Below are 67128 nucleotides of genomic sequence, written 5' to 3' on the forward strand. Positions count from 1 at the left end.
TTATTATGAGCCATGTACAGTATGTCGCCTAATGTTTTTTTTTTGTTTCTGAGTTACATGTTCGTTTGAAGGACTTAATGTACAAACTAACATAGTTGCACCCCGGAGTGTTGAAATTGGTAAACACAGTGCATTCAGTGAGGTTTGCACCGCCCTCCTTTTATTTCTGACTCTTCCTGTCAGCGTTGCAACCTCTGAGCGCTCATTCGTATGCCCTTCAAATAATGTGCGCAGTATAGGCTATTGATGTTTTATTATGAGCCATGTACAGTATCCTAATGTTTTTTGTTTCTGAGTTACATGTTCGTTTGAAGGACTTGATGTACTAAATAACATAGTTGCACCCGGTAGTGTTGAAATTGGTAAACACCGCAGTTGCGGACATTTTGTAGCCTAAAATGATGTTATGATAAGCTTTAATAAAGGGCCCGGTCATTTGCCCCGCCCCCGGCCCGGCTCTGACTTGTTCCGCCACTGTCACTGATGTCACTGTTTGCGCTGCTTAACGACATCACGTGACGTCCACCCACTTTCGCTAACTCCACCCAATGTGTCCACCCACTTCCAGCCAGCACGGTTCAGCGCGGTTGTAGTCGAAATGCAACTCCAACAGCCCCGCTCAGCTCGACTCAGCACGGCACGGCTCAGCCCGACTCAGCCGCGTTTGTAGTGGAAAAGCGTATATCTATGAGGACAGCTATCATGATTCATGTCATTTTTGTACTGATCTAAGGGTTCTTAAAGAGTTTTGTTTCAATTAGGGGGCGCTATGAAGTCCCGGGGCCAAACGTCTGTGGCTGAGAAGCGGTTACAATGACTGATGTGTGCCTCAAAATAGGCCAAACGCGACAGAATAATAATAATAATAATAATAATAATACTTCGAAAAACAATAGAGTCTCGCACCGAACGGTGCGAGGGCCCTAATAATAATTAAAAAACAAACAAACAAAAAACCTTGACCAGCCACGTGCGCTGATTGGTTGGTTCTTTTACCCTTTGACCTGTGTGACGCGGAGGTCACGTGGTGTTTTCCGGCTCAGTCTGAGCATGCTCCTACTGAGCAGTGAAATGTGATGAAGTCGGTGGTGTAAAATCGACCAGGCTCAGCTTTACTCCACGTGGTCATGTCGGAATTAAAGATTAACAAAAAATTCGCAGAGAAATATGAAAAGTACAGACAAAAGGAAGAGCTGCAGAAATGTAAGCGCTTCTGCTCGGGTTAACTTTGCTAAGCAGCTAGCTAGTTGCTAATGTTACAGGTTTAAGTTAGCATAAGATGATTTCACAGTAATTAGAAAAGGATAATTTAATATGGAGTGATACTGAGGACATCTTTCCAATGAAATGCCATGTTTGTATATTGATTGATTATTTTTCATCGTGTGATCATATAATGGCATCCTAGCTTTAAAAGTTTTGTGTCAATGGTTGTTAGAAGAAAACAAACAACAACAATTTCGAGTCATTCAGCTCACATTAATACTCCTCCCACCTCTCCAGTTCTGTCCAGTTTGCTCAGTACTACTTAAAAAGTGATCCAGTGTAAATGTACAACTTGTAAAGACAACAACAATAATAGATCTTCTTCTTGTCCTCTTGTCACTGCAGTAAAGGACCGCTTTGGAGATCAGGATGATGAAGGTTCCTCTGGCTCCTCAGATTCAGACTCTGATGACAGCGAAGTGGTAAGAATGTCTGATAACAAGTACAGATCTGTATTTGAGTGATTCCACGCTTATGGGTACTGAAATGGGGACATGAACTTATTTTTAAAAATTCACCTAAAACCATTTCTTTTTTTACCATCAGGTCACAAAACATGTAATCTTTAATGAATGATATGTTAAAAGATAACTTTAATTTTCTGAGATGTAATAAAAACATATTTATATGCCAAAGTCAAGCCTATGAGTTCCAAAATGATGTCTGTTACATTACTTCTGTTACGATTGTCCATCTCGCGTCTGTTACAAATTAATTACAATCTAGCTATATACCATGTTAATCTTATTGAAAGAATGTGTATGTTTATTCTACTACACATGTTTATTAATTATATTTGCTAAAACATCACCTTCCTATGTTTCAAAAAGTAATTCTACATTGTTAAAATTGAGAATATGTATGTCCACAACACTTCTGTTACGTTCTGACTTTGGCATATAAATATGTTTTTATTACATCTCAGAAAATTAAAGTTATCTTTTAACATATCATTCATTAAAGATTACATGTTTTGTGACCTGATGGTAAAAAAAGAAATGGTTTTAGGTGAATTTTTAAAAAAATAAGTTCATGTCCACATTTCAGTACCCATAAGCGTGGAATCACTCATTTATCATCTCGCTGTTTGGGGAATTGTTCCATGACGTCTGTCCATGGGCGGCACGGTGGTGTCGTGGTTAGCAATGTCGCCTCACAGCAAGAAGGTCCGGGTTCGAGCCCAGTGGCCGGCGAGGGCCCTTCTGTGTGGAGTTTGCATGTTCTCCCCGTGTCTGCGTGGGTTTCCCCCACAGTCCAAAGACATGCGGTTAGGTTAACGTGGGGTAGCCTTGGGCTGAAGTGGCCTTGAGCAAGGTACTTAACCCCTGACTGCTCCCCGGGCGCTGTAGTGTGGCTGCCCACTGCTCTGGGTGTGTGCGGGCGTGTGTTCACTGCTTCAGATGGGTTAAATGCAGAGGATGAATTTCACTGTGCTTGAAGTGTGCATGTGACGAATAAAGGTTTCTTCTTCTTCTATCCTGTAATTTTCTTTTCAGGAATTTGATCCCAAACTTGAGAGAGATTTTTACAGGACTCTGTCTCTGTTGAAGAAGAAAGACCCAAAGATTTATCAGAAGGATGCGCAGTTCTACACAGAGGAGGGTATGCAACGTAGTATATCGATAACTAATACAATTTGATGTGAAACAATTATTGTGATTTTCAGTGTCTATCATCTTCGTCTTTCTTAACAGCATCCAGCTCAGGCAGCGATGAGAAACCCTCCACTTCTAAAAAGGCTGTAAAGCCAATGTTCCTAAAGGACTACGAGCGCAAAGTCATCTTGGAGAGAGGCGGGTAGGTTAACTTTTGTTTGTAAGACCAACAACTAAGTAGTCGCAAAAACAACAGCTTGCATTTGAACAGGGTGTGTGTATTCGAATAAAATCTTAATGTGGCATTTGGTGTATCATGTGAAGATCATGAGTTTGAATCCTGGCAACACCACAACCATCCGTAGCCGGGAGATCAAGATGGTCAGATTGTCTGTGTTCTCAGGGTGGAAGGTGTGGTATAGGCTACTTTCTTTCTCCTGTCAATCACTAGCCGATCATAGGCCTTGTGCACACTTGGTATTTACATGTATTCTAGGTGATCAGGTCACAACTGGTCAGCTGTAAGCACAAGTAGGAACAGAATCAAATGTGTCCCAAAAACACATTGAAGTCTGATCACTCTGACCACATTCGGTGGTGGTCTGGATTGCATATTATTGATGAAAATCTTCCGGATTTACCCGGAAATCTGGATATTTGACAAAACTCTTGAAAATCTCCGGTTTTCCGAATGGAGAAATTTATTTGTCGGATTTTTCACTTTCCTAGACGCGGCGTAATACTTCGCATCGTCCTTGCATGGGCGCAGTCCTTAAATAGCCCAAACATAGTTCATTGATTAAAGACAGGTGTTCTTTAACGGTGCGCGTGCCGGAGCTCGTTAGGCGCGCACCTTCAGGTGCACAAGCTAAGGCGCGCAGGACTGACACCGTTCTGCGCAAGCGCAACACAATCGCACTAGAAAGCATGTTCGAGCTGCCAGTGTAGCTGCAGTCTTTTTAGTTGTAAATTACAAGTATTTCCTCGTGTTAATAATTCGCCATGTCAAAACAAGCAAAACTTTCCTCTTTCTTTCGACGTGAAGAGAGGTAAGCAATTTATTTTATATATTTTTTCCATCAAAGTTGCATTTTGTGGCTTCGAAGCAAAGTTTTAGTGCCGTTTCTAGAACACAACATCAAGAAAACGTGGAAGAAACAGCAATAATGGAAGAGCCGGTTTCTAAGCTGCCTAAAACTAGCAATGGTAATTTATTTTTTGTTACATAATGTACTCAGGCTGCCAGTCAGTGTGTGATGCACACACACCCTGAAAAATCCTAGCTACGCCCCTGATTTACATGAGAAATTTGGTATTTATTGGTGTTTAAATTTACGGACAATACAAACTAATGTAAACAATTGGCTTCAACTCGCATAAATATGAATTGGAAATGTTTAGTTCACTTTAGCTTCTGCAAACGCACAACTCTGCTAAAAGATTGATAAACGAGGCTCAGTGTCCCCAACATTGAAACCTGAAAGCTTTAGAAACTCCAACAGACCTTTACTTTTTAACAGCACTGTTTTGGGATTTTGCTGAGTTTACCTTCAACTGTCTGATTTTTTTTCAAAGTAATGAACTGTGTAGCAGGAAAATCACCGCGTTTTCTAAATGAACTCCTGAAAATTACTCATTAACTAGGGGAATTAAATTTGATATTTTTGACATGTTAATCATTAATGTACATGAAAGAAAAAGGCTTAAAAGTTATAACTTGTTTTAGTGAAAATAAGTACTAGAATGCACTAGAATGTAGGGTTTTGCGTGTTATTAAAATTTTTTCGGGGGACGTTGCTTTTGATTTTCAAAAGTTCAGGATTTTTTTCTTTGCTCCACTTTCATCTCTAGCATATGACCACAATATTTTATCAGTGTGTATGCAAATGTGTTCAGGGCCCCACTGAAGGACCGCCTACTCAGCTGATGTCTGCTGTGTAACTGGAAGCACATATTCGTTTGCGTGTTAACACGCGTCATATTAAAGTGCAAAAACGGGCAAAATGCTTAATTTAAATGATTTAATTTCTGCCAGACTAGGCACGAGATGCTCTTTGCTGCCTACCACTGATTAAAAACAACAACCCCAGAGATGTCCACAAGCATCAGTGACCGTAGGTTTTCTCCGCCTACACAGACGGTCTGCGCCGGCTGCTCGATCTCAGAAAAAAAAAACTTGCTTTTCAGTTGCCTTTCAAGTGATTTTATATAGTCTCCGCTGCCCATAATTTGCTGCAAATCCAATTATTTCACCACAAAATTGTCTTTGATTTGGGTCTAGTATGGCCGGAAGCGACGCCATATTTGTTGATCAATTCTCGCGCTCTGATTGGCTGAGCCGGACCACGTTGTAGTGTATGTAGTTATGTTACAGAGCCAGGCAGCATCCTACTACAGACGGTAACTGAGAAAGCCAAGCACGCAAACATCTGGAGGGAAATTTCATATGTATTTTGCAAGTATTTTATAGGGAAATGGTTAGAAATGTATTAGCTCAGAATGCACCAGAAGGCATGTAAATTTCAAAATTTTCGGGGGGGGGTTGCGCATGCCTTCAGAGCCCCCCCCAGCATTAGTGTGCTGCGGTGGCTTCGGCGCCACAAATTCCAGACCCGTCTACTACTTTTTTTGTTTTTTTTAAGCTGGCTGCTTCAGATTTTCTGGAGAACCCAGCAACCCATTTGGTCTTTGCAAACAGAAATGACGTTCATGTTTATTAGCCATGTAGCCTTAAGTCATGTTTATTCGAGTTATTAGAATTTTTCTGACTCAGGGAAGCATTTCCTTTCTCCTCTTTGGTGTAGATGTTTATTTGCATTTAGTATAAATACGCAGGTGATTATAGGAAATTGTGCACGCTGATTGGTCGAGAATTTCAGACTGTTTGTTTCTCGATAATCACTTCGAGCGACTCGGCAAAATGGCGGCCAAGCGCTTCGTCACTGTAAGTGAGGAAGAATTACAAATTATGAAAGAGAACTCCTGTTCCGGGCGGCACGGTGGTGTAGTGGTTAGCGCTGTCGCCTCACAGCAAGAAGGTCCTGGGTTCGAGCCCCGTGGCCGGCGAGGGCCTTTCTGTGCGGAGTTTGCATGTTCTCCCCGTGTCCGCGTGGGTTTCCTCCGGGTGCTCCGGTTTCCCCCACAGTCCAAAGACATGCAGGTTAGGTTAACTGGCGACTCTAAATTGACCGTAGGTGTGAATGTGAGTGTGAATGGTTGTCTGTGTCTATGTGTCAGCCCTGTGATGACCTGGTGACTTGTCCAGGGTGTACCCCGCCTTTCGCCCGTAGTCAGCTGGGATAGGCTCCAGCTTGCCTGCGACCCTGTAGAACAGGATAAAGCGGCTACAGATAATGAGATGAGATGAGAGAACTCCTGTTCCTAAAAGCACTAAAGATGCTACGAAATTTGGTCCAAAACTATTCAAAGGGAAAGTGGGATTGTGATTTATTTTATCGATTTCAAAACAAAGTATTTTATGTGAGTCGCATAGATAAGTAACAAGTCTGCACACATTACATTTACATGCTGCTTTTGAAGATTGAAATAAATGATTTTTTTAATGCAATTTTTTAAAAATAATCACCCGTGTATTTATACTACAACAATTATCTGCCTCAGGCTCAGTGAATATCGATGAATAATAATAACCTCAACTTCATCTCAGTTATTATTCACCAATACTGACTTCGCCTTCGGTGAATAATTGTTAAATCAAGCAAGGAAGTGAGATCCAATCACAAGTGGTCACTTGAGATGCGTATGGAGACGCATTCTAACAGTAGGTGTGAACTGACCTACTTCGAGCTGTCCACTTGTGACCTGATCACCCGGGACGCATTTTAATGCCAGATGTGAAGAGGGCCAAAAGTGTGTGAGAGTTGATGGCAGCAGAAGGGGCAGGATCATGTTTTTGTGTGTGAGGATTCCAGCAGCCCCAGTGCAGCCCGAGGAACGGGTCAGAAAGATGCGCGAGGCTGCCTTCTTGTGTAACAGAGAGAGCGTGTGAGAACCTTCACCCTCCCAGACTGGTGGCTGCCATATGAAAAGATAGACTGAATGTGTGGGTGGGAATTAAAAACAGGAGGGGGGAGGTTGTAATTTGTCTCATATTACGTCTGTCTATCTGTCTGTCTGTCTGTCTTGTTTGTCTGTCTGTCTGTCTGTTTATCTGTCTAGCTGTCTATATCTATCTGTCTGTTTTAATTTATCTGTTTGTCTCTTATTTATCTGTCCATCCTTGTTTATCTATCTGTCTATTTTAATTTCTATCTGTCAGTCTAGCTATCTGTCTGTTTTAATTTATCTGTCTGTCTATCTGTATCTGTCTATCTATCTTTATTTATCTATCTGTTTATCTGTCTCTCTATTTTAATGTCTATCTGTTTTTGTCTATCTGTCTGTCTGTATCTATCTGTCTGTTTTAATTTATCTGTCTGTCTATCTGTATCTGTCTATCTATCTTTATTTATCTATCTGTTTATCTCGTCTCGTCTTCTTCCGCTTTATCCGGGACCGGGTCGCGGAGGCAGCAGTCTAAGCAGGGAAGCCCAAACTTCCCTTTCCCCAGACACCTCGGCCAGCTCCTCGGGAAGAACACCGAGGCGTTCCCAGGCCAGCCGAGAGACATAGTCCCTCCAGCGTGTCCTGGGTCTTCCCCGGGGCCTCCTCCCGGGGGGACATGCCTGGAACACCTCATTTTAATGTCTATCTGTTTTTGTTTATCTGTCTGTGTTTTTGTCTATCTATCTATCTGTCTGTCTGTCTGTCTGTCTGTCTGTCTGTCTGTCTCTCTATTTTAATCTGTCTATCTGTTTTTATCGATCGATCGATTGATGTAACGTGTAATTATTTATCCCCTGCTGGCTGAAAGGCCCGAAGGAGGATTATGTCGTGGTGATGTCTGTCCCGGGAAGGGTGCTCGCCTTGTGAAATCAACTCCTTTCACAGTTTTTGGAGGAATTTCACGAAACTTGGCGGGATTCTTTGTTGGTAATGCACACATTGTACTTTTGTTCAGTTCGGTCACGTTTTACCAGAGTTCCAGCCCTTGATTAACAAAATTATACTTTGACAATTTCATGAGTGTTTTCCTTCTGAAATCAACTCCCCTCACAATTTTTGGAGGAACTTCACCAAACTTGACAGGAATCTTTGTTCTATGTCAGTTACACGCATACTGCAGTTTCATTCAATTCAGTCGCATTTTGCCAGAGTTACGGCAGAGTTGCCGGCAGGGGATACTGTGCTCTCAGAGCACTCTTGTTTCTTTAGGTTACAAACTAGTTGTCGCTTGCTAACTGTTTGCTTTTAACATCTCCAGTAACTTACACTTTTACTTCTTTTAGGAAATATGATGACGACGATGATAGCGCTGATGAAGTGGCTGCCAGGAAGATGCAGGAGGTACAGGACAATATCAGAAAGGCCATTGGTTCTGACTCTGCTGCTTTTAATGATTCCTGCTGACACTACTGATTTTCCCTTACAGAGAGCTGCGTCTCCGAGCTACATCCAAGAGCAAAAGGAACTAAAAGAAAGGTAGGCACAGGAGTATAGACTCCGGAGTATGAATGCACTTTATTTACGTATTTATATTATTTTGATTATAATACAGCTGGCATCTTTGACACTATAGTTTTTTTTAAATTTTATTATTAGGCCGTTTGTTTTAATCTGTACTTGTTGTTGCTGTTTTTAGCTTTCGGCAGTTTGTTCAGGACAGCTGTGAAGAGAACAGTGATGATGAAGGGCTGCTGAAACGCAGGAACAAAACACAAGAGGAGAAGGTCGCTCAGCCACAGCCAGCTTTATATTTCACTTCTTTCCAGCTTAGGATCCTTGACCTGATGATGTTTTTTGCTTGCTTGTTTGTTTATTATTTTGAAATGAATTGTAATTCTTCTCCTCGTCCCAGGACAAAGAGGAGGCAGACTACGTGGAGTGGCTGAAAGGACAGGCAGAGCTGGAGGGAAAGGACGAGGTTCAGGACATGGTAAGTATCATGGCAGGTCTGTGCATCTGATTTCTGACAAGTCTCAATGGTGAATTGAATAATGCTGGAAATAAGAACGCAGGATATCGATTGTGTTGGTTGTCACATCACCAAAACGGATCGCTTATCGCATAGTATGGTTGGGCGATGTGCTGATATCAGTGTAGAGTATTGTTATCCCCCCCCCGGCAGGGGGATATAGCTATCACTCTGTCCGTCCATCCGTCTGTCTGTAAGCATTTTAGTTTCCGGAGCGTAACTCAAAAACTATTAGGAATTTTTTCACGAAACCTCACAGTTATGTTAAGTGACTCAAAGAGTTGTGCCTTTTGACATTTTGGAATTTCTCTGAGTTTTATTTTTTCTGTATTTCCATGGCAACCAGTTCAACTTTAGAAAATTTGGAGTGGGGGCCGTGGGGGGATACGTCATCTCCTGATGACTCTTGTGATTATGTCACAGTACACTTTTCTAAGAAAGTGTGATACCTTTTATTAATTTATTTTGACTGATTGTCATAATAGCGGTGAGAAGTTTACGTGCACAGACATGAATGTCATCACAAGCCTTTTTTACACAGATATTTCATAACATTCGTGCATCTCGATGTTCTGGCTTTAATGATTTGTACTGAACCAAATCAAGCCATGCCGGTGTGTGTGTGTTTACATCGTGAGCCGGAGTTCTGCAACCGGAGGTGTGATGTGACACAAAGGAGCGTCAATGTCTAGGATGATGCACAGTGCTCAGCGTAAATGAGTACACCCCCTTTGAAAAGTAACATTTTAAACAGTATCTCAATGAACACAAACAATTTCCAAAATGTTGACAAGACAAAGTTTAATATAACATCTGTTTAACTTATAACGTGAAAGTAAGGTTAATAATATAAACTTAGATTACACATTTTTCAGTTTTACTCAAATTAGGGTGGTGCAAAAATGAGTACACCCCACAACAAAAACTACTACAGTGGGGCAAAAAAGTATTTAGTCAGCCACAAATTGTGTAAGTTCTCCCACTTAAAAAGATGAGAGAGGCCTGGAATTTTCATCATAGGTACACTTCAACTATGAGAGACAGAATGGGGGGAAAGAATCCAGGAAATCACATTGTAGGATTTTTAATGAATTAATTGGTAAATTCCTCAGTAAAATAAGTATTTGGTCACCTACAAACAAGCAAGATTTCTGGCTCTCACAGACCTGTAACAACTTCTTTAAGAGGCTCCTCTGTCCTCCACTCGTTACCTGTATTAATGGCACCTGTTTGAACTCATTATCAATATAAAAGACACCTGTCCACACTCCAGACTCCACTATGGCCAAGACCAAAGAGCTGTCAAAGGACACCAGAAACAAAATTGTAGACCTGCACCAGGCTGGGAAGACTGAATCTGCAATAGGTAAGCAGCTTGGTGTGAAGAAATCAACTGTGGGAGCAATTATTAGAAAATGGAAAACATACAAGACCACTGATAATCCCCCTCGATCTGGGGCTCCACGCAAGATCTCACCCCGTGGGGTCAAAATGATCACAAGAACGGTGAGCAAAAATCCCAGAACCACACGGGGGGACCTAGTGAATGACCTGCAGAGAGCTGGGACCAAAGTAACAAAGGCTACCATCAGTAACACACTACGCCGCCAGGGACTCAAATCCTGCAGTGCCAGACGTGTCCCCCTGCTTAAGCCAGTACATGTCCAGGCCCGTCTGAAGTTTGCTAGAGAGCATTTGGATGATCCAGAAGAGGATTGGGAGAATGTCGTATGGTCAGATGAAACCAAAATAGAACTTTTTGGTAAAAACTCAACTTGTCGTGTTTGGAGGAGAACGAATGCTGAGTTGCATCCAAAGCACACCATACCTTCTGTGAAGCATGGGGGTGGAAACATCATGCTTTGGGGCTGTTTTTCTGCAAAGGGACCAGGACGACTGATCCGTGTAAAGGAAAGAATGAATGGGGCCATGTATTGCGAGATTTTGAGTGAAAACCTCCTTCCATCAGCAAGGGTATTGAAGATGAAACGTGGCTGGGTCTTTCAGCATGACAATGATCCCAAACCCACCGCCCGGGCAACGAAGGAGTGGCTTCGTAAGAAGCATTTCAAGGTCCTGGAGTGGCCTAGCCAGTCTCCAGATCTCAACCCCATAGAAAATCTTTGGAGGGAGTTGAAAGTCCATGTTGCCCAGCAACAGCCCCAAAACATCACTGCTCTAGAGGAGATCTGCATGGAGGAATGGGCCAAAATACCAGCAACAGTGTGTGAAAACCTTGTGAAAACTTACAGAAAATGTTTGACCTCTGTCATTGCCAACAAAGGGTATATAACAAAGTATTGAGATCAACTTTTGTTATTGACCAAATACTTATTTTCCACCATAATTTGCAAATAAATTCTTTAAAAATCAGACAATGTGATTTTCTGGATTTTTTTTTCTCATTTTGTCTCTCATAGTTGAGGTATACCTATGATGAAAATTACAGGCCTCTCTCATTTTTTTAAGTGGGAGAACTTGCACAATTGGTGACTGACTAAATACTTTTTTGTCCCACTGTACATCTAGTACTTTGTATGGCCTCCATGATTTTTAATGACAGCACCAAGTCTTCTAGGCATGGAATGAACAAGTTGGCGACATTTTGCAACATCAAACTTTTTCCATTTTTCAACAACGACCTCTTTTAGTGACTGGATGCTGGATGGAGAGTGATGCTCAACTTGTCTCTTCAGAATTCCCCAAAGAAAATAATTTCTTTCCACCACAAAGGTGAAGGCTACAAGATGATCAGCAAAGCTTTACTTATCAGTCAGAATACTGTAGCAAAAGTGGTGCAAAAATTTAAGAAAGATGGAACTGCAACCATCTCACAGAGACGTCCAGGTCGCCCATGGAAGTTAACACCTCGACAGGAGCGTCTTCTGATGAGAAGGGTTGAAGAAAATCGGCATGCAAGTTCACTGCAGTTATCTAAAGAAGTAGAAAGCCAAACTGGGGTGACTATTTCCCGTGACACAACACAGCGTACACTGCAGAGGAATGGCATGCGTGGATGCCGTCCATGAAAGAAGCCTCTCCTAAAGCCCAGGCACAAAAAAGCCCTCCTAGAGCTTGCCAGGGCCCATGCTGACAAAGATGAAGACTACTGGGACTCTATACTCTGGAGTGATGAGACCAAGATAAATGTTTTTGGAACTGATTGCTTCAAAACTGTATGGTGTCGCAAAGGTGAGGAATACAAAGAAAACTGCATGGTGCCTACAGTGAAACATGGTGGTGGCAGTGTCCTTATGTGGGGCTGCATGAGTGCTGCTGGTGTCGGGGAGCTGCATTTCATTGATGGCATCATGAATTCACAGATGTATTGCTCTATACTGAAAGAGAAGATGCTGCCATCACTCCGTGCCCTTGGTCGCTGTGCACTTTTCCAACATGACTAAACACACATCTAAGGCCACTGTTGGATTTCTGAAGAAGAACAGGGTGAAAGGGATTCAGTGGCCAAGTATGTCTCCTGATCTGAACCCAATCGAACACCTATGGGGAATTCTGAAGAGACAAGTTGAGCATCACTCTCCATCCAGCATCCAGTCACTAAAAGAGGTCATTGTTGAAGAATGGAAAAAGATTGATGTTGCAAAATGTCGCCAACTTGTTCATTCCATGCCTAGAAGACTTGGTGCTGTCATTAAAAATCATGGAGGCCATACAAAGTACTAGATGTAGTAGTTTTTGTTGTGGGGTGTACTCATTTTTGCACCACCCTAATTTGAGTAAAACTGAAAAATGTGTAATCTAAGTTTATATTATTAACCTTACTTTCACGTTATAAGTTAAACAGATGTTATATTAAACTTTGTCTTGTCAACATTTTGGAAATTGTTTGTGTTCATTGAGATATTGTTTAAAATGTTACTTTTCAAAGGGGGTGTACTCATTTATGCTGAGCACTGTATATATGTGCCAGAAATATGAACACCCTGAGCATACCGGCACTGCTTTAAACACAACGGCTGGTGAACTGAGTGTTGAGGTGCTTTTGTTAGCTGTGTACATTTCTACCACTCTTCAAACACAAGGAAAGTTGCTGAGCATCATATGCAACATGTAATCACTTCTGTTAAATAATTCACATTTAAGGGAAGTAATAGCCTCAAGATATAAAACCTGTTTGTGTCCTTTAGAGCCAAACGGAGCTGGCTTTTCAGTGAAAAAAGTGTCAGAGAGAACTGTGCTTGAAAACAAGACAGAGAGAGAGAGAATCAGTGAAGGGTAACGAGGAAGAAAGCAGTGGAGGGACTCATGCGAACAACGTGTTTGTATGATCAGAAATACTGTATGTCGAGGAGAAAGTGAAGAGAAGTAGGAAGCAGTTTGAGGTAGAAAACCATGCACCTTAGATGCCGTAGATGGTGTTTGATTTTGCGCTGGTCTCATAAAGAAGAATATCAACGTCGTCGACCACACCCCTCTGTCTCATTGTGCTGCCCATCCCTTTTACACAGACGTCGGTTCCAGTTCTGTTACTCTCAGGCTACGTTTACATTAGACCGTATCTGTCTCGTTTTCTTCGCGGATGCACTGTCCGTTTACATTAAAACGCCTGGAAACGCCGGGAAATGGGAATCCGCCAGCGTCCACGTATTCAATCCAGATCGTGTCAGCTCCGGTGCTGTGTAAACATTCAGAATACGCGGATACGCTGTGCTGAGCTCTAGCTGGCGTCTCATTGGACAACGTCACTGTGACATCCACCTTCCTGATTCGCTGGCGTTGGTCATGTGACGCGACTGCTGAAAAACGGCGCGGACTTCCTCCTTGTATCACCTTTCATTAAAGAGTATAAAAGTATGAAAATACTGCAAATACTGATGCAAATACTGCCCATTGTGTAGTTATGATTGTCTTTAGGCTTGCCATCCTTCCACTTGCAAGTGGTAAGTGATCTGCGCTGGGATCACACACACAGCGGCTCAGTCCCGAATCACTGCTTGTTCACTTCACTCGCGTGCTCTGTGAGCTGCGCAGGGCCGGAGTGCGCACCCTCCAGAGGGCACTCGCTGTTCAGGGCGGAGTGATTTGGAGCGCAGGATGCCTGCGGAGCCGAGCGTATCCGTGTATTGGTGTTGCTGTGTGCACGCAAATCGTGTATTGGTGTTGCTGTGTGATGATCCGTTGATACGGTCTAATGTAAACATGGGCTCAATCGTTCTGGCTCAGAGGTGGAACAGCACAGGCACACACCCCATCCCACTCCCTTCCACATTCAGACATTTTATACAGAACGCGAGCCGTTATAAAGGCGTAAGATTTCTGCCTTGAACAGGCTGTGTAAAAGGGGTCATGGACAAGAACGTCATGGCAATATTGGGCTTTCGGCGATTTCTTTGGACTGTTCTTTTTCTGTGTCAGAACGATTGTACAAACAGACAAGAAAATGTATTTTGGGTTTTCTAAAATAAACACAGGGTCAAAAATAGCAGCACACCCTATATATTTGGTTCAAGCCATGGCCTAATGGTTAGAGAAGCAGCTTTGGGACCATAACGTTGCTGGTTTGATTCCCTGGACCAGCAGGAATGGCTGAAGTGCCCTTGTGCAAGGCACCTAACCCCCAACTGCTCCCCGGGATGCTTTGGGTACGTTGTACTTCGCTCTGGATAAGAGGGTTTGCTAAATTCCTGTAATGTAAATGTTCAGTGTCCCTTTGCAAGTTTCACCTTCACCGGATGCTTTTGGTAGCGATCAACAAGCTTCTGACTAAATTCTGGTTGGGTATTTGACCACTCTTCATGGCAGAATTAGTGGAGTCCAATTAAATTTGTGTGTTTTCTGACACCGATCTGACTTTTAAGCATTGGGCAAAGACTGGGTATCCCCCCCCCTCCCCCAATGTTCTATGACTGATTTGGTCGAGTCTGTCTGACAGGAGTGGAACCTGATGTGGTCTTCTGTTCTTGTAGCCCATCAGCCTCAAGGTTTGATGTTTTGTGCATGCTGAGATGCTTTTCTGCTCACCATGGTTATAAAGAGTGACTGTATTCTTCCTGGCAGCTCGAACCAATCAGTACTTGATCTCTCGCAAAATACTATGGTATTGTTTGTCAGGAACTCTTATGGGCCATCGAAACCGAAGTTTATGCAAACGAGACCCTTAGACCCTGTCCACACGGCAACGGATTCAGGTGAATCTGATAAAATTGTTTATCGTTTCGGCCTGGCGTCCACACGGCACCGGCGTTTTGGGTGCCCCAAAACGCATACCTGCCAACCTGTACGCATCTTGCGTAGCCGCTATGAATTTTTACCTCATTGTACGACTGTACGTTTTCACATTAAAAATACGCATATCGTCCAAACTCGCATTTCAGTCAAGTTCTCGCTGAAGTTGATACCGCTGATCTGTGAGAAAACTCAAAGCCAGAATGGAACGCTTTGCCCAATCCCCCCGCCCCTCTTCCAGAGCGTGTGGCTCTGCCCTCTTCAGCCCCTCCCCTTCCTCCTTCGCGTCTCTGACTTGAGTGCAGTGGTGCAGCCAGGTGGCTAGAGCGAGTCGGGGATTGAAACGTCGGTTAGAGACGTCGTTTTTATATTTGTAACAGAAACGGTTGTGTTTCACGTGTACTCAAGCGCTTCCTAGCCGTTATTTTGTGCATTTACAACACCAACAGTACAGGCTAGTTCTTCATTTAACTTCGAAGCCGTCACTCGAGGTTGCATATTCGATGCGGTAACCAACGAAACCTGATTACAATTCCTCTCGCGCTCTCATTGAATCACTATGATAAGTACCACTTTATTGATGTGCTCAACAAAACGTAGCGTGTTGTATATCTTAAGGGCAGTCGGTAACTTCTGTCAGTGGTAGCCTAGAATGTTTGCAGATGATGTGAAGTCGAAAATTGGTCATCCCTCTTATGAAAAAACCTGCGTGGTAGTGCAATATCAAATGTTTTTTTTATACAGTATTACTGCAGTAAATGCAATATTTCGAATGCAAATGCAATAGTTTGCACATGAAAAAGGCATACTACAAAATACTGCAGTGTACTGTATAATGCAATATTTTTACTGTATAATGCAATATACTTCCAACATGTTAAAAAATGCAAAAGTCTAAACCTATTGCATGGGAAATTTGTGCATACCATGTTTTGTGTTGAAAGTGCCTTTTTTACATACTGTATTAATTTAATGTGTTCTTTATTTTGAAAGAGTGGCTCTGGTTTAATTTCATTTCATTTGCACATGTATTTAATGTTTGTTGTGCTTTTCAGAACGGAAGGAAGTTCCCAAGAGCCATCAATAACAGTTTCCCCAAAGTCTATCAATAGGAATGTTTTACAAAACTGGACTATGTTCCCAAGGTCAATCAATAAAACTGGATTGAAAGTGTGTTTTTGGTCTGCTGGTTGTGGTCTGTGGGGGCGCGTCGGGTTGGGGTGAGGTTGACGCGAGGGGGGGTACTCATGAAATTGTAAAATTGTACTCATAAAATTTTTTCAAGGTTGGCAGGTATGAAAACGAAATCTTTTGAGAACGGGTTCCAGAGTGGAAAAATCTGGCAACGGCGCCGTTGCGAAGTCGTCTGGATGAGTAGAACGGATTTGTTTACGATGACATCACAACCACATGACAATCCCGCCAGCAAAAATAGGGAAAAAAAGGAGCGATCTCACCTCTTCAGATGTTGGTTTAAGTCTGACAATACATTCCTCAAAAAGGGCGTAGAAGAACAAAGTAATCCATCAACGTGTAGCATTCAATTTATTCCGGACCATTAAAGAATTTGAGGATATCAGAATGTTGGCGTACCGGCTTCCATCTACCCCCATTCATTCCTCTCTCTCTCTCCATCTACGCCCGTTCATTCCTCTTTCCGCGTCTCCATTCAAAAAACGAGCACGTGATTTAAAGGGACTATAGCCATAGGACAGGGAGTGAGAAGGTGTGCACGTGTGACAGTGACAGGGAAGAACCTAGGCTCATGCTCGCCCTGAATTTCTCTTAAAGTGAAGGCAGAAGAACGTTCAGTGCCTGGCCAGGGTTTCTATGTGTTAATTTACATAGACGTTTTAATATGAAATATAAATAAGTGTCTTAGACAATGGATACTATTTTACGCTACTGATTTAATAATCAAAACTTTATGTGGCTGATGCTACAGAAGAAGGGGTTTATGCGCATGCGTCTACTTCTATTGTTCTGGTGTCTCTGATGGGACCGTCGTACAGCGCACGTAGAGGTGTGGCATGTGTATTACATCGTTTTCAGCAAGCGTTGCGTTGCCATATGTACCTGATATTTTACTGATCCGTTGCCCATGTGGACGCGATATTTAAAAAAAAAAAATCTCGTTGCCGTTGTCGTGTGGATGTAGCCTTAGACACAAAGGACTAAGCCAGTCAGTGACTGGGCAATCAGCCAAGTGCCCCTTTTGTGTTTCTGTACACACCCATGTTTCTGTCTGTATAAAGTCTGTAACACACAGAATTTTGGGAAAAAGCATCCAGGGAGACTGTAAAGGACTCGGGAGCATCTCCTGAAACACAGAAGGCTGTAACAGCTATGATAATTTCTCCTCCAAGGAATTGCACCAAAATCGCAGTCACACGAATTTATTGAAACAAAAATCTAACGCTGCATGTGATATAACTATGATATAAATACTGACTGCATTGTTTCAGAAATATCTGAGGGATTACTGGAACGACCCACAGCTGGATGATAAGGAGACATTTCTGCGAGACTACATCCTCAACAAAGGCTACCTGGAGGAAGATAAGGAGGACAGGTGAGTCGTACAGTGGTGCTTGAAAGTTTGTGAACCCTTTAGAATTTTCTATATTTCTGCATAAATATGACCTAAAACAATCAGATTTTCACACAAGTCCTAAAGTAGATAAAGAGAATGCAGTTAAACAAATGAGACAAAAATCTTATACTTGGTCATTTATTCACTGAGGAAAATGATCCAATATTACATATCTGTGAGTGGCAAAAGTATGTGAACCTTTGCTTTCAGTATCTGGTGTGACCCCCTTGTGCAGCAATAACTGCATGTTTCACGGATGGGATAAGGTTCTTATGCTGGAATGCAGTGTTTTTCCTTTCTCCAAACGTAACGCTTCTCTTTTAAACCAAAAAGTTCTATTTTGGTCTCATCTGTCCACAAAACATTTTTCCAATAGCCTTCTGGCTTGCCCACATGATCTTTAGCAAACTGCAGATGAGCAGCGGCTTTCTCCTTGCAACCCTGCCATGCACACCATTGTTGTTCAGTGTTCTCCTGATGGTGGACTCATGAACATTAGCCAATGTGAGAGAGGCCTTCAGTTGCTTAGAAGTTACCCTGGGGTCCTTTGTGACCTCACCGACTATTACACGCCTTGCTCTTGGAGTGATCTTTGTTGGTCGACCACTCCTGGGGAGGGTAACAATGGCCTTGAGTTTCCTCCATTTGTACACAATCTGTCTGACTGTGGATTGGTGGAGTCCAAACTCTTTAGAGATGGTTTTGTAACCTTTTCCAGCCTGATGAGCATCAACAATGCTTTTTCTGAGGTCCTCAGAAATCTCCTTAGTTTGTGCCATGATGCACTTCCACAAACATGTGTTGTGAAGATCAGACTTTGATAGATCCCTGTTCTTTAAATAAAACAGGGCGCCCACTCACACCTGATTGTCATCCCATTGATTGAAAACACCTGACTCTAATTTCACCTTCAAATTAACTGCTAATCCTAGAGGTTCACATACTTTTGCCACTCACAGATATGTAATATTGGATAATTTTCCTCAATAAATAAATGACCAAGTATAATATTTTTGTCTCATTTGTTTAACTGGGTTCTCTTTATCTACTTTTAGGACTTGTGTGAAAATCTGATGCTGTTTTAGGTCATATTTATGCAGAAATTTAGAATTTTCTATAGGGTTCACAAACTTTCAAGCACCACTGTAGATATTTCCTATTTAAAACTGCATTTGTTTAAAATTCAGTTCAGTTGAAAGTTCTGGTTTTTATCCCCCGCTGGCCGAAAGGCCCGAAGGGGGGGGATTATGTCGTGGCAATGTCTGTCTGGCCATCCGTCCCAGGAATAGTGCTCACCTTCTGAAATCAACTCCTCTCACAATTTTTGGAGGAATTTCACGAAACTTGGCAGGATTCTTTGTTGTATGTCGGTAATGCGCATATTGGACTTGCATTCAATTCGGCTACGTTTTAAAGTTTATTTTATTTTTAAAAGGGACAGTGTACAAATTAAACATTATCCTTGTGGTAAGGACAGATGTCTGTACCAGGTTATAGCAGTACATGCTAGTTTCCGCCTGTAGTCCCTTGGCAGGTGGATGTAATAAAAAAGATAAATAAAATGTACAGGAAATGTCACCAAATCTGTCATTAGAGCAATTTGTAGTGATTTAGACCAGTAGAATAGAAGTGGATAGCCTCATAAAGCATACATAGCAGCATCATTTTTCACAATCACACACGCGTGCGCGCACACACACACACACACACACACACACACACCATAAGTTCAGCGAAATGTGCAAAGGAATGTGCAAGCCAGTGCAAATATGCATTATCCCATCCCACTACCCCCTCCTTACATAGAGTATAAGTTTTACCACTCCAACCTCGAAAGAGAGAGAGAGAGAGCGCAAGACATGCTCTCCAAACCACTAAAACTTCACATTTCAGTAGGTTATACCCTCCCACACCTAATGGTCATACACAAGCATAATAAAATAAGAATAAGAAAATCCCACACACACAGGACTCTCCCATCCCTCACAATCCCCACACACCCACAAACACACTAAAAAGTGCAAGATCTGCATACCCCCCACACCCCCCCAATACCCCCACCCCCCACCACACACACACACACACACACACACACCATTCAATAAAATGCCCTAACTATCCTTTTCTATACTTGTGTACATAATTGCGTTGATGATATCCATTTCTTTGTTAAATGTGAAAAAGACTTAAAATTTGTACAGGATATTAATTCTGTTGGGAGGTTATTCCACTGATTTCTGGCTACAGAAGAAAAAGATGATTTACCAAATGTAGTCTTTCGTAGTGGGACACTACATTCCCCCCTCGACACTGATCTAGTGGTACGTGTTGATACCTCTGAGCACAAAGAAATAAATTGTTTCAAAGGTGGTGGTGCATCATTATGTATAATTTTAAAAAGCAGGCAGAGATTTGCATGTGGGCGGCACGGTGGTGTAGTGGTTAGCGCTGTCGCCTCACAGCAAGAGGGTCTGGGTTCGAGCCCCGTGGCCGGCGAGGGCCTTTCTGTGTGGAGTTTGCATGTTCTCCCCGTGTCCGCATGGGTGCTCCGGTTTCCCCCACAGTCCAAAGACATGCAGGTTAGGTTAACTGGTGACTCTAAATTGACCGTAGGTGTGAATGTGAGTGTGAATGGTTGTCTGTGTCTATGTGTCAGCCCTGTGATGACCTGGCAACTTGTCCAGGGTGTACCCCGCCTTTCGCCCGTAGTCAGCTGGGATAGGCTCCAGCTTGCCTGCGACCCTGTAGAACAGGATAAAGCGGCTACAGATAATGAGATGAGATTTGCATGCCTAATTAGATTTTCAAGGCTCAATATGTTATATTTACGAAGCACAAGACAGTGGTGGTAAGAATGTTTTCTCCTGGCATGGATCTTTATGGCACTTTTGTAAATTGAGCTGAGGGGTCTTAATACCGTTTTGCAGGCTTGTGACCAACTTGTGATGCAGTATAGAAAATGAGACAATCATTGCATTTAAGTATAAACTAGATGCATCAGTAGTGAGAGAGTTGCGTATGTATCTGAAATTTGATAGATTGAACTTCAGTGTGTTACTGAGTTGTGTTTTTTTTTACATGAGATTTAAAACTAAGAGTCGGGTCAAGAGTGACGCCTAGGTATTTAAACTCGGTTACATTCTTTATGGCTTGCTTGTTGATTGTGATTTCAGGATGGTTTCTGATTTTGGTTTTGCTTGTAAAGAACATGGATACCGTTTTATCAGTGTTTACCAGAGTTACAGCCCTTGATTAACAAAATTATAATTCACAATTTCATGAGAGTGTGTTTTCCTTCTGAAATCAACTCCTCTCACAATTTGTGGAGGAATTTCACCAAACTTGGCAAAAGGTTTTGTTATATGACTGTTATACGCATGTTGAAATTTCGTTTAATTTGGGCAAATTTAAGAGTCATGCCCTTGAATATTAACAAACTTGTCTCATCTCATTATTTCTAGCCGCTTTATCCTGTACAAACTTGTACTTTGGCAATTTCATCAAGGTGTGCTTGCTTTCTGAAATCAACTTCCCTGACAATTTTTATCCCCCACTGGCCAAAAGGCCCGAAGGGGGATTGTCGTGGTGACGGACGGATGGACGTCCATCCCAGGAAGGGTACTCAACTTCTGAAATCAACTCCTCTCACAGTTTTTGGAGGAATTTTATGAAGCTTGACAGGATTCTTTGTTATATGTTGGTAATACGCATATTACAGTTTTGTTCCATTCAGTCGCATTTTACCGGAGTTATGGCATAGTCGCCAGTGGGGGATACTGTGCTGTCAGAGCACTGGTAATTAGATGTTCAAACTACGCTAGTAGAGGCCTCTGCATGCTCTTGCGACAAGGCTTTCGCAGATAGCTTTTCGCAGACAGTTGTAATTTATTGTTGAGCGGGGAGTAATAGGCGTGCGCGATGTTATTCACCAGCACAACGCAAGGGGGCGTGAAGTTGCGAAATCGCTAGGAGTAGTTGGTGGGTGTGGTTAGTGGAGTGTTTATCCTCCGGTTACTTATAATGACTAGAACTGGAGTCGTATAGATGTACGCATAGACATCCTATGTCTGTGGATGTACGTACTTCCTCGATCAACCGCTCTTCGTGCTGCTCCATCTTCGCTCGTGTTTTTAAAAATGGCAGTCGTGGAAACAAACCAAACCAGGAAAGTAGGGAAGTGGAAGTGCGTGTACAGCGGATGTAGAGTGGACCAATCAGAGCCCTCTTGTCTGCGACGCTGTCTGCGAGGCTTCTGCGGTGGTCACAATTTTTGGGAGGTGCGCGCAGAGCGTCTGCGAAGGTGGGGGGGCTACGCAGACGCTATCTGCGACGCTGTCTGCGAGGACTGGGTTGTCAGCATAAACTGGCCTTAAGACCTCATTCAACAGAAAAATCTTGCAGTGTATAATGGACCTTATTCACTGACGTTTAGTAAAGTTGTACATAAACATTTTTGTAGGCTACGCTGAGTGAAAAATTCCCGTCCGATTTACAAAAGCAGATTTTCTTCATACTACTGTGCAAATAAACATCAGTCGCACACAGTGCTGCAATAGATTTGCATGCAGTTACACCAACAAAACTCCATAGAAGGGAAACCTCACAAAAAGCGGAAGAAAATGAGGACGAAACGGTGAGAGAAAAGGAATTTTTTTTTTCTGAGGTAATGTAGCGGTGGAAGTTATTTTGACTCATGTCTGCAGCATTATAAAGCATTATACAGCAGTAAAACAGCATGATTTGTGAATAAACCTTGTGTTCAATTTGGTAAATGAGGTCTATTGTGCTGCTTTCTCTTGGCTTTGGAGTTTTATTGTGTGTGTGTGTGTGTGTGTGTGTGTGTGTCTGTGTGTGTCTGTGTGTGTTCGGTTAGAATTCCCACCTACAATGAGCTTATGCAAGAAGATATTGACGACTCTGAGGAGGAAGGAGAATCGTTCCTGCAGAAGCAAGAGGACTTTGAGAGGCACTACAATTTCCGCTTTGAGGAGCCCGGTGCTCATCAGGCATGCTTTTCTCTTGATGGTTCATGAAACGTAATTGCTAGCTATAACCAACAGCACTTTTGAATAACAACAGAACACCACTTTTGGCTTTACCATGCCCAAATAGTCCTCAGTGATCCTTAAAGCCATCCATTTATGATGTGTTCATGTTTCATTCAGTGTTATTAAAAATATATTTCAGACAGTAGCAGTCTTGATTGGTTAATTCAGTAGTTGTGTACACCATTAATCCACAGGTCAAGACGTACCCCCGCAATATCGCCACCTCTGTACGAAGCAAAGACGACAGGAGAAAGGAAAAGAGGGAGGAAGTGAAGGAAAGAAAGAAAAAAGCAAGTATCCATCTCCCCTCTTTCCTGAATCAAAAAGTTGAATCTGGCTGATATATACTGTTTAAGCACTGCTTGTGTGCTTTAAGGTGTTATATCTTGACTTTATTATTCTATCGGCAAGGTAAGATTCTGACTTTGGTGTTTTTATCTACTTGGATCTAGATTCTTACCACTAGTATTGTTGATTCTATAGCGTTGTTTGGAAATGTCTGCTGGTCTTTGCAAAATATCCTCTCAGGTGGCTAATCAAGAGTCTCCCTTCAAGGAGAACTGAAGGCAATTTTTTTTTTTTTATCATCAAAATTCAATTTCTCATTTTATTAAATATCGGAATGCATTTTTGATAGCTATTTTCTCACTGCTATAGCAAGTTCTGAGTGTTTGAAATATGCTCTGTAATATATCAGTCCATATGTCAAAGCACTGGCCGTAAACGAGATGCGTTGAGACCTGTGCGAGACGTCGTAGGACGGAAGTAAAACGTACAGCGGAAATCAAAGTGACCAACATCTGCCAACGTTGTCAGAAGACGCGCGCGCCCTCTTTCGAATGCTGATGTAATCAAGCCGGAAGTTTTGTTTGTTTTAATAGCAATCAGGAAAGTTTGAAGAAAGTAGGCAGTAATCGTCATTTAAACTCGCTTTTGTGCAATATTTCGTTTGGAAAACAGTTTTCAAAATGGCGGCGCTGACACCTGGCTGACATGTCACGTTTCGAAGTCTCGCACAAGTCTCGTGAAGATCACGCGGATAAATGACGCCTGCAGTGGACCAAACGAACTAAATTCACCATGGCTAAAAACTGAGTAGGCCGATAAGTATAATATTTAGTTGCCAATATGAGTCATGATATAAGGTTACTAAAACCGAAAATGTAATTGAGTAACGTTAATTAAGAAATAAAGCAAGTTTAAAACTGACTTCAGTTCCCCTTTAAGGTTTTAATTGTGGGTAAGGCTTACTAAGATATAATGAAGGTGTATCTAGCTCATTTTAAGTGTTCTTCCTTGAATTTATTCTGTACTGGTCAGGTAGGATTCTGAGTTTGTGCACTGTCTGCTTGACTCCATTGGCTCTAGATTCTTACCACTAGTAGTTTTGATTCTGTAGAGTTGGGAAATGTTTGCTGGTTTTTACTAATTAGTTCTCAGGTGGCTAATCAAGAGAAGTTTCAGTTTCCCTTAAAGGGATAGTTTGGGATTTTTGACATGAATCTATATGGTATCCCCGTCAGCAGTGTCGTGCATCCACACTGACTTACCCCCGACAGTGTTCTGTGAGCCTAGATATTGTACAGTGTTGGTCAGTGCACAAGTAGTTCCGGCAGGTTTCCTGGGGTCTGCAAAGTAACACGTTTTTCTTCTCAAAACAGCTCGTGTTCGAATGAGTGATTTATTAGCATAACAAAACCCTTGTAGTCCAAAAAGTCACACCTTGTAATTGCTTGGGGCTACTTTCTCTCAATAGCGATCAGTGCGCGCTGTCACTGTTAACAATTGTGTGCGAGCTAGCCAACAACTTTCATTAGTTGTTCGACAGTGTTTAGCAGCAGCAAATTGCTTTCCTCCTCAGTATACAAGTGCGCTTCCATGGCAGGGAAAAAGAAACTACCACTGCTGCCTATGTAGTGCCCTATTTATACAAATAGGAGTCATTCAGGATTCAGCCATGTTTTTGCTCCGTGTCATGGCTGAATCCTGAATGACTCCTATTTGTATAAATAGGGCACTACATAGGCAGCAGTGGTAGTTTCTTTTTCCCTGCCATGGAAGCGCACTTGTATACTGAGGAGGAAAGCAATTTGCTGCTGCTAAACACTGTCGAACAACTAATGAAAGTTGTTGGCTAGCTCGCACACAACTGTTAACAGTGACAGCGCGCACTGATCGCTATTGAGAGAAAGTAGCCCCAAGCAATTACAAGGTGTGACTTTTTGGACTACAAGGGTTTTGTTATGCTAATAAATCACTCATTCGAACACGAGCTGTTTTGAGAAGAAAAACGTGTTACTTTGCAGACCCCAGGAAACCTGCCGGAACTACTTGTGCACTGACCAACACTGTACAATATCTAGGCTCACAGAACACTGTCGGGGGTAAGTCAGTGTGGATGCACGACACTGCTGACGGGGATACCATATAGATTCATGTCAAAAATCCCAAACTATCCCTTTAAGGTGCGAGTTATGGGTGGGGTTAGATATATAAGATATATAACTGTTATTCCACAAAATCAAGTCTTACATGAGCTGATAGCCGGCTGTAAGCCATGTACGACAAGATTGAGTGGAATAACTACCCCATGTCTGGCTGGAGTCTCATCACATCGGTCCTGTGGAGGACGGCCCCATATGGACAGTTGAAAGTCACACCTGGAGGACACTCTGGACACTTACAGTAATGCGTTTATGGCTGAGGACTGCAGGTGACTTGCTAACTTTAGGACTGCAGTTGTCATGAACAGTTTTACACTCAAGTTTCCATCAATGAAGAGTTTATAACATCAACTAAACAGACTTCATGTTAAAATGTTATCATGTTGTCTGTCCATCCCAAATGAGGATGGGTTCCCTTTTGAGTCTGGTTCCTCTCGAGATTTCTTCCTCATGTCATCTGAGGGAGTTTTTCCTTGCCACCGTCGCCACAGGCTTGCTCATTGCGGATAGATTAGGGATAAAATTAGCTTATGCTTAAAGTAATTAAAATTCTATAAAGCTGCTTTACGACTATGTCTTTTGTTAAAAGCACTATAGAAATAAACTTGACTTTATTATATCCACATTCACTGGATTTTGAGAAGTGGAGCATTTTTATTTTTTGCAAATTTGATAAATAAAAACTTCATACGAAACGTCCGACAATCATTTTCGCTTAGAATGTACTGTAAACAAACCGGCGAAATGCTAGTAGCAATTTGTGAAAAATGCTGTAATAATAATTCTTGAAAAATTATATATTAGTGCTGTCAAAAATGTCGCGTTATTAACGCGTTAAATTGACTCAATTTTAACGGCGATAATTTTTTTATCGTGAGATTAACGCTCTGTGACATGATGTAGGTTTTTTATAAGCTTTTGAAACTGCCAGGAACTTGGAACAGAGACTTTGCTTAGAAAAACGATAGCAGCTAGCCACGCCCCGCACAGCACAGCCAGAGTCCTCTGCCCTCCTCCCTCAAAGAACCAGCGCGGGCAGGGCGCGCTAGTAGAGATGGGATTTATGGCTCTTTGATGGGATCCACATCTTTGTGATCCGTTCTTTGAAAAGAGCCGTTCAAAAGACTGGCTCATTTGTCTCTTTTTAAATATTTATTCAGTTTTAAGAAGACAGCGTCTAAAGAAGCCAGATCCCTCTGAACTGTAAACTTGCTATCCCAGAAATCCTTCCTGTAATATGCAAATTTGGCTGCCTCTGATTGGACGGCGCGACGCATCAACAGGCAGAAAGTGTAAAAGTACAAAATGTGTTAAGTGAGCTGAAACAGTAAAGATCAGATTCAATGCAATATTTATGAACAAACAACTTAAAGTTAATATAATAGTGTACTTTATATTATAATCAAGCATGTCAAGCCTACCGTCACTGTGTAACCTGTCTCTCTGATAGACTAACTCAAGCAGTAGATTACTTCACTCATGGTTCTCTTGTTAGTCTCGGGATGAAGAGCCCTGGTGCTCAGCTTAGGTTTCAGTTTGCAGTGGCTGTGTCAAGACGTGTTATGCTTTGCAATAAGAAAAACATTGGTACAAAACAAGCCCATTCACTTTTTTATGCTGGTAAGAGAATTACAGTGGTTTTTCGTGTGACAAAAATGTGCGATTAAATTGCGATTAATCGCGAGTTAACTATGACAGTCGCGACATTAATCGCGATTAAATATTTTAATCTCTTGACAGCACTAATATATATATATATATATATATATATATATATATATATATATATATATATATATATATATAAATAAAATGTGTATATGTGATTCCACGCTTATGGGTACTGAAATGGGGACATGAACTTATTCACCTAAAACCATTTATTTTTTTACCATCAGGTCACAAAACATGTAATCTTTAAGGAATGATATGTTAAAAGATAACTTTTTAATTTTCTGAGATGTAATAAAAACATATTTATATGCCAAAGTCAAGCCTATGAGTTCCAAAATGATGTCTGTTACATTACTTCTGTTACGATTGTCCATCTCGCGTCTTTTACAAATTAATTACAATCTAGCTATATACCATGTTAATCTTATTGAAAGAATGTGTATGTTTATTCTACTACACATGTTTATTAATTATATTTGCTAAAACATCACCTTCCTATGTTTCAAAAAGTAATTCTACATTGTTAAAATTGAGAATATATATGTCCACAACACTTCTGTTACGTTCTGACTTTGGCATATAAATATGTTTTTATTACATCTCAGAAAATTAAAGTTATCTTTTAACATATCATTCATTAAAGATTACATGTTTTGTGACCTGATGGTAAAAAAAAGAAATGGTTTTAGGTGAATTTTTAAAAACAAGTTCATGTCCCCATTAGCGTGGAATCACTCATATATATAAATATATATATATATATATATATATATATATATATATATATATATATATATATATATATATATAAGAAACCTTTATTCATCACATGCACACTTCAAGCACAGTGAAATTCATCCTCTGCATTTAACCCATCTGAAGCAGTGAACACACGCATGCGCACACACCCAGAGCAGTGGGCAGCCCAGAGCGCCTGGGGAGCAGTCAGGGGTTCGGTACCTTGCTCAAGGGCACCTCAGCCCAAGGCCACCCCACGTCAACCTAACTGCATGTCTTTGGACTGTGGGGGAAACCGGAGCACCCGGAGGAAACCCACGCAGACATGGGGAGAACATGCAAACTCCACACAGAAAGGCCCTCGCTGGCCGCTGGGTTCGAACCCAGAACCTTCTTGCTGTGAGGCGACCGTGCTAACCACTACACCACCGTGCCACCCATTTTAAAAAAAAAAGTTCTTACCATCAAATACTTTTGTATTTTTTTAGGGTTTTGTTTTCGAGTAGAGTTTGTATTTCATCCTCGGTTGGTTCAGCAACACGCTCCACCATTTTGTTTTTCTCTACTCACAGTATATGAGCTGATAACCTTGTAGTAGAGTAGCCAATCAGAGCATGCGATTGCTCATGTCCAGTGAACGTGGATAGAATAATGAAGGTTATCTGCTACGATCAGAAACATTCTACAATCGTTGGAAGCATACGTTTAAATAGAACGTGTTAAAGTTTAGTGGTGTTTGTTACCGCTCCCTGCTACCACTTCCCTCTCAGTCCTACTTAAACTCACTGACCTCACCCCTGACTAGGCTATGGACATGTGTCTCAAACATATCTCTGTCATTACATCTCATCTACTCGGAAGCTCTTATTCACAAACCAGAGGCTGAACTACCAGTAACCTCATCTATCCTCCATTGTTGTCTCATTCTCAAACACCGGCGGTACATGGGCTCTGGAACTGCCAGTCTGTTGTAAAAAGAAGCTGATTTCATTTCAGCTTTACCTTCCTATTAGTCTCTTGACTTTCTGGCAGTAACTGAGACCTACAGTGGTGCTTGAAAGTTTGTGAACCCTTTAGAATTTTCTACATTTCTGCATAAATATGACCTAAAACATCATCGGATTTTCACACAAGTCCTAAAAGTAGATAAAGAGAACCCAGTTAAACAAATGAGACAAAAATATTATCGTTGGTCATTTATTTATTGAGGAAAATGATCCAATATTACATATCTGTGAGTGGCAAAAGTATGTGAACCTTTGCTTTCAGTATCTGGTGAGACCCCCTTGTGCAGCAATAACTGCAACTAAACATTTCCGGTAACTGTTGATCAGTCCTGCACACCGGCTTGGAGGAATTTTAGCCCGTTCCTCCATACAGAACAGCTTCAACTCTGGGATGTTAGTGGGTTTCCTCACATGAACTGCTCGCTTCAGGTCCTTCCACAACATTTCCATTGGATTAAGGTCAGGACTTTGACTTGGCCATTCCAAAACATTAACTTTATTCTTCTTTAACCATTCTTTGGTAGAACAACGTGTGTGCTTAGGGTCATTGTCTTGCTGCATGACCCACCTTCTCTTGAGATTCAGTTCATGGACAGATGTTCTGACATTTTCCTTTAGAATTTGCTGGTATAATTCAGAATTCATTGTTCCATCAATGATGGCAAGCCGTCCTGGCCCAGATGCAGCAAAACAGGCCCAAACCACAATACTACCACCAACATGTTTCAATGATGGGATAAGGTTCTTATGCTGGAATCCAGTGCTTTCCTTTCTCCAAACATAACGCTTCTCATTTAAACCAAAAAGTTCTATTTTGATCTCATCCGTCCACAAAACATTTTTCCAATAGCCTTCTGGCTTGTCCACGTGATCTTTAGCAAACTGCAGATGAGCAGCAATGTTCTTTTTGGAGAGCAGTGGCTTTCTCCTTGCAACCCTGCCATGCACACCATTGTTGTTCAGTGTTCTCCTGATGGTGGACTCCTGAACATGAACATTAGCCAACGTGAGAGAGGCCTTCAGTTGCTTAGAAGTTACCCTGGGGTCCTTTTTGACCTCGCCGACTATTACATGCCTTGCTCTTGGAGTGATCTTTGTTGGTTGACCACTCCTGGGGAGGGTAACAATGGTCTTGAATTTCCTCCATTTGTACACAATCTGTCTGACTGTGGATTGGTGGAGTCCAAACTCTTTAGAGATGGTTTTGTAACCTTTTCCAGCCTGATGAGCATCAACAACGCTTTTTCTGAGGTCCTCAGAAATCTCCTTTGTTCGTGCCATGATGCACTTCCACAAACATGTGTGGTGAAGATCAGACTTTGATAGATCCCTGTTCTTTAAATAAAACAGGGTGCCCACTCACACCTAATTGTCATCCCATTGATTGAAAACACCTGATTCTAATTTCACCTTCAAATTAACTGCTAATCGTAGAGGTTCACATACTTTTGCCACTCACAGATATGTAATATTGGATCATTTTCCTCAATAAATAAAAGACCAAGTATAATATTTTTGTCTCATTTGTTTAACTGGGTTCTCTTTATCTTCTTTTAGGACTTGTGTGAAGATCTGATGATGTTTTAGGTCATATTTATGCAGAAATATAGAAAATTTTAAAGGGTTCACAAACTTTCAAGCACCACTGTAGATATCTCCACAGAACATGGCTACACCAGCTCTCACACTCCATGAGAAACTGGCAGGGGTGCTGGTACAGGTCTGCTGTTGTCTTGGAGATGGTGCTTCATTATCTCTCCCATCGTCTCATCTCATTCTTTGAATTCCATGCAGTTACTGTTATCTCTCCGATAAACCTACTGTCATCTACTGCCCTCCTTCCTTTTCCGAAGGAAATGTTCTTGAAGAAATGGACACGCTTCGCAGTCTTTTCCTTAGTGACAGCACTTCACCTCCCCTCTGACAAGCTCCAGTCCTCTTTCCTCCTCCCTCTTCGACATTCTTTCTCCCTGACACTCAACAGCTGCCCTCCCACACACAAGGGAACAAACACCCTGGACCTGGAGCTCATATGCCCCTCCCCCGCTACAGATATCAATGCTACTCCACTCCACTCCACATCTCCGACCATCACTTGATATCCTTCACCATTACCCTCCCTATTCTGCCTAAAACCAGCTATCTGTTGCTGAGTTTGTCACGTGACTTTTCTTAGCGGTTTTACCAGACGTGAAATAGCTGGTGGTCTCAACAGCTGCCATAGTGCAAACAACTAGCGATAACTAACTTATCAGAGTATGTTTGTAATCTAGAAGCCACTGCTCGCTTTAGATATATTCAAAAGATTGCAATGGAATCGACCCCTACAGTCTGGGAAAGAAGGATTTGTCATACGATCTCGACAACTACCCTTCAGTCGCGTTCCCAGACATCTCGAACTATCTGGTGTTGCAGGCGTCCTTCTACACCGCAAAACAGACAAAAGCGTGGAAGAGTATGGAGGCTTACATACTCTGGGGACTTTAGCGCTTTGTGACTTTTAAAAAAAAAAAAAGTACTGTAAAATAACAACACTCAGCAAGAAAAGTACTTGGAAAACACTAAGGACGTAGCTGAGAGGGATATACAAACCTTTCACGAAGCGATCACTCCAAACTCGAGCGTGCTTCCACTCGGCTCCCTTCGATTTCAGTGAGAGGTTCAAAAGCCACCTTTCTCGACGTCTTTTTGTGAAATCCTGTGTTCGTTCACCCTTTTTTTATTAGTTCATGGGGAACCCTGAAGAAACTTTTATCAGTTTCACGGTTTGATCTGTTCGAACAACCTAAAACAACGCAAGCGTAAGGCATTTTTCATGCGAGCAATGCACCTTCTCCCTACAAACGCTTTATCAACTGAGCTTTGGTAGACCACCAGCTAAAGTTTTGAATAACTAATGAGGTGGATATGACGTCACGTGAAACCCAGCAATAGTTCTGTCCCACTCATTGAAGCTTCCACTCTATCTCCCCTTCATCTATGGCTTCCTGCATCCAATCATCCCTTTCAGACCCTGACACATTTTCCTCTCTACCATTGGCGTTGGCCCCAGACACTCTTCTCTCCTCACTTTCCTCATCCATGGATCTCCTCTGCCCTCTGTCTTCTAAACCCAGGAAGATTTCTTACCCTGTTCCATTGGCTATAGGATGTGTTCTGCAGCAGTCAGAGAGAATTATGAACAGCAGAGAGAAACTTGACCCAAATATTGTCTCTTACTGCGATCTTATGCCATAAATGTAAATGTGTACACCGGAGTTCATATCAGACTGGCTTAATGCCATCAAAACCCTTCTGAGTATTTACAAGCCTTCAAAGTCCTGCATCAGCAAAATTAGTTCTGTTTCTCTCCACCAGATACAGAAAAATTGTGATGCCAGCTGTTTGTCTCACCTTGTGACATATGTGTTGGATTGGGTAGGAGAAAGAACAGAAGCAGCAGCAACTAAAGGAGCTGAAGAACCTGAAGCGGGCAGAGATCATGGACAAGCTGAAAAAACTGCAGGAGCTGACTGGGAATGAGCAGCTGGCCTTCAGCGAGGTGGACCTGGAAGGTGACTTTGACCCTCAGCACCATGACCAGCTCATGCAGGTGAGACAGCTAAAGGATTAAGGCATGTCCTGGCACAAATTTTTTTATATGAGTGATTCCACGCTTATGGGTACTGAAATGGGGACATGAACTTATTTTTAAAAATTCACCTAAAACCATTTATTTTTTTACCATCAGGTCACAAAACATGTAATCTTTAATGAATGATGTGTTAAAAGATAACTTTAATTTTCTGAGATGTAATAAAAACATATTTATATGCCAAAGTCAAGCCTATGAGTTCCAAAATGATGTCTGTTACATTACTTCTGTTACGATTGTCCATCTCGCGTCTGTTACAAATTAATTACAATCTAGCTATATACCATGTTAATCTTATTGAAAGAATGTGTATGTTTATTCTACTACACATGTTTATTAATTATATTTGCTAAAACATCACCTTCCTATGTTTCAAAAAGTAATTCTACATTGTTAAAATTGAGAATCTATATGTCCACAACACTTCTGTTACGTTCTGACTTTGGCATATAAATATGTTTTCATTACATCTCAGAAAATTAAAGTTATCTTTTAACATATCATTCATTAAAGATTACATGTTTTGTGACCTGATGGTAAAAAAAGAAATGGTTTTAGGTGAATTTTTAAAAATAAGTTCATGTCCCCATTTCAGTACCCATAAGCGTGGAATCACTCATATATATATATATTACACTGCATTTTCCAGATTAGGTTTGTGTTGAATGGTCAGAGGAACTGAAAAATCATAAAGTCAAAATAAATCTTCCTAAAGTCTCTAAAGCTAAATACTAATCTGAACGTGATTTTGGATTTAACCTAATTTCCTGATCAAATCCAGTAAGGGCTGGGCCAATTTTTAATTCATCATCAGTAGCAGCTTTATCCTGGTTATGCTGCTGGTGTATCCGGAGCCTCTCCTGGGAGCACTGGGTGTTAAGCAGGAGGATCCACCCTGGAGTTAGTTTTCGCCCAATCCTATTCTTTATTTGAGTTACAGTTTGCCTTTTTTTGTGAAGAAAGGCATGAGATGATTTCTTCACCTTATGCATTGTCAAGAAAACTTGGTTCATAATTATTCCCTTTTCTTAAAGGAGATACGCAGAACCTTTCATTTTTAAATCCATTCCTGAGTGGGTAGTATCTCCATCCTTGACTCTTGTATGCTGCATAAATGGGAATTAAAAAAATATATTTTTGAGAGTTAAAATCGACCGTAAAGTTGGCATTCGGGCTTCCCCGCTGAGCCAGCCAGCCCTGAGTGCGTGACGTCACAGCGGTACCCGGTTTTAAGGCCGAGGTCTTTGACAGCTGTAGACCAAAGCCAGACTCGGCAGGCGAGAGTGGTTGCAATGGCCTTTTTGTCTGGATTTATTGGAGATTCTTCGGATTCCTCAGATAGTAGCATATCTGACTGTGATAGTCCTGAAATTGGAGTGTGTACATGCTATTGCTATACACGTAGAACCGTATCAGTTCGAACCATTGGAAAGTGAATCTGATAGTAACACGTCGGCCACGGAGGCTCTCACCTTACGAAATAAAGCCAGAGAACAAAGCCGTCTAGAGAATTGGATGGAATTGAACTGACGGTCTCATGTGACTCTCATTAAAACAGGATAGATGTTATAACTTATGCAACATGCATGTACATGCATGCATTTTCACTGATAAAACATAAAAGGCTAATTAAATAATCAGATGAACTGAGACAATCACATTCTGAAGCAAATTAAATAATCTTATACCGGTAACTTAAACACACAATATAAGTGACATGTATTAATCTAAATGCAGGTAAACAACGAGTGTTGTGATGTAACCAAATGAGAGTCACATCTTAACCGTCTGTGTTCTTGTTTCTTGAAGGCCAAGCTTGTGGCCGATTGTTTTGAAACAATCTGACGTTCAGTTCTTCGTTCATTCACTTCTTCCACATAAGGGCGAGATATTGCTGCTGAGGCAAGCATATCCAGCGAGGGGGGGGGGGGAAGCATATCCAGCGGAGAAATCTGACGACTGGTCCACTCATTCTCCATTTTCTCCATACTGAGTACTCCGCCATTACTGCTTGGCTCACACTCTGGGAGAACTGGTGCAACTGAACTTACTTTCCTTTTCTTGTAGTTTTCTTTTCCTTTAATTGTTGGTACTGCACCCTCTTTCAATACGGGCTTATAACCAACGCTCCTCAACACATCAGAGGTTTCGTACAAGTCTTCAGTAAAATGTGCCCATGAACTTCTTGCAAAACGCGTCCAAATCTTTGCAGTTTGAACATTCTTGGGCCATGAATGCAACGTAAATCCACCTTCTGTCGTGTTGCTACACCCGCCAGCAACACATCTATGTGGCATGGTGATAAATTAGCTCAAAATGGAGGATCGGAGTTGCAGTCAGCTCTGTGTTTTAGTATTAGACTGGTACCAAAATCCAGAATTGTGACACCCAAAGGCATTTTTGAGACAAAGTCGGCAAACAATCTTATTTTGTCAATTTGGGTGTGCCGAATTCAAATCTGCAATATGCCGAGCTCTATCTGACCTCTGTTGACCTCTAGAGGTCATTGAACTTTGGGCCTGTAAACGTCTCAGCTGAACCCAGTTTCTCAGCTTTCTAAGGAATGAAATGTACTAAAATGATTAATGAAGTTAGCAAATGGCCTTGTTTGTTAAATGTTTGGGTGCTGAATTCATTTTTCATTTGTAAAACGACATATGACCTCTGATAACCTCAAGGTCATTAAACTTGGCCTATATCCCTATGCATTTAACGGCATTTTTAAACTGACTTTACTCCCCCAAAAAAAATATGAACAGACAAAAAACAAATAGAAAGGAACAAATACAACATTAAATGCCAGTCCATGTACATGTGACTTTTCACAATGAGAATGCCTCGGCGATCACCTTACATAACATTGCATTACATTTAGCGGTTATTGTTTATACAAAGCTACTGAAAAAAGGACAGATTCAGCAGCATACAAAATGTGGGGGCATACAGGGTATACAGGTTAATCAGGGTTAGTATATATGAGAGTTTTTTTCTTTGTTGTTTGTTTTTGGTAAAGGCTTTACCCCGTTTAAAACAAAACAAAAAACAAACAACAAAGAAAAAAACTCTCATATATACTAACCCTGATTAACCTGTATACCCTGTATGCCCCCACATTTTGTATGCTGCTGAATCTGTCCTTTTTTCAGTAGCTTTGTATAAACAATAACCGCTAAATGTAATGCAATGTTATGTAAGGTGATTGCCTAGGCATTCTCATTGTGAAAAGTAAGTCGCATGTACATGGACTGGCATTTAATGTTGTATTTGTTCCTTTCTATTTGTTTTTTGTCTGTTCATATTCTTTTTGGGGGAGTAAAGTCAGTTTAAAAATGCCGTTAAATGCATAGGCCTATAGGCCAAGTTTAATGACCTTGAGGTTATCAGAGGTCATATGTCGTTTTACAAATGAAAAATGAAGTCAGCACCCAAACATTTAACAAACGAGGCCATTTGCTAACTTCATTAATCATTTTGGTACATTTCATTCCTTAGAAAGCTGAGAAACTGGGTTCAGCTGAGACGTTTACAGGCCCAAAGTTCAGTGACCTCTAGAGGTCAACAGAGGTCAGATAGAGCTTGGCATATTGCAGATTTGAATTCGGCACACCCAAATTGACAAAATAAGATTGTTTGCCGACTTTGTCTCAAAAATGCCTTTAACTCCTTAAATAAGCACTTTTTTGAATTTTGGTACCAGTCTATATAGCGGAAATGGCGATGAGACCGATAGACTTCCCGCTGTGACGTCACGGATGTCAAGGTCATTCACTCAGACCGCTACCTATATAAATCACTTTAATCGTAAAAATTACTATATTAGATTTATTGTTAACGCTTAAAACTATTCCTGTGCCATTCTTGAGGTCTCAAGGCGTTATAAACAAAAAGTGAGGCCATGGTTCTGCGTATCTCCTTTAAGGATTTTAAAATCAGAGCATCTTATTACTAGTAAATCTAGTAATAGGCATACTATTGGAATCAATCTTTTTTTTTTTTTTTTCTTTTTGTAGAAAGTTTTTGGAGATGAATATTACAAAGAGAACGATGAGGAGAAACCTCAGTTTGATGATGATGAGTTGGAAGGTACGTTCTTGTCTCTGAATGACTTTCGTTTGGGAGACCTACAGTTCTCACGCTAAAGGGTGTTCACCTTTTTTCCTCAGAACACTGGAATTGGGACACATGGACAGGTGAAGACATGGAAGACTATGAGGAAGAGTATGAAGGCGAAGAGGAGAGCTACGAGCCTAACTGTGAAGATTCTGATTTCATTGTAAGAACGCGCCTGTTCTTGTGTAGTTAGTAATTTAGGTAATTGTTTTTATCCGAGTTAAACTTCTGTGTCTCGCTGTGACAGATGGATGCAGATTATGACCCCAATCAGCAAGCTCTGTCGAAGAAGAAAAAAAAGAAACAGAAGGAGTTGCAGAAGAAAAAGAGTAGAGATGATGCCCCACTCATGGGCAAAAAGAGAAAGAAGTCTCACTTTGCTGAAATCATCACCCAAAACAAACCAGTGTTTGATCCACGTAAGATAACGGAGATGTTTGTCACCGAGTGTGTTTACCTGCAAGAAATCACACTTCGCTAATAATCCGATTGCTGTGTTTACAAGCACTAAACTAATTTAATTCCATGAAAACTTTAACACCTGCAAGAAAACATGCAAGCTACAGTAATTTAAACAGTTCACATCCATTTTGCCTGCCTTTGAAAAGGGTTTCATTCATATGAACTCGTGCGCATCTTTACACTTGTTTAAAGGGGAACTGAAGTCATTTTTAAACTTGCTTTATTTCTTATTCAATGTGCTATTCAATTACGTTTTCGGTTTTATTAACCTTATATCATGACTCGTATTGGCATATTATATTACACTTATCGGCCTTTTTGGTTTTTAGCCATGTTGAATGTAGTTCGTATGGTCCACGGCAGGCGTCGCTTATCCGCGCGATCTTCACGAGACTCGTGCGAGACTTCGAAGTGTGAAGTGTCAGCGCCGCCATTTTGAAAACTGTTTACACAGCAGCCAGATCACCATATCATTCCAATTTAAGCCTAGGTCACAACCGGACGTACGATTTTTTGGCCGTGCGATTTTTGGCGTTTCCCAAATGGCTGCGCTTTTTTTTTTTCGTGGAGAAAGACGCACGTTGGCCGTAAGTTTGTCTTGCAACCTGAAAAAACCGTAAGCGCCCGTAGAGTTTGTTTGACATGACAAAGAACCTCTGCGGCCAGTCTACGGCTCAAAAATCAGCACGTCACACGCGCGCCCTCTGTGCGTTTCACGCGCGCCCTCCGTGCGTTTCTTGCGTTTTTTGCACGTAGACCGGCCGTAGAAGCACATATGGCCGGTTGTGACCGAGGCTTTAGATTAATTTCGAGATTTGCCAGCTTCATCAGTGATGGAGTGTCAGTCCTGTGCGCTGTGGCGCGTGCACCTGAAGGCACGCCGAGTGGACTCCAGCACGCACCACCTGAGCTCAATTAAGGAACTATGTGTTTGCCTATTTAAGGACTGTGCTGATGCATTTGCATCGCGAAGTATTACAGTATGCATTACCGAGCCTTTCTACCCAGTGTCTTGATTTCCTGTTTCACGATCCTTGTGCCTGTTTCTCGTTCTTGTCCTCGCTTAGCCTTTGATGTACCGTTTGCGCCTCGACCGACCCTTTTGCCTGTATTCTCGTTTTTGATCTAGCCTGCCGTTTTGGATTGTTTGCCTGTGTATATATTCTCACTGTATATATATTCTGCACTTTATTAAACTGTATACTTCTGTACATACATCCGCCTCCCTCGCGTACGTTACGTGGAGATTATTCCATACGACTTCGAACCAACTGAGAAGAGTTGGAAAGACGACAGGATAAGGACTCGTCCGCCGCGCTGGTATTTATGTCATTACTGTTGCACAATTAAAACGTGCCAGGGCAGGCGGCTGGTGGGTTTTCAAAATAATAATTACATGCATGTATTTTTGTGATAGACATTATACTGAGCGCATTTCCCACACAAGCCTCGCTAAGGTTTCGGACAGCACTACAAAATGGCGTCCCCACTATATCGTGCCCTATATAGTGAGTAGGGAGTGATTTTCGGACACGGAAAACTTCCGGCTTGATTACATCAGCATTCGAAGGAGGGTGTGCGCGTCTTTTGACAATGTTGGCAGATGTTGGTCACTTTGATTTCCGCTGTACGTTTTACTTCCGTCCTACGATGTCTCGCACAGGTCTCAGCGAATCTCGTTTACGGCCATTGCTTTGACATATGGACTGATGTATTACAGAGCATATTTCAAACACTCAGAACTTGCTATAGCAGTGACAAAATAGCCGTCAGAAATGCATTCCGATATTTAATAAAATGAGAAATAGAATTTTAATGATAAAAAAAAATTTGCCTTCAGTTCCCGTTTAATGTGTGGTATTTTGGACAGTTTTTCAATTTCATTAGCTCACCAGCCGTAGGGCGACGAGCTCTTGCCATCACACGGCGTCTGTCGTCCTTCCATCCGTCCACAATTCACAAAAAATCGCTACTCCTCCCTGAGTTTTCAATGGATTTTGATTCTGATTTTGTTTGAAAGATCAAATTGTTCTCATGAACAACTTGGCTAATTATGAATGAGTCTGGTTTCTCTTGGTATGGCTGTGTGAGCTACTGCGTCACTGACGCTCTGGTTGTCTATAATCAGCATTATGTTGAAATTATACTGCTATTTCTTTGTAAATTAATTACACACAAGTGATCAGAATTCACATGCAAGTGATCAGTTATTAGTGATCTCAACAAATCAGGGCTTGAGTATCAGATTACATTTTGGAACATTACCACGAATGATGCACAGAAAACGTAAGTATGTGAGGAATAAAACACAATGAAGAGCGCTCTTACTGGAAAATCATCAGCTTTGCGGTAGTGTGATGTAGCCTGATATGAAGCCGAGTTGCGGTCACTGAATTTAGTTCCTCTCATCTCTTGTGTAATAGCAGCTTTCTGCAAAAGTTGTTCCCTCACTAGCCGCCTTTGCGTTCTCTCGCTCTCTGAGCTCATAAGGCAAAAAAACCCCAACCCTGTAGCTTCTTATCTCATCTCATGTCATTATCTGTAGCTGCTTTATCCTGTTCTACAGGGTCGCAGGCAAGCTGGAGCCTATCCCAGCTGACTACGGGCGAAAGGCGGGGTACACCCTGGACAAGTCGCCAGGTCATCACAGGGCTGACACATAGACACAGACAACCATTCACACTCACATTCACACCTACGCTCAATTTAGAGTCACCAGTTAACCTAACCTGCATGTCTTTGGACTGTGGGGGAAACCGGAGCACCCGGAGGAAACCCACGCGGACACGGGGAGAACATGCAAACTCCGCACAGAAAGGCCCTCGCTGGCCACAGGGCTCGAACCCGGACCTTCTTGCTGTGAGGCGACAGTGCTAACCACTACACCACCATGCCACCCTGTAGCTTATTATTATTATTATTATTATTATTATACTGGTTTACCTCTGTCCGTCCGTCGCTATGTCCGTCCGTCTAAAACACCCTTTTTCTCAGCAACCACAAATCATAGCCACTTGGTACCAAACTTCAGCTTGGGGTTCTATACCGTGTATATCATGTTCAGGTCTGTCCCACATCGACTTCCAGTTTACCGACTGAAATGTATTTACGAAACATATAGCGTGGATTTACAAATTTTTCATAACACTTTTCTCAACATCTACAAATCACACCTGCTTGATATTTGGTACTGAACTTCAGCTTGGGGTTCTGCACCATGTATAGCGTTTTCAGGTCTGTCACACATCAACTTCCTGTTTACTGACTGAAGTGTATTTACGAAACATAGAGCGTGGATTTACACATTTTTTTTGTAACACTTGTCTCAGCAACTACAAATCACAACTGCTTGATATTTGGCACTGAGCTTCAGCTTTGGGTTCTATACTGCGTGTACCGTTTTCAGGTCTGTCCCACAACATCTTCCTGTTTACCGACTGACTGTATTAACGAAACACATAGGGTGGATTTTGACGCTATTTCAAGAAGCAAAATGCTATTTCAAAATGACAGTTTACCAGGATGCTATTTGAAATCCCTGGGGAGAACACTGCTCTTTACTTACTTGTTTCAGGGTTAATTATTTGTTGAAGTCAATATTCATAATAAGTGTCCTATTCCTTCGATTGCTTGCGTTCTGATATAAGTGAGAGCGTGGGGATACGTAAGTGAGCAGTAGCTCACAGCTGATCTTTCTGAGAAACCAGGTCTAAAGGAATTAGACATTTCGGCATTGTAGCTGCAGAAGAGTGATGAGATGTATTTTGGGGAATTCGGACTGCTGGGCTGAACAATTTTTATGCTTGTATTTCAGAGGAGAAGACATTTGAACAGTACCTTGATGAATACTACAAACTAGACTATGAGGACATCGTAGATGACCTGCCCTGCAGATTCCGCTACCGACAGGTCGTCCCTAATGACTTCGGCCTGACGACTGAAGAGGTGACGAATCTTTTATAAACTTGACACATACATACAGCACATACACTACCGTTCAAAAGTTTGGGGTCACTTTGAAATGTCCTTATTTTTGAAAGAAAAGCACTGTTCTTTTCAATGAAGATCACTTTAAACTAATCAGAAATCCACTCTATACATTGCTAATGTGGTAAATGACTATTCTAGCTGCAAATGTCTGGTTTTTGGTGCAATATCTCCATAGGTGTATAGAGGCCCATTTCCAGCAACTCTCACTCCAGTGTTCTAATGGTACAATGTGTTTGCTCATTGCCTCAGAAGGCTAATGGATGATTAGAAAACCCTTGTACAATCATGTTAGCACAGCTGAAAACAGTTGAGCTCTTTAGAGAAGCTATAAAACTGACCTTCCTTTGAGCAGATTGAGTTTCTGGAGCATCACATTTGTGGGGTCGATTAAATGCTCAAAATGGCCAGAAAGATGTCTTGACTATATTTTTATTCATTTTACAACTTATGGTGGTAAATAAAAGTGTGACTTTTCATGGAAAACACAAAATTGTCTGGGTGACCCCAAACTTTTGAACGGTAGTGTAATCATTGAATATGTGAGCACAGCTATAGACTTTACTCGATAAAGCCCATTGCGCTGATGAGCTGTGATTGTGTTCTGACCTGGTATTGCTGTTCCTCCGGGAACAACTCTGACCAGGGCCTGAGGACTTTAATCTTCTCTCTGAGCAAGACAAATTTAAAAAAACTGCAGCTGATCTCATTATTTATTAAGGTTTGCTAACCTTTTTTTTTTTTCCTTTTCTGTAGATCCTGGGAGCAGATGAAAAAGAATTGAATCACTGGTGCTCGCTGAAGAAGACCTGCATGTACAGGTAAAGGTTTTGCAGCAATGCACAGTTTGAGTGTCGAGGAAACGTTTTGAAAGCAAAGGCCACGTTCTTGAACATTTTCTCTGGACTTTTGTCATAGATCTGAAAGGCAAGAGCTCTGTGAAGTGAAGAATTATCAAATCAAAGCTCGGAACATCAATAAGAAGAAACGAGTGTTGGCTTCTCTGTATGCTGAGTGAGTATTCAAGCTGATGGAGATTTCTATGACGGTGAAACAAATTTAAAACCAAAGAAGCACTGGAATGTCACAAGACAGTGTCAATTCAAGTTAACAAAAACATATCTTGATAAACATGCCATTTAGGTTAAGACTATACAGCTTAGTGCTGCACATGGATGGTTAAATGTGATGATGGTGATTTTGCTCGATATTGAAATCATGGTTATCTATGATTTGATGATGATTCAGGAACAAAATGTTTACTGCAGTTTAATATTTTAGATTAAAGTGCATACCCTGGACTAGAGCCCTGCACTCCCGCGGGAGTCCCGTGGGACCCGACGCAAAGCAGTGCGGCGCAGGACAAATTTTGAAAGCTCATTGCGGGCGGGAGGGGGAGTGTACAATGCGGGAGCAGGCGGGAGAGGTGATAAGGTGCAGTCCCGCTAACTAAAAACGTGTTTAAAATAAAATTTATAAATTATTAATTTATGTCTATCATATATAATTTGTGCTGGATATTTTATTTGGCATTAATAAAAACATTTTAAGATGCCTAAATTTGCGGATGTGGTCTAATCTCGCGTACGTTTCCGACTCCTTTCCACTCTTCCATGTTTGAGATCTCCGATCATGGCAGAAGAGCAGAGCTCCTCTAGTGAAGCTCACAGTGCTTCAGAAGTAAGTGCTGCTTTAAAAAGAAAGTAGGGGGCGGGGCACCATCACGCTGTGTCTTTAAATTATATTAATTTCTTATAGGCCACTGTAGATTTTGGTAGGTGTGTTGGGTATCTCTGTAAAGCCTCAGCTGCGCATGCCGCCTGGCAACACGCACCCTCGCTACGTGTGCTAGGTGAAGGATTGGTCAGTGGAGAGCTCAGCTAAGCTCAGCATGTTTAATTCCCCAAGCCAATGACAAGAACTTCCGTGAGAAATAACGCGAACGTCTGCATCATGCGGGATTTGCGGGCGGGAGCGGGACAAAATATGGCAGGCGCGGGTGGGAACGGGACTGAAAATCATAATTCTTTGCGGGAGTGGGACTGCACAATGCGGGAGCGGGCAGGAGCGGGACTGAAAATTCTGTCCCGCGCAGACCGCCATCCTGGACCAATTTTTTTTTTTATGCCTCCGCCACCTTAAGGTGCAGGAGGCATTATGTTTTCGGGTTGTCCGTCTGTGTGTGCGTGTCCGTGCGTCCGTCCGTCCCGAAACCTTGTGAACACGATATCTCAAAGGCTAATGAAAGGAATTTCACCAAACTTTCACCATTTGTGCACTTTGGGACAAACATGAACTGATTAGATTTTGAGATCAAAAGGTCACAGGTCAAGGTCACTGTGAGGTCAAATGTCTGTTCGAAAACCTTGTGAACACAATATCTCCAAGGCAAATGAAAGGAATTTCACCAAACTTTCACCATTTGTGCATTTGGGGACAAACATTAACTGATTAGATTTCGAGGTTAAAAGGTCACAGGTCAAGATTACTGTGAGGTCGAATGTCCATCCCCAAATCACAACTTAATAAGGCGTGTCGTCTACCAGGCAGAGGCATCCCCATCGACGCCGTTGGCGTCGAGTTCTGTCTAGTTTAATATGAAAGTATGTCCCTTTACACACTCCTGCAGAAGGGTAATTTTGCACAAGGCCATCTGTCTACAGCAGAAAAAAATAAAATAACAAAACGTGTCTGGAAAAATCCCAAGGGAGTCTGGAGCCAGATTCGTGACGTTATCTGCGGAAGCGCCAGCAGGCTGCGAGAGCTTTGCACGGTTTCTGTGCACAGCCTGTGTAGACCAAGCGCTCCCATTTCTCTCTTTGTCCGGTCTTTTGGGAAACGATGAGTACTAATCCCATCAAGATTGGTGTTGCTACACCCTCCTACGATACATCTGTTAACCATTTTAATAATTACGTGATAACGTTGAAGAAATTTGCAGAAAACCACCAGGTCGTTTTCTCATAAACAAACCAGCGCTGACGTAGGATTCAGAGGGAGGCGTCCCGCACACGACGTCACGAAAATCAGTGTTTGCCGGGGAATCCAAATGCCGAGTTTTTTCCGAGGCGGACCAATTCGCCTCAAATGGTTTGATTTCAACTGAATTTTTCTGGTATTGCGCAAGGTAAAAAAAAAAAATTGCACAAAATGCAAAATGTGACAGATATTTGACCAAAGTTTAATATAAAATAGGAGAATTACATTGATCTTGGGGCGGCACGGTGGTGTAGTGGTTAGCGCTGTCACCTCACAGCAAGAAGGTCCTGGGTTCGAGCCCCGGGGCCGGCAAGGGCCTTTCTGTGCGGAGTTTGCATGTTCTCCCCGTGTCCGTGTGGGTTTTCTCCGGGTGCTCCGGTTTCCCCCACAGTCCAAAGACATGCAGGTTAGGTTAACTGGTGACTCTAAATTGACCGTAGGTGTGAATGGTTGTCTGTGTCTATGTGTCAGCCCTGTGATGACCTGGCGACTTGTCCAGGGTGTACCCCGCCTTTCGCCCATAGTCAGCTGGGTTAGGCTCCAGCTTGCCTGCGACCCTGTAGAAGGATAAAGCGGCTAGAGATAATGAGATGAGATGAGACATTGATCTTGCTCCTGAATTTACCTGTGATATGCACTTTAAATATTAAACTCAAAATTAGACTGCTCTTTCATTACATTAATATTAAACATTTGCCATCAGGCTGACACTTAAAGCTATACGGCCTTTCGATTTCATAAAATCGTTGAAATTTAGTTCCCTCTGAATTTTGGTTATTGATATGTTTATTTCTGTAATAGCTCAAAAAAATAATCAGGCCATTCTGTGGCTGGGAAGGTATTTAATTTGAGGGGATTCCCGAGCAAATAATGTGCATGAAATCGTTCGCTTCAGGCAGAGGAAGTCCGTGTGCGCAAACGCAGATTAACCTTCATCATCTTTTGGGTTTTACGGCAGCTGGTATCCACAGTGATGCATTACTGCCATCTACAGGTTTACCTTGACCGTGCACTGAATGTTACATCATTCTGTTGCTAAACGAACAGCTGATCACACCGAGGTGCTCGCTGACCGCCGAGATTTATTAGTTTGGTCCTGCGTTTCCTTTTCTTCACGCTTTCTGTGACCTGTAGTCGGTCTTTCGTGTTTCATTCGCGTCCTCCGTTTTTCTCTTCAGTTTCAAATTTGTATCCCACAATGCCTTGTGCGAACGGGGAAAGCCCACCACGTGATGCATGATGTAGTATCTTGAATTGGGTCATGGTGAAGCAAGAAAAAATGACAGCGTTTAGGGCCACATGGCCCTAAATTCATGAATTGTTCTATTTTAAAAAATACTAATAAAATTGGAAGTCTGTGATTCGAACTCAGTAGCTTTCGGTCCACTAAACAAAAATAATTGGGTGTCAGGGAAAATTCTTTTTATGACCAAAACTTGAAAAATCTGAAGGGCAGTCTCGCTTTAAATTATATCCACTCACCATTCACTTTATTAGGAACACCTGTACATTCATGCAGTTATCTAATCAGCCAATCATGTGGCAGCAACATAATGCATAAAATCATGCAGTTACAGGTCAAAAGCTTAAATTAACGTTCATATTAAATATCCGAAAGATGAAAGTCGTATCTCTGTGACTTTAACCATGGCGTGGGTGTTGGCACCAGATGGACTGGTTTGAGTATTTCAGAAACTGATGATATTCTGGGGTATATTTTTACACAGAATGGTGTGAAAAACACTGAGCGAGTGACAGCTCTGTGGTTGGAAACCCCTTTGTTGACGAGAGGTCAGAGGAAGATGGCCAAATTGGTTTGAGCTGCCAGGAAGGATATAATAACTCAAATAATCACTCTTTACACCCGTGATGAGCAGAAAAGCATCTCAGCATGCACAAAGACCAACGTCAGTGGGCTACAACAGTAGAAGAGCATATCAGGTTCCGCTCCTGTCAGCCAAGAACAGGAGTCTGAGGCTATCATAGGCACAGACTCCCCCAAACCAAGCAGCTGAATATTAGAAAGGGAGGGGGGGGAATCACCTGGTCCATATCCAGTCTTCGACTGTTTTAACATTTTATTTACTATACAGTTCTAAAAACTATAAACTTTCTCTTTTGCATATATCTCAACCATAAGTAAAATTATAGCAGTTTGAGGGGCAAGTGCACACTGACCTTTTCAAACGGAACAACCAATAAAAAGTGTTCAGTTTTTCCACTGAATGAAAAACATGGCCAGGACACAGAGCATCTCGCACGTAACGAGCTAATAATAAATTGTAACTAAAACGAAAGCTGTTAGAGCTACCTTTTGCCGCTTTTCCACTACCAGCGCGGCTGAGTTGGGCTGAGTCGAGCTGAGTGGGGCTGTTGGAGTTGCATTTCGACTACAACCGCGCTGAACCGTGCTGGCTGGAAGTGGGTGGACACATTGGGTGGAGTTAGCGAAAGTGGGTGGACGTCACGTGATGTCGTTAGGTGGCGCAAACAGTGACATCAGTGATCTTTTAAGCGGTAGTCTCACGACCCGGATAGTAAACAATAAACATGGAGTCGTTAGTGTTGCTGGTCTTGGTGCTGTGGCTTGTTGTCACCGACAACGCCAACAGATACTGGCAAGAGCGTATAGATGAGGCGAGGCGCATAAGGCTTCAGAAATTCTCGTAATTCGTAATTCTTCTTCTTCCGGGTTTACGGTGTTTACAGATCCCAGCGTGCTCGCGGGGCGTGTGTGGGCGTGTGAGGACACTCCTCCTCACCAATCAGTGCACAGGGGAGTGTCTCCTCACGCCCCTCGCCCCACTCGGCTCGGTTTGGCTCGCTTCAGCCCCACTCCAAAACCGTGCGAGTTTTGGGTGCTAAGCAGGGCTGAAGCGAGCTGAGTCGTGCTGCTCTAAGGTAGTCGAACCGCGAGCCGTGTCGGGCTGAAGTGAGCTGAAGCGAGCTGAAAAAGGGTAGTGGAAAAGGGCCATTTTATTACTCTTTGAATAATCATACATAATTCTGTCTTGTACAACGCAGGAATGATGAGCAGCTTGGGGAGTCGACCGCTAAGGTAAAAGTGGGTAAGAAGAGGAGGGATCGCATAAAGAAGACCGAGCTGGAGAAAGAGAAGATCTCTGAGAAGGAGGAGGAGGAAGAGAAAGTAGAGTGTGATCAGGACACCTCAGCGTTCAACTCAGCAGAGAATCTAGCAGCTCAGGCTCTCCGAGACACGGCTGTGGAGGAAGAGGATGATGCAGAGTTCTTGATGCCTAAGAAAAAGATGAAAGTGGAAAAGACCTCAGAAGCCTCAAGGACCGAGAAGCTTAAATGGCCAAAGAATAACCGCCGGCGAGGTGGACGAGTGCTTTCTGGGGCTTTGAAGGTGAAGCTGGGAGGCCGGGAGTTCAGCAGACAGAGACTGAGAGCCTACGGCCTGAATCCTAAGAGGCTGCATTTCAGGGAATTCTACAGGCAGAAAAGAAAAGAGAGAGAACAGAAAGAAAAGAAGGAAAAGCTGAAAAACAAAGGGAAAGAGTGATGAAGTCCAAATGTATTTTAGACTGTAACAAGTGAACAATTTAGTGTCTTGGATACCATCAGGCAGAGCACTTACTTAACAAGTTGAGCAAGGAAGGATCACTGAATATCAATGTCCGGGATTTTTACAAGAACCAAGACTGTAAAGTTCAGATAGTGTCCATTAGCTCTATTCCCCTCGATTTAATATATTAAAATAACGTCTTTTTTATATATGAAACAACTTGTTTCTGTTTGATCCCATGTAAATGATGAATGGAATAAAGGAGTGTGAAAGTGAATGTGGGTCAGAGGATGTGAGAGAGGGTGTGTGTGTGTGTGTGTGTGAAAATGGTTGCATAATGTTCACAAACGCACACATCACATGCTTTCATACTACATGGTATAAATGTTAATTAACTGCTGGTATTGTTTTGACATTACTGGGGTTGTGGTAGGTGTTAATGGATTTGATTTTAATTTCATAATTTTCTCGTGTTTCAACACTTGATCCTGAACTATCATTACTGATAAAAGAAAATTTGCAATTTATTGCAATAAAATGTAAAACAATGAACCATTTTGTTGTACAGTATAGGAGCTGCTCTGATATACAGTAAAAGTTACTGTATAATGTGAAATAACGAAAGGAACAGCTCTCTAAACAATGCTTGACCACAATGCTGCAGATATTTTTTTTTTTCCATTTTTTTCCGAAGTCGGATCGTGGTGGCAGCAGGGTATTCCAGGCGTCCCTCTCCCCAGTAACGCTTTCCAGTTCCTCCTGGGGGATCCCAAGGCGCTTCCAGGCCAGATGAGATATATAATCTCTCCAGCATGTTCTGGGTCTACGCAAAGATCTCTTCCCAGTTGGACGTGCCTGGAAAACCTCCAAAGAAAAGCACCCAAGAGAACCACCTCAGCTGACTCCTTTTGACATGAAGGAGCAGCAGCTCTATGTTCATCTACTGTCACCTCGGACCCTGGGTTGAACATCAGTGGAAGGAGCTGCACCCATCTCTCCCAGACATCCCTGATGGGAGCAAGCTTGTCAGATTTTGCTCTAGTATCTCTATTGTCAAATCTGAACACACTTGATATCATTTGAAAGGTCTGAAGTGGGCGGCACGGTGGTGTAGTGGTTAGCGCTGTCGCCTCACAGCAAGAAGGTCCTGGGTTCGAGCCCCGGGGCTGGCGAGGGCCTTTCTGTGTAGAGTTTGCATGTTCTCCCCGTGTCCGTGTGGGTTTCCTCCGGGTGCTCCGGTTTCCCCCACAGTCCAAAGACATGCAGGTTAGGTTAACTGGTGACTCTAAATTGAGCGTAGGTGTGAATGTGAGTGTGAATGGTTGTCTGTGTCTGTGTCAGCCCTGTGATGACCTGGCGACTTGTCCAGGGTGTACCCCGCCTTTCGCCCGTAGTCAGCTGGGATAGGCTCCAGCTTGCCTGCGACCCTGTAGAAGGATAAAGCGGCTAGAGATAATGAGATGAGATGAGGTCTGAAGTGACATTGTTGCCCGGAAAATATTTCTGCCTGACGTTGCATCCCAGAGACTATCAGTGGTCTGTACACTCCAGCAAGAAGAACACCAATATAAGCATTGAAGTGTTCCTCATCAATGTCATTCCACATGTTGCCATAGACTTTTTTCCTTCAAGGTTTGTCATAGCAATGATTTTTTTTTTGGTGACAATGACATAAACAGATCAAAACATGTCTGTCACTTATTCTCGTCACAGCAAACCTTGTGATCCCGGGGTCGTTTTGATGACATTTGCCGCAGCTGCCCTGCCATGTAAACCAGGAGGTACTGAGCTCCAAGAGATGTTACCATTTTTGGATTTGTATGTTTCAGCAGGAGCGTGAGCAGCTTTAGCACCTGTGACCTCCTCATCAGATGTGTCTGTGTCCTGTGGTTGATATTCTATATGATCCTCCTCCTCAGAAACCTGCTCATCCATTATCACTACACTGCTCTGTGTCCTCTGCTTCATCTTCAGCAAAGATCTTATCCAGAGCTTGGCTTATTGCAAATCATCATCTCATTTTTGCATGCTGGAAATTTGTATTCTGCAAGTCAACTACTCTTCTTCTTCTTGGTGGTGGGCAAACAACATAATTGTGCATTACTGCCACTAACTGGTAAGGAGTGTAAAGGCCCGGTCCCACTGGCCGATGGACACAAAACGTATGCAAAAAGGACACAGCGGACGAGCAAAATTTCGGGGGTGGCTCTATCCGTTTTCATCCGCTCCAGAAATGGACAAAATTGGCGAAAATTTGCGAAAACAGAACGGAAAAGAACGGACGTGGGTAGTATATAGCGGGGATGTTAAACGCATGTTCATAGGAAGCCTAGCGGATGGAAGTGGATGACAGCTCCGAAGGGGTTACCGGTGATAACTGAGAAGCGGACGCATAGCGGATGAAGGGGATGCATCACGTACGCCTAACGGAAACAAAGGGGATGTTGCGCGGATGTATATCGGATGCAGACCGTTCACTGCGCATGCGGGGGGTATGAATTGCGTCTGCTCCGCGGATATAAAGGGATGCAGCACGCACGCTGTCAGCATAAAGCGGAAAGACGTGCTGGCGGCTACATCGATACATCTCTACTGAGATCCAGATGATTTTCTCCCCCTTTTTATACAAAATATCGATTGTCCGCTAGGTGTCCTTCTACATACTCTAGTCTAGACATACTCCAGACATCCTAAATATACGAGATACATTCCAGATATAAACGCTTTGTCCGTTTTGAATACTTTATATACGAGATGCATACGCTTACATCCTTTCTATTTCCGTGCTACTAACGATGAATAGACGTTTCATGTACCTTATCTTTCCTCCCTCTTTCCGTTTTCAGCTGCAGCGGATGTGAGTTGCGAGGATGCCCAGAGGATGCAGAGAGGATACAGCAGACGTTTAACGGATGATAACGGACATAGAACGTTTGTTGCTCGTATATGTCGCGGATTTACATCGTACACGGCGGAAAGTTCATCCGTTCTAAAAGTTTCGTGCAGCTCAAAATTTTTTGCTTGGATGAAATCACAGTGGATGGATGCTCGATGGATAGAGCGTATGAAGCACGTATGCAATGAGTACACAACGGATGCATAGCGTTTTCCAACGGATGGCAAAGATTTTTTTATGTTTTACATCCTCTTTGCATCCGTAAGTGCAGTGGGACCGGGCCTTAACCCCACTCCTTACAGTATTGAGGTATTTCACTCACGTGACCAAGTCATGTGATGCTGCCATTTTGGACGGCACGGCTCGAATCAGTTTGAATGCGAGGAAGGCGACAAACGAAAAACATAAAAGAAAAAGGAGCGAGATGCAGAAAACACCTTCACTCTCCAGTGATGTAGGGCATTTACAGGGCGAGCAGAGGGAGAGGTATTTGCAAAAATTGAGGTTAGCAGGCTTAGAGAACGACGTTTACCTGCTTCCACCAGGATTGTTCACTGACGTACGGAAGTACACGAAGCCCTCGTCTTTACCTGACTTCGGCCCACATGATCTGTATACCTATGCCGTTAAAAACCCATCGCCATACACAGGTATTGATCTGAAAGCGTATAAGAGTTTGGATGCCTACAAATATTTTGTGTCAGGCTGGGTAACATGCCTACATCAGCGGGTCGCCATCTGATTACAGCTAAGGTTTGTTCACATTTTCATTTACTTTCGGTCCTCAGGATAAACAAAATGTTATTAAATGTCATTGAAATAACTTCTTAGTCTGTTGAGACATGGCCCGTTATAAATTTGCTGTTACCAGGCAATGACCAAGAACTGTATTATTAGGGTCGGTGTCTGTGTTGTAGCAGTGTACTAGCAGCTAGCTGTTAGCACTAGCTAATGTCAACAACATCGTAGCTGGTATGTTACTGTAGCAATATTTACGTTCAGTCATTTGGATGACTGTTAAAACCTTTCAGTCTCAAGTTTTTCCTTTACTGGATTTACTAGTTTACTGAGCTAGCGCGCTCGGCCAAACCGGGAGCCATCGCGCGCTCTCCGGCCGAGCCGGGAGCCATCGCGCGCTCTCCGGCCGGGCCGGGAGCCATCGCGCGCTCTCCGGCCGGGCCGGGAGCCATCGCGCGCTCTCCGGCCGAGCCGGGAGCCATCGCGCGCTCTCCGGCCGAGCCGGGAGCCATCGCGCGCTCTCCGGCCGAGCCGGGAGCCATCGCGCGCTCTCCGGCCAGACCGGGAGCCATCGCGCGCTCTCCGGCCAGACCGGGAGCCATCGCGCGCTCTCCGGCCGAGCCGGGAGCCATCGCGCGCTCGCCGGCCGAGCCAGGAGCCATCGTGCGCTAGCTCAGTAAACTAGTAAATCCAGTAAAGGAAAAACTTGAGACTGAAAGGTTTTAACAGTCATCCAAATGACTGAATGTAAATATTGCTACAGTAACATACTAGCTACTGTTGTTGACATTAGCTAGCTTGCCATCCAAAATGGTGGACACCGGGGCGTCACGTGACCCTGTGACGTCAGGTGAAATACCTCAATAAGGACAGTGTGTTTATGATTTCAGTTTTGGCACTAATTATTGTTTTAAAATCTTGTATTATAACTGGGTCGAAACCGACCCTAACAACACAAAGGTCGTAATTTTCACCAGAGCATTTTACAATTTAGTGAAATTGCACTCTTAGAAATGGCTGTAATTTTTACAGTGCAGTACAGCTAAACCCTGCAGGATTATAGAGTATTGATATAGTACAGCACTGTACTGGAGTTAATGTAGAAATGTTGCAAGGCGGGAATGTTATACAGTAATGTACTTGACTTTTGTTGCTTACTGTAGCTTATTCAGCAACTCTGCTGTATTGTACTGTCATTTCGTCACTAGAGGTCACTGTTGGCCCATTCAACTCTGACTGATATGTTGTCTGGACGTCACGTGCATACCTATTGGTGGGACATGGCGATTCGTTTCCGCCAGTTCGTTCATGTCGGTCAGTTCAGCAAAGAAAGTCGTTCGTTCAGTTCGTTCACTCGTTCATTTTGATGACGTCACACCAAAGCGGCACAACAATGGCTGTCGTCCGAAGTTTAGTTCATCTTGAGTGAACGAGAGGCGGCAGAGGTGCCATCCACAATAGATTTTCATACATTACAATGTGCTTGAGAAAAAGATGGAAGAAAAACATTATCCTAGCATTATCTGAAAAAGACTACATAAACAAAGCTCTGAAAGTTAATTAAATGTAGATGAGAATAAAGCTGTTTTTATATTTATTATATTTATTTTAGTAGAGCCGGGCGGCACGGTGGTGTAGTGGTTAGCGCTGTCGCCTCACAGCAAGAAGATCCGGGTTCGAGCCCCGTGGCCGGCGAGGGCCTTTCTGTGCGGAGTTTGCATGTTCTCCCCGTGTCCGCGTGGGTTTCCTCCGGGTGCTCCGGTTTCCCCCACAGTCCAAAGACATGCAGGTTAGGTTAACTGGTGACTCTAAATTGACCGTAGGTGTGAATGGTTGTCTGTGTCTATGTGTCAGCCCTGTGATGACCTGGCGACTTGTCCAGGGTGTACCCCGCCTTTCGCCCGTAGTCAGCTGGGATAGGCTCCAGCTTGCCTGCGACCCTGTAGAAGGATAAAGCGGCTACAGATAATGAGATGAGATGAGATTTTAGTAGAGCCATGGTCTGCCGGCTATGCAGTTGTTCTCTCAAACCCATTAAGCAAAAAAAAAAAAAATGCTTATTTAACAGCAACACTCATTTCAGAGAATAAACAACTTTACAAGTCATCGTATTCAGCGAACAGTAGCCTGCGATGTCTCTCTGCTGCATTCATGATCATTCATTGTTTGGCCTGGTCATGGACATGGAAACGGTTGTTATGCACGAACATTCGATTGACGTCACGTCTAGCGAGACCTTTTCCAGCTGTTCAAGCAAGAGACCTCCTTTAAACCCATTAAGTAACACCCATTTTGCTCATATTCAACAGCAACGCTCATTACAAAGAACAAACCACTTTATTACAAATTGCATTAACATTAAAAAAACGAACACAGTATGCCGTGATCTCCAGAGCCACGTTCTTCATTGTTTATCACAGTCATGGAAACCGTTGCTATGCGCCCAGCCCAGTATGGCAGCAGGCATGCTGGCTGCTGGCTGTTCGTTCGTTCACGAACTGCTGAGCTCGTTCGCTGTGAACTGAAATGTATTGCTGAGTGAGAGCTCTAAATTGTAAACTAAAGACCTGGCATGTGTCAACGCTGTGATAATAGGGCTCAGATAGCCCTTAAAGAAGTAAAGTGGCGCTGCTCTGCACAGATCAAAATGCAAGTTGGACGCCCTTCTGCTACTGAACAGATCCTGCTGATTCGCCAACGACCGAGATTCAGCGACCGCCCTGCTGCCACCGAGCAGAGACTGCTGATTCGCCAATGACCGAGAACGAGAGGCAGCGCGAACTAGTTCTAGTCGTTCACTTCGAAGACTCGTTCAAAAAGAACGGTTCGTTCGTGAACGACACCCCACTAGCGCACACTAACGAGTGAAGTGAAGTTGCAAGCAACGTTACCTGACTGAGTGCTTCCTGAGTCCCTAAAACCCTTGGAATTCGGTGAGTATTTCTGTTAGTATTTCTGTCCCCTGTCATTTTTTCCCGTCAGATATTGTCCATGAAAGTAATCTTTTTTTTTTTTCAGTCTTTACTTAGCTTAGCTGACCTTAGGTGAAAGATTCTTGGTTTTGCCTATTGGCCGTCTGTGGTTGAAATACTAACATTCAACTTATTGTCACTTTTGATAGTGGCAACTTAGTGGCCATTTACACATTCATTTTAAAAAATATACGGGGACATACTTTTGAATTCATTTGTTTTAACTGGCCGTGTCTAGCTTTTACTCAGCACGCTAGCTAGATAATTAACTAGCATCTAACCAAAGACTAGTTTTGCCTATTCGCCGTCTCTGGTTCAAATCTTAAAACTGAATCCTTTTAGCGCATGTAAGCCGTTTTCGACCCCTCGTCGCTTTCCATAGTAACAACATACATATTTGGACATTAATTTGAAAGAATATCGGGACACACTTTTTTAATTCCTTTGTTTTAACTATAGGGTGAAGTTGCAAGTCATCCCACTGAAGTCTGACTTGTCCGTGTCGGCACGCTAGCTCACTGAGAGTATATTAGTTATAATATACAGTCAGTGCGCTAGCTAGATAACTAAATATTCTTAGTTCTGCCTTTTCGCCGTCTCTGGTTGAAATCTTCGCATTGAATGTTTTTAGCGCATGTTAGCAGTTTTCAACTCATTTTAGCTTTTGATAGTTGCCATTTATGGTTAAATAAGGAAAAGCCTCCCGTGAAAATTCGCCTTATTTGCCCCGAGCATGCTTCCAAATTTGACCGCAATCTTGTGAGAAATGGCCTTAATTTGGTGACTGACCCCTTGAAAATGGTTCCTCCAGGAACGATGACATTTCAGTTGTCAAGACAACGGAAAAACTAAAATACAAAAACAGAAAGATACGTCACAATGCTCTTGTGCACAAAACAAAATGCTCTTGTATTTTAGTTTTTCCGTTGTCTTGACAACTGAAATGTTTAAAAACGTTTAATGGTTCCTGGAGGAACCATTTTCAAGGGGTCAGTCACCAAAGGGTTAAAGGGATAGTTCGGGATTTTTGACATGAATCTATATGGTATCCCCGTCAGCAGTGTCGTGCATCCACACTGACTTACCCCCGACAGTGTTCTGTGAGCCTAGATATTGTACAGTGTTGGTCAGTGCACAAGTAGTTCCGGCAGGTTTCCTGGGGTCTGCAAAGTAACACGTTTTTCTTCTCAAAACAGCTCGTGTTCGAATGAGTGATTTATTAGCATAACAAAACCCTTGTAGTCCAAAAAGTCACACCTTGTAATTGCTTGGGGCTACTTTCTCTCAATAGCGATCAGTGCGCGCTGTCACTGTTAACAGTTGTGTGCGAGCTAGCCAACAACTTTCATTAGTTGTTCGACAGTGTTTAGCAGCGAGCTCAGACCAGACGCAAACGCAAACAAGGTGATGCTCAGGATAAAAGCTTTGCTTCAAACATGAAATTGCAACATAAATGACTTGGGGATACACAATAATAATAAAGATATGCGTCACCAATAAAATGTTATGGTATGTATATGATTATCATTAGATTCATTCAATGATTCGTGTTTTGACTGTAGGTTCCAGTAACCTACTGCAGGGCTCAGACTAATAAAATATTACGCCATACAATATAATTGAGCACTTGTACAGTAGGGTAATAACACTCACTCTGCAGACAACTGGCCATCGGGTCCAGCTGGTCTGGGGCGCTTCTTCCAGTTGATTTTCGGGATGTGGAAAAATGTCTCCAGGACACCCGCAGTCAGGAGCGCAGGTAAATCCTTATTGTTGGTGATGCAGACAGATGCTGACGCGTCGGCCTCCTCGTCAATCGAAATGTCTTGCATCCGTGGCATAACGAGGTCCCATTCTTGGCAACAGTAGCATTCAACCTCGGTCTGCATTACTTCGCACTTGAAACAAGTACACCACCAATTGTCCGTCACTCGAGGTCTCGCGGCTGCGGCTTCACCTTCCACCTCTCTGCTCACCATCTCTCTCTCTCTCTCTCTCTCTGCCCGTTCTACTTCCATCTGTTGAATTTCAGCATCCGTATATTCGGGTTCATAAAGATACCCCCTTGGCTGTGTGCTGAAATCAATGTCTTCGTCGTCTCTGCTGTAGTCAGACATGATGCAGTCAACTTCCCAAGCACTAAACTAATGCCGCTTTTCCACTACAAACGCGGCTGAGTCGGGCTGAGCCGTGCCGTGCTGAGTCGGGCTGAGCGGGGCTGTTGGAGTTGCATTTCGACTACAACCGCGCTGAACCGTGCTGGCTGGAAGTGGGTGGACACATTGGGTGGAGTTAGCGAAAGTGGGTGGACGTTACGTGATGTCGTTAAGCAGCGCAAACAGTGACATCAGTGAGCTTTTAAGCAGTAGTCTCACGACCCGGATAGTAAACAATAAACATGGAGGACATGGAGTCGTTAGTGTTGCTGGTCTTGGTGCTGTGGCTTGTTGTCACCGACAATGCGGACAGATACTGGCAAGAGCGTATAGATGAGGTGAGGCGCATAAGGCTTCAGAAATTCTCGTAATTCGTAATTCTTCTTCTTCCGGGTTTACGGTGTTTACAGATCCCAGCGTGCTCGCGGGGCGTGTGTGGGCATGTGAGGACACTCCTCCTCACCAATCAGTGCACAGGGGAGTGTCTGCTCACGCCCCCAGCCTCACTCGGCATGGTTTGGCTCGCTTCAGCCCCACTCCAAAACGGTGCGAGTTTTAGGGGCTAAGCAGGGCTGAAGCGAGCTGAGTCGTGCTGGTTTTTGGTAGTCGAAACGCGAGCCGTGTCGGGCTGAAGTGAGCTGAAGCGAGCTGAAGTGAGCTGAAAAAGGGTAGTGGAAAAGGGCCATAAGTGAATGAAACAGATAGCCTAGCTACCTGTCAACTAGTGACTGTAGCGCGCACTGATTGCTATTGAGAGAAAGTAGCCCCAAGCAATTACAAGGTGTGACTTTTTGGACTACAAGGGTTTTGTTATGCTAATAAATCACTCATTCGAACACGAGCTGTTTTGAGAAGAAAAACGTGTTACTTTGCAGACCCCAGGAAACCTGCCGGAACTACTTGTGCACTGACCAACACTGTACAATATCTAGGCTCACAGAACACTGTCGGGGGTAAGTCAGTGTGGATGCACGACACTGCTGACGGGGATACCATATAGATTCATGTCAAAAATCCCAAACTATCCCTTTAATGGCCTTTAATCAGTTGTATGCATATTGAATACGTAGTTTTTCTAGCAGTAGAGTGGCTAGATTAGATTACCAAGACATTTAGAATTTTATTTCAAAGTATATTGTGACACACTTCTTAATTAATTTGTTTGTTTTAACTACGTTACAGGGTGAAGTTGAAGTTTGCATCGGATGTCTGATGCAAAATATTTTCTGGACTTTCTTTTTGATATTCTGTCTCTCCATGTTAAAATACACCTACCGTTAAAATTACAGACTGATGATGTCTTTATTAGTAGGTAAACCAACAAACTCTATGATCTCTGCATTTGCCACATTGTGTTTTTTGTATTAAAAGGTAATAAAAAGCTAATAAAAACAACAAAAACAATTGTTTTTAAAAAAAAAAGCTATTTAATTGAATTACAGTATATTACAGTAAGACAAAGTCACCAGTAAAGCACAGTAACCTGTAGCTACAGTAACATGCACAGTACAGTAAGCAACAGCAATCCATATTTACAGTAATTCAGGGAATACAGTAAGGTACAGTACATTGTTCCCACAGTAACCCTAGATTACAGTAAACTGCAATATACTGTATTACAGTACTGTGCTGTATGTGCTGACATACAGTAAAGTTCTGGCAACCGTGCTGCCTGTACTTTACTGTAGTTTTTACAGGATATTTCTTAGAGTGTGATTTTTGTTTTATTTTCTATAAATTGAGGTTCCTGACAAAGTCAAAAAGCCTTGATGCAATAAGTTTAAATGGCACTTTTATGCATTTCAAACCTAAAAACGGGTCGGTGCTGACCCTAACACAAGAGGAAGGCTAACGACAATATACAATTCCAATAGTAGTACCACTGATGACTGAAGTTCAGACTACATTTTGTGGGATGCTCTCAGAAAGAGCTTCTTTTTTGCAGCTTGTTATAAAGATGACAACTAATAGCTGATTTAGTAGAGTAACTTTATTGATCCCTAGAGGGAACTTAAAGTGTCAAGTAGCTTATACAAAAATACAAAAAAAAAAAAAAAATTTTTGGATCTTTAGAAGTCTCCAGGTTCTTAACAAAAGATGGATTGGCTGCACTACAGTGCTGTAGGTGTGTATGAGTGTGGGGGTGTATGGTGCCAAGTGATGGACAGGCCTCCTATTCAGGCTGTATTCTCACCCTCCCACCAGTGTTCCTATGCTCGACTCCAGCTCCACTTCGACCCTGAGTAGGATAAGTGGTTACTAGGGCTGTAACGATATGCGTATCGAAATCGAAATCGCGATACGCAGAGCCACGATCCGTATCGCGATACAAGAAGGCAGAATCGCGGTACACCCTTTCAAACTTCTCAGCCCAAAAACAGAGGCGCTTCCAAACTTCAATTTATGAATACTTTACTTTTTATTTAAATTACATTTTAAACTTACTTAAATTACTTTTATTTTTTATATCTATTAGTAAGTCGTTTTTTTCGCCGACCTGCGACAATCTTCTGCGAGTCATACAACGTCCACACTCGCCACTGGCAGAGCATTCATTTCTTTTAAGCGGTCGCCATTCTGGTTGCGACGCGGGGAGCGAATCTGTAAACAAGCAGCTCATTGGCTGGCTAGGTGTGCCACAAGCCAATCATAATCACTTGACCGGATGTCTGCTTGGGCGGAAGCCTTCTGCGGCAGTTACATTTTGACACGCGAGCAATGTTTCACCATAAAAATTCCGTAATTTCCATCTGTTTTCCGCGATCACAGAAAATCATTGGCCCTATGAGAGTGAGAAAGTGAGAGAGCCACCCCCCCAAAAAAAATCTTAACGGATTTACACGATTTGGAAAAATGACTTTTTCAGAACCAAAAAAACAGAGCTTCCGGCTCAACAGTATTATTTTGAGAAATAAAACAATCTTTGGATATACATTTGTTCATTTTTGCATACATATTACTCATTCTCTGCAGTGGTCTGAATTATTTGTTATCAAATAGTTAATGTAAGTAAGTAAATGTTAATAAGTCAAATTTACTACTTTAAAAAAACATTTAAAAAAAAATCGTGGGCGTATCGAATCGTGGGTCAAAAATCGCGATACGAATCGAATCGTGAGTTGGGTGTATCGTTACAGCCCTAGTGGTTACTGAAATTGGATGAATTAAAGTATTCCCCAGAACCAATAGATCTCATCTCATTATCTCTAGCCGCTTTATCCTGTTCTACAGGATCGCAGGCAAGCTGGAGCCTATCCCAGCTGACTACGGGCGAAAGGCAGGGTACACCCTGGACAAGTCGCCAGGTCATCACAGGGCTGACACATAGACACAGACAACCATTCACACTCACATTCACACCTACGCTCAATTTAGAGTCACCAGTTAACCTAACCTGCATGTCTTTGGACTGTGGGGGAAACCGGAGCACCCGGAGGAAACCCACGCAGACACGGGGAGAACATGCAAACTCCGCACAGAAAGGCCCTCGCCGGCCACGGGGCTCGAACGCGGATCTTCTTGCTGTGAGGCGACAGCGCTAACCACTACACCACCGTGCCGCCCAGAACCAATAGACCACAAAGTGAATTTTAATGTGCGTAGAATAGTTGCCAAAGGTAACCAGGGCCATGGGAAGAGGTTTTAAGTTGGGGTTGTTGTAAAGGGAGATACTTTGTGTGTGTGTGTGTGTGTGTGTGTACATATAGGCCTATATAACATACACTACTATAATATGAATCAAATGTATGCCAGTCTTGTAGCTACCAGATCCTGTTGCACACAGCAGATAAGAATACAAATAGCCAAGACATAGTGAAACAGGTCCAAAAGGCTGTCGCTCACAGTGGTCAAGAACATATACACATACCCAGCTCTCTCTCGAGTTATTATTCACTATTGCTAATTAGAACTCAATAGGTCAATATCAACATAATTATTTAAAACATTTGAATATTATTATTATTTTTTTACATCTTTACATAAGATAGGATAAGATAGCCTTTTATTATCCCACAATGGGGAAATTTACATTGTTACAGCAGCAAAATATAGAAAGAGAAAAAGATAAGGCAGTGAAGGAGTGGTGCAAAAGTACTAAGTAGACAAAAAAGGGTATATATAGAAAAGAAATAAACTACAAATTTAAAGATAAAAATTAACAAATTTGCATAAATTAATAGGTTTGCAGACATACAGTTAACATAAGTGTATTGCACAAGTAAGTAGATATATTGCACATCTGCTCACTACTCAAACTGTAAATGAAACATTATTTGCACACTGTACATCAGGGGTCTTCAATCCTATCCGCAAAGGGCCGGTGTAGCTGCAGGCTTTCATTACAGCCAAATTGGAGTCTCACTTGATTGTTGATTGGAGACGAGGGTGAAATGATTAAACAAGTGAAATCAGGTGTAGCTCCTGCTTGGTTGGAATGAAAGCCTGCAGCCACACTGGCCCTTTGTGGATAGGATTGAAGACCCCTGCTGTACATATTCCCATATCTGTTAAGCCGTTTGTATTATTTACTCCATTTGCACCATTTCTGCTTGTGTAGTGTGTTTTCTTTAACTACATTTTATTGCTGGTATATCCTCCTGGGAACCAAAAAAAAAAAAAAACGTGTCTCTCACTTTCTCTTTTGTTGTGATTGCCTTACTAGGAATTTCCCAGCAACCCTCCTAGTCACATGATATATCATTGGAAAGCCCAGGATGTTCTCTTTACAACACACCAGGATTCAAGTGAATAGCTGGTAAGAGTAAGAGGGTGTGCACGTAAAACTAATGTCAACTACAGAGGACACAAGTCTATGGGTTGGTTCTCAGGAGGATACAGGGTATCTGCACATTTTTTCAAGTACAAATTTAAAGACTTTTAAGACCTTTTCAAGACCTCTAAATTGAAAAATTAAGACTGTACCATGGCAAAGAAAATGATAAATATGACAAAACTGTTTTCTGCAATAGTTTTTTTTTACTAACTTTAAGAAGAATGCACACAATTGGTGAACAACAGGGTGCATCAATGGAAACTGTTAGACATGCAAACAGCTGAAGCAAAGTCGTGTGTTTTGGGCCTGCAGAACTACTGTAGCAGCAAGGAGAAGACTGGTGTTTACTGGAGAAAACACCATGAATCATTTCAAAAACGAAAACAATAAACGGCAAGTCGAACCAGCTGAACAACCTTAGCCGGCATTATTTCAATCCCCAAAGATTATCTTTGATGATGCGTGATTTTGTGTCCGACAGCAAAATCAGTCTGAGTGTCGTACAGTATACAGCTGGCTGAGGAAGTTCTCGAGTATCTTCTGCATTATAGCAGGTAACAGCATGAACCTGTTTATGCAGTCATACAATCAGAGCGTTACATTAAACACAGAAAAACAACTCACCTTTCATAACCATTATCAATATTAATCAATGTGTTGTAATAACTGTAAAAACTAAACTAACTATCATCAGTGCAATTGTTATATCAATGTTCATTATTCAAAAATAATAATTAATTATCTATAATCCATGAATAATTGTTTGTATTACTACTACTACTAATAACTACTTTTTTAATAATAATTTAAAAAAATTAACTCAATTTTATAACATTTTAATCACTACTTATTAGCTATATTAATTAACTGAGTAGCAATTATTATAATTCAGTATTATTAATTACTACTAATTAATAAGCAGTGATTATCAAAATGTAATTTAATAAGTAGTAATTATCGTCAACTAAATTATACTAATAAATAATAAGTAGTGATTATTAAAATGCTATAAAATTGAGTTACAAGATTAGTTAAAATTATTAAAAAGTAGTAATTATTATTATTAGTAGTAGTGATACAATTATTCATGGATTATAGATAATTTGTTTTTAATAGTGAACATTGATATAACAATTGAACTGATAACATTAACAACAACAAGTATTACTCGTAGTATTATTGTTTTATTAGTAGTAGTAGTACAGTTATTTGATATCAATGTTCACTATTTTAAAAAAATTATCTATAATCCATGAGTATTTGTTTGCATTCTACCAATTACTACTTTTTAATAATTATTTGCAATTTTTAATAACTTAATTTTATAACATTTAATAATCCCTAGTACTTATTAATCACTAATTCATAAGTAGTAATGATTAATAATCAATAATAACTATTACTACTAATTATTAGTGGTTATTATTCTTATTATATTAAAAACACTGTTGTAAACGATAAGTAATAAAACTAAAAAACTTTGTACAAATTATTTATATTGTACTATATTTAGAATTATTGTATTTTCTGGAGTTCTTTTTAATTGAGTTTTGAAATAAAGGTCGTTTATATATTTATATTAAACTTAGTACAATAAACAATGTTAATTATGTAAAAAATGATGCTAATCATTATTATTAGTAGTATTATGTCCTACAAGTCTCATTTTCCACCTGACTCTTGTGCGCATGCACGAACCCCCCTGCGTTTCACTCCGGAGCGCTTGACCTCTAAAGGCCAATTTATGCTGACAACCCAGTCCTCGCAGATGGCGTTGCAGATAGCATCTGCGTAGCCCCCCCACCTTCGCAGACGCTCTGTACACACCTCCCAAAAATTGTGACCACCGCAGAAGCCTCGCAGACAAGAGGGCTCTGATTGGTCCACTCTACATCCGCTGTACACGCACTTCCGCTTCCCTACTTTCCCGGTTTGGTTTGTTTTCACGACCGGCATTTTTAAAAACACAAGCGAAGATGGAGCAGCACGAAGAGCGGTTGATCGAGGAAGTGAGGAAGTACGTACATCTATACGACTCCAGTTCTAGTCATTATAAGTAACCGGAGGATAAACACTCCACTAACCACACCCACCAACTACTCCTAGCGATTTTGCGACTTCACGCCCCCTTGCGTTGTGGCGGTGAATAACATCGCGCACGCCTATTACTCCCCACTCAACGATAAATTACAACTGTCTGCGAAAAGCTATCTGCGAAAGCCTTGTCGCAAGAGCATGCAGAGGCCTTAACATGCGCGCGCCTCATGTCCGTGAAAAACCAGTTTCTCAGTCCGCCGTGTCCCCAGCGCTGCGTTATCGTCTTTAAACACGTTTGTGCGATCCAGCGCTTTTTATTGCAAACGATTCTTCTCCTTATTTTGGGGGTGTGTGTCATCCCCCAACCACTTGTCGTTAAACAGACATCTTCCCATAATTATCAACGCTTTCTACCGCCCATGTAAACTACCTGCGTATCTCTCACTCTTCACAACCACCACACCACATTTCCTCCAGTAGCCTCCTAACGTTAGTTCTTGATCTACGGAACGCACAGAACCAGTGCTGCCCCCAAAAGGTACGCTGGTCACTTTTAAAATTATGGTTAAAAAAATACCCCAAACCGGATGGAGACATTTCACTCGTTCAGGTCCAATATTAAATTTAATACCTCCCTTTCAAAAATTCCAGTCATTCCAAACAATTTAAGACGTTTTTAGGCCTTGAAAACCAAAAGTTGTATTTAAGACTTTTTAAGGACCCGCGGGAACCCTGGGATATATATAATTTTTATATTCGTTTTGTGTATTTATGTTTACACCAGTGGCGGCTGGTGAAAAAAATTCTTGGTGGGGCTGGTGTGTGCCAGTAGAGTTCCCTGCCTAGTCCAGTATAAGCATTCAAATGAACAGTCAGAAAATGACAATTCCACAATAATAATTTAATTTCCTTCTCAAAATCAGCAGTTTCACAGATAAAGTAAATTAACAATTTACAGCTATATTAGGCTCCATTTATGCTTTGGAAAGGAACGGTTTCAAATACAATACTCAAGTTCTTGAGAGAAGTTTACAGCAAGGGTATGATTTCAGCTGAATCTATACAAATCAACTGTATGTGTGTGAGAGAGAGAGTGTGAATGAGTGAGTGAGAGAGAGGGAGGAAGGTTTCTAAGGTGAGTGTGGGACTGAGTGAAGTGGTGTGTGTGTGTCTGATTCTAAGGTGAGTGTAAGATTTCTGTGTGAGAGAGTGACTATGAAATGAGGTGTGTGTGTTCTGAGCTCGGTGTATTTCTGTGAAACGAGACAGTGAGAGGGGGAGCGAAACACAGTGTTGACACTCTTGTTGTGAATACAAACTATGACAAGAAAGCTGTGTGATTATTGTCCAATATGAACCAAAAGTCTAGTTTTGAACATCAAAGACAGACAGACAGACAGAGAGAGAGAGAGAGAGAGAGAGAGAGATGCATTTTCTGTAGCAGGGGCGAAATTTCCAGCGCCCCAAAACCATTAAATTTGGCGATGCTGATTGGCCAAATATTTATGATTTTTCCCGAGCAACCATACACGATTGGCTATTCCGCTGCACTTCTGGGGCGCTTTGCCGAGCGCCCAAGAAGAGAAATGATACGCGTCTGTCGGTGGAAATTCACCATTGAATGAGAGTCAGTTGGTGGAAATGTTGTTTAAATAATTCAGATCGCATGTAGGCACACACTATTAAGTAAAACTGACAGTGATAAAATTTGTAAAAATATATATCGATATATTTAATATTTTTTTCCCCTCCACATCTGGGAGGGCGGCGCCCGATCGCCCCCTATGAGCCAGCCGCCACTGGTTTACACCGAGGGTCTCGGAGAAACGATATTTCAATCCTGTCCATGCCCTGTATGGCAGAATTGACTACAAAGTTGACTTGTCCTGTGATCTCTGCCTTTTCCAACAGGGGGAGCTGCAGCACCCTCAACACCCCCCCCCGCTTCCCTATAAAAAAATATATAGTCCGTTTTCGTTCTCACTTTTTTCCGCGTCTACACGACCGTTTTCAAGGAGGAAATCTGCGTCTATACGGTGACGCATAAATGTGTGGAATTCAATTGGATGTTGTAATAGAGTGTGCCGAGCGGATGGAGTAGTCAGTCAGAATGATGAGCAAAACAAGGAAAATTCTTGTACAAAAATAGTTTTCTTTTTATTCTTAAGCCGGCAGTTAACACAAACAGTACAAAAAAACCCCACTGATGACAAAACCAAACAAACAAACAAACAAACAAAAAAAATTCTGGGACAAAATGCCCACGCAAGCTAGGCTACTCTGGCATTACTCACACAGAGCTCAAGTCATGCGTCCTCTCCCTGCCGAGGCCGTCTCCCGAATAAGTGCAGCGCATATTTAAAAGACTACGGCACAGTCTTAACACAATTAAAATCAATCAACACATCTAGACAGATTTTAAGAGTTCTAAACATTTTCACTGCATGCATTACACTCCTACAACAATGTGCAGACCTTAAATATTACAACAAACACTTACGTAAGATTTTTAGACCATTTCTCTCCGCTCTAATGAGCTGCTTTCCCGCGCATCGCGGAAGAAACCTTGAAAAGCGCTTTCAGACCTGCACTCTGGTTTGGTCCCGCACCCGGAAGACTACAGCAGGTAAATGGCTCCAAACATTTCTGGCTGATGTTAGATAAACTCTAGCAGAAAAGGATTCAGATGTTAAACGTGCGCACTTAATGAATCTTTACACTCTATTGTTTATAGTGAAAACTAATAAATGCTTGCGCTGTTTAAACCTGTGTCGCGTATTTTACTATGAACACATGTACCAAACATTTCAGGTTTACATATCTAAAAGTTGTAACAAATGTACCCGTAACAAAACATACTTGTAAAGCCCCCATTACCAAACCCACAACAGCCATACAACACAGATTGTATTTGGAATGTCTTTGCAACTGTGGTTTAGTCCATTGCACTTGACCATTGAAACATGACCAGCGGGAGGAACCGCTGTTTAGTGACGGACGCATTGCGCTCTGTCACAGATGTGCATGCCAGGCGGTGCTGTGAAAGACCTCCGCTATGTCTGCACGCATGCGCAACGTCTTCCGTCTTGTCTGATCTGCACATCTGCGCCGCGAAAACTTTGACTACTCTGGCTATGGTAAGTAAGAAAGTAAGTAAAAAAGTAAGAGCATACTATACCCGCCTCTGTTCATTAACGGTATATGTGCAGATTCGGTATAGATGTTCGAAGGACTCCTGGACGTTTATTAAAGCTGCCAGAGCAGCTTGAAGGTCCGTTGGATCGATGTAATCAGACATGCTCTTACTTTTTTACTGAGGGCCCGTTTACACGAGGACGCTGTCGGGTAAAAACGACTAAATATTTTATCGGAAGTGCCTTTCGTCTACACGGGGACGGCGTTTCCGAGGCTGAAAAACGGAAAAAATTGAAAACGCCTTCCAGAGTGGATAAGTTAAAAACAGCCCCCGTTGCATATCCGTCTAAACTACCCAATACGCGAAACTCTACTCGGATCTGCTCACGTCGGGTACGCGTTTACGTCATACATATGTCATATACTGTACATGCCAGCCCGGGTAGCATATTTCTCTCTCTCTCTCAAATAGATGGCAAAAAAATCCCCCCCCAAAAAAACAAAGGGGGGCGTAGTATTTTTGCCATCTATTTGAGAGAGAGAAATATGCTATTAGTATAGGTAATCATATGGGGCAGAGTAAAATTAAGGATTAATTTCACGAGTGATTTCGAAGTTTTGAAAATTTCAAAACTTTGAAATCATTTGTGAAGTTGATCCTTAATTTTACTCGGCCCCGTACGATTACTAGTTTATAATATATCGGGCCGAATTCATACTTCAGAAGCCATTCAAGTTCACAACATTTGTCATTCACGTTTTCTGAACCAATCAGGGCGCAGGACTATCTTGCACGTTTGAATCAGTTTCTAAAGCATTCCTTGTTTTCGCAAATCTCTCGCTTTTCCCGATTCTTGAAAAGTAACATTTCAGGATTGATCCCGGATATGTCTCTTGTCTCAGATGCTGATCCAATGCTGCCTGCATTACTTTAAGACAGTCTGGTTCGTAGTTTTCCCCATTTTCTCTCCTCACTTCTGCATCAAACTGTGATAGCACTTTGCCTCACTCACAGCGTTCATACGCCACTACAGAGTCGTTCATTTGTCTTTCTGCGGCCCATTTCTTAAACACGGAAAGCCAAAAATTCGTACTTTTTTTTTTTGTATTTTCATTTTTCGCTCGCAGCTTTCA

At 42.1% G+C, this 67128-nt stretch overlaps 1 protein-coding gene and 1 non-coding gene across 2 annotated transcripts; both read left to right on the forward strand.

The window, feature by feature from the left end:
• Positions 1 to 388: 388 nt before the first annotated feature.
• Positions 389 to 47563, forward strand: kri1 (KRI1 homolog). The gene is made up of 19 exons (XM_060901665.1): positions 389 to 1203; positions 1612 to 1688; positions 2763 to 2868; positions 2961 to 3063; positions 8210 to 8267; positions 8353 to 8402; positions 8563 to 8650; positions 8779 to 8856; positions 17547 to 17653; positions 22548 to 22680; positions 22917 to 23012; positions 32007 to 32177; positions 36230 to 36302; positions 36383 to 36492; positions 36577 to 36748; positions 40606 to 40736; positions 41535 to 41599; positions 41697 to 41792; positions 46782 to 47563. Exons 1-19 carry the CDS (start codon positions 1128 to 1130, stop codon positions 47281 to 47283), a joined length of 2292 nt encoding a protein of 763 aa, XP_060757648.1. The 5' UTR covers positions 389 to 1127; the 3' UTR covers positions 47284 to 47563.
• Positions 41357 to 41456, forward strand: LOC132869483 (Z30 small nucleolar RNA). Its single transcript, XR_009650948.1, has one exon. It is a non-coding gene; the product is annotated as a Z30 small nucleolar RNA (small nucleolar RNA).
• Positions 47564 to 67128: the final 19565 nt, after the last annotated feature.

Source organism: Neoarius graeffei, chromosome 20, assembly GCF_027579695.1.
Source record: "Neoarius graeffei isolate fNeoGra1 chromosome 20, fNeoGra1.pri, whole genome shotgun sequence".
Taxonomy (NCBI): domain Eukaryota; kingdom Metazoa; phylum Chordata; class Actinopteri; order Siluriformes; family Ariidae; genus Neoarius; species Neoarius graeffei.

Excerpts from the sequence above, each read along its gene's own strand:
- kri1 (XM_060901665.1), top strand. The coding sequence starts at position 1,128 with ATGTCGGAATTAAAGATTAACAAAAAATTCGCAGAGAAATATGAAAAG. Across the intron at positions 2,869-2,960 it reads GCAGTTCTACACAGAGGAGG|CATCCAGCTCAGGCAGCGAT; the intron begins GTATGCAACGTA and ends CTTTCTTAACAG. Across the intron at positions 41,793-46,781 it reads TTGGCTTCTCTGTATGCTGA|GAATGATGAGCAGCTTGGGG; the intron begins GTGAGTATTCAA and ends TGTACAACGCAG.